At 45.5% G+C, this 71,252-nt stretch overlaps 1 protein-coding gene across 2 annotated transcripts; it reads left to right on the top strand.

Annotated features, from left to right (window-relative positions):
- Window positions 1-18,414: 18,414 nt before the first annotated feature.
- Window positions 18,415-51,622, top strand: GATA6 (GATA binding protein 6). Of its 2 annotated transcripts, none has more exons than XM_068993681.1 (9): window positions 18,415-18,893; window positions 19,000-19,062; window positions 19,722-19,828; window positions 21,240-22,408; window positions 26,538-26,704; window positions 30,395-30,520; window positions 31,581-31,668; window positions 31,762-31,865; window positions 50,266-51,622. In XM_068993681.1, the coding sequence occupies exons 4-9, from the start codon at window positions 21,283-21,285 to the stop codon at window positions 50,431-50,433; spliced, it is 1,779 nt and encodes a 592-aa protein (XP_068849782.1). In that variant the 5' UTR covers window positions 18,415-18,893; window positions 19,000-19,062; window positions 19,722-19,828; window positions 21,240-21,282; the 3' UTR covers window positions 50,434-51,622. The 2 variants fall into 2 exon arrangements, with proteins under 2 accessions (XP_068849782.1, XP_068849781.1); XM_068993680.1 differs by having other exon boundaries at window positions 19,719-19,828.
- Window positions 51,623-71,252: the final 19,630 nt, after the last annotated feature.

Genomic DNA, 71,252 nt, shown 5'->3' with positions numbered 1-71,252 from the left:
GTGCATGCTCATTCTAGACACATGTAAAATAGAGAAACTCAAGCACACACACAAGAGAAAACCAAGCCCTTCCTATCTCACCAGCCACAGAGATGATTATGCCATAAAGATGAACATTTGCCCATTGACTAAATATTCCTTAAAAACCTGTTTTTAACGGCAATAGAATGGTCCATTGTATGGATGTGTGACGTTTAACATTTCCTTGTTGTGGGTCATATAAATTCTTTACAGTTTGCCACCACTGGAGTGAGTGTTGTAATGTTACACAATAAACTCTCTGGCTATTAAAGCTGATTATCACGTTACTTTCCAAAAGATTATATCCATTTAAGTCCATTTGTGACTGCCCCATATATTTTAAATGCTGACAGTTGAGAAATGAGGGTTTCGAAACAGCTCCTTTCCATTTAAACAGCCTCTAGTGTGCTGTGAACTAACCTTTTCCTCCAGGCTTAACTATGGGCCCCTCGAAGGGTAGGGAAAGTCACAGGGGAGTGGGATAATTTGGAAAACATTCCTGGAAACCTCAACCTAAATTGAGGAGAGAGAGTTCACCCTTAAAAAAAAAAAAAAAACAGCTTGTGCAATAAAGCGAAGGGGCAATGACACCCCAAACTGAGCGATATTAATGCAAAACAACTAATATCGTTATACTGATGTTTGTCCCTGTATTCATGGCCCCAGATTAAAAGCAATTTTCTTTACAGAAGATAAAATCATGCTAGTGAAAAGGAGAAACTATTTGGGAGAGGAATTAGTCAAAAGGAAAAGGAATATTTTTTAAAAAACATTCACTTCTAGTGACTTCCCTGGTCCAGTGGATACAACTCCACCTTCCAATACAGGGGGTGTGGGTTCAGTCCCTAGTTGGAGAAGTAAGATCTTCTATGCTGGGGGGATGGAAGGTCGGGGGGAATTCAATTCTACTCGGCAGAATATATGTGTTTCACTCGGAAACAGAAACTTCATTTTCAAAAATAATATACGATAAAAGCCAAAACTTCCAGGAGTTATTTGCCATGATCAGAAAGAAAATTCCATTCTGGTTCTTGTCTTTTTCGGCAACTGCATACTGCACCTCCGAGACATAGAACAGGTGTCAACTTTGCTCAGGATCTATGGCAGGTAAGTCAGTTTCTAAATAAGGCACCTGTACATCTCATTATGAAGCCAGCATTTCATGTGACAGTGAGCCATACTAGACAGCTAAATTATTATTATTGCAATACAACAGACTCTTTTCCATTGAACACTTAATGGGACAATTTATTTCCAGCCTTCTACTTCCAGTCAAGCAAAGACTGCATTACTTGGAACTCGGTGGAAAGCTCTAGAGACACAGAGCCTGGGCTCCGAGCCAGTCCTGCAGTGGGAAACCACCATTTTAGAAAGTGGGATTTTTTGAGTACAGTGGAGTGAGATTGAAGTCAGCCTTTATGTGGGACAATTTCTCGGAGAAGCCCGAGTAACTGACCCTTTCTCTGTTTTACTCCTGTGTGTTCACTGATTGTGGCAAATCCAGTCCCAGACTATTTTCCAATCACAAGCCTATTTATTCTATTTTATAGCTTCATGGCTCAGGGATGAACACTGCACCCAGCGTTAGTCAAAAAGAGGATACTCTGCAAAGAGTTGGGTATATGTAGCTTTATTAACATGAGGTTATTGGGAAAGAAGTATTAATCCCACTTTCTATATTTCTTTAGATGGTCTCATGTTGACCTTGCAATTTTTAGTACCCGATTGACTACAGATAGACTATTAAAAAGTGGATTCGAAGCCATCACGGGGACTTCTCTCGTGGTCCAGTGGCTAGGACTCCATGCTCTAAATGCAGAAGGCCTGGGTTTGATCCTTGCTTAGGGAACTAGATCCCACATGCCACAGTTAAGAGTTTGAATGCCACAACCAAAGATCCTCCATGCTGCAACTAAGCCCAGAACAGCCAAATAAATAAATGTATGTTTTGTAAAAGCCACCGGACTTCTCTGGTGGTACACTGGATAGGAATCTGTCTGTCAATGCAGGGGACATGGGTTCTATCCCTAGTCTGGGAAAATTCCACATGCTGCACAGCAACTAAGTCCACAAGCTCTAGAGCCCATGCTCCACAAGAGAAGCCACCCAGAAGCCCAAGTACCACAACTAGAGAGTAGTCCTCACTTACAACTAGAGAAACCCATGCACAGCAGACAAGACCCAGCATCAGTTCAGTTTAGTCACTCAGTCATGTCCGAATCTTTGTGACCCCCATGAACCACAGCACGCTAGGCCTCCCTGTCCATCACCAGCTCCTGGAATCTACTCAGACTCATGTCCACTGAGTTGGTGATGCCATCCAGCCATCTCATCCTCTGTCATCCCCTTCTCCTCTGGCCCCCAATCCCTCCCAGCATCAGGGTCTTTTCCAATGAGTCAACTCTTCGCATGAGGTGGCCAAAGTACTGGAGTTTCAGCCTCGACATCAGTCCTTACAATGAACACCCAGGACTGATCTCCTTTAGGATGGACTGGTTGGATCTCCTTGCAGTTCAAGGGACTCTCAAGAGTCTTCTCCAACAGTACAGTTCAAAAGCATCAATTTTTCGGTGCTCCGCTTTTTTTATAGTCCAACTCTCATGGACCCAGCATAACCAAAAATAAAATAAAATAACCTTAAAAAAAGCCACCACAGTTTTGTCCCCAAGCATACTGATCAGTCAATGGGTGCCTAAGCCACTTTGTCAGGGGACAAAGGGTAAGCTGAATTCCTATGGCCCTTGAGTTTCCCTTCTACAATGAAGTGGAATGAAGAGGAAGATGGAAGATGTAACCACTTTTAAATGATGTAGGAAAAGATATAATTTTTCCATTGGTATTTTTCTTTCTAGTGGTGGTGGTAGATCCTAAAATTCTAAGGTAGAGTGAAGGTCTAGGGGCTGGGATCTGGGACAGAGTAAGGACTTATGGCCTGGGGCTCCTTGAGGATGGGAGTAGAGTGTACCCCAAGATGGAGCAAATGGAGTAGAATATTTCCATTTCCCCACACTTGTGTGGGGGAAAAAGCAGAGACATGACTTTGCCAATAAAGGTCCATCTAGTCAAGGCTATGGTTCTTTCCATAGTCATGTATGGATGTGAGAGTTGGACTATAAAGAAAGCTGAGCATCGAAGAATTGATGCTTTTGAACTGTGGTGTTAGAGAAGACTCTTGAGAGTTCCTTAGACTGCAAGGAGATCCAACCAGTCCATCCTAAAGGAGATCAGTCCTGAATATTCATTGGAAGGACTGATGCAAAGCTCCAATACTTTGGCCACCTGATGCAAAGATCTGACTCATTGGAAAAGACCCTGATGCTGGGAAAGATTGAAGGTGGTAAGAGAAGGGGACGACAGGGGATGAAATGGTTGGATGGCATCACCGACTCAATGGGCATGAGTTTGAGCAGTTGGTGATGGACAGGGAGGCCTGTTGTGCTGTGGTCCATGGGGTGGCAAAGAGTCAGACACGACTGAGCGATTGAACTGACTGACTGACGGTCATGTGCCTGGCCCTGCTAACCTTGCTTAGCTCCACCAGCCATATAATAACTTCCTTCAGCAGCTGGGGCTGGGGTCAAAGAGGAAAGATAGTTTAGTAGCTATTGTTGCTTATCTATCCATTTCCCCCTTCACCCAACTCAATGGGCCCACATTTTTGTCTTAGTTTACATCATTCTCACCTGTGGACTTTGAGGGAAGATGTTCTCAAGCTTGATTAGCTTAACCCAATTGGCCCATTCCATTCCCAAGCTAAGGTCATTGGTTCAGGAGCAGGAACTCCTGGATTCAAGTGACTCTGAACCTCAGTTACATCAACACATGAATGTTCTCACTGCTCAATCCAGTTAGAGAGGAGTTTCTGCATCTAGGGAGCTTTAGAGAGGGTTGGAAGTGTCTCATATCTAGCCACCATATGGCCCGTCTCTAAGGGCTGTGTTTTCCTTCTGACATGTTAGGAATTGTAGTCAGTTATGCATATTAACCAAGAATGTAGTTTAAACAGTACACACTGGCAAGTGAACAATATTAGAAACAATTAATGTTCAAGTACACAATACTGTATAATGATGGGGGGGGGTGGCATTTTGGGTTCTAACCATCATTTATTACATTATTTCTATGAGAATATATGCTCCAACATTCAAATAAGCAATTTACCAATGGACTTTGGGGATCCTCTGGGTCTCAGGTTTCTCACGAGAGTGTAATATTAGATGAGGTTTAAGGCATTTCCTAGCTTTCTTGATTCTTTTTTAATGGGTTCATTTTAAAGTAAGTAAAAGTGAGTCCTTGTAATAGGGCAGCATTCTTGAATAATAAGGCATCTGACAGTTGTTCACTGGCCTTTAGCAAGTTCTATCTTGTTCATTTTCACAGCAGTTGAGAATTTGCTGCCATTATTTTAACCACTTTTGAAACTCTAGTACAGTGCTCACATCTTGCCTCTAGATACGCATATACAGAATACCTTATTTCCTACAGCAAACCCATTTTTCGATTTGTCAGTTTTATGAAAACCTGAGGACTGAAACAGGCTCACATTTCTAAGCAAAAGCAAATAGTAATTTTCCCCTTCTCCACCCATGGGTTAGTCAAAGCAGGGACTTTTTTCTAAGAATAGAGGTATTTGTCATCTTTAGATGGTTTCAACACAAAAATGTGATAGTTCAGAATATTTTGGGTTCAGGGACTTCCTGGTGGTGCAGGGGATAAGACTCTGTGCTCCCACTTCAAGGGCCTGGGTTCAAGCCCTGGTGGGGGAACTAGATCCCACATGCCTGAACCAAGCCCACACATTGCTACTACTACTGATTTTGCATGCTCTAGGGCTCAAGCACCACAAATAGAGAAGCCTGAACCACAAGGAAGACCTACCGCAGCCAAAATAAATAATACGTAAATAAATGAAATTTGTAAAAAGCCACGTTTAAACTATTTTTGTTGTTTAGTCACTAAGTGTTTAAGTCACTAAGTCAACTCCTTTGCAGCCTCTTGGACTGTAGCCCGCCAGGCTCCACTGTCCATGGGATTTCCCAGGCAAGAATACTGGAGTGCATTGCCATTTCCTTTTCCAGTTTAAATTATAAGTTCTCTTTTTAAAAAATCTAAAAAGCAAACAAACAAACAAAAAAACCCCAAACTTTGAGCTCAATAGTTAAGTTATAGATTGAAAAACAAGTGATCAAGTGAGCTCATAGAATGACTTGAAATGAAAGATCCATGCTTGGAATCATGGGTGATGACCTACCTGAATTAAATATTACTAGGAGAGCTTCCTCCAAAATCTTTCCCCCAAGGATGCCAATGAGCATGAAATTCCACCAGTCTCACCTTATAGAAGCCGTACTATACAAAGTCTCCATGGAAACAAAAGTATGTCTCCTCTGATGGGCTGGTTGTTATTAGCCCATGAACTCCCAGTAGCTTAACTTAGATCAGCCTGGTGTCTACTTGTTTTGGGTGGGCTGTTGGAAAAGGGAAGAAAGGAAGGATTGAGTGTGGGGTAACTGATGAGAGTTCTTGTTGATTTCACAGCACTGGGAACGAGAGACTGGAGATAATACGACCTATTTCATAGCATTGCTTTGGGCTTTCCCTACATATCTTGATTTAAAAAGTCACCTCATTTTCCTTCTTGAAGTTCAGAGGATATGGACTGGAATAACTCTTCCCTGTCCATCAGTCTTGTTCTCTGCTCTGTTGTCGCTTACTACATAGGGCCAGGACCTCCCCAAGGGATGTTAGTTACTCAGTCTTGTCTGACTTTGTCACCCCACGCACTACAGCCCGCCAGGCTCCACTGTTCATGAGATTCTCCAGATGAGATTATCTGAGTGGGTAGTCATTCCTTCTCCAGGGGATCTTCCCAAACCAGGGATTGAAGTGGAGGTTCTCCCATATTGCAGGCAGGTTCTTTACTATCTGAGCCACCTCGCCTACAAAGGGGTACACCAGGACCCCTGCATGTGGCCTAGCAGTTGCTCTGTAGGTAGGAGAATAATTGTATGGTGCAGCTTCTCTTTCCTGAATGAGTTCCTTAGAATCATGCCCAGAGCTAACATCACTTCAGTGAGCCCTTGGTTTAGTATATGGAGGGAGGGAGCAGGACAGAATTCTTCCTTCGCCTCTTCCTCATGACCAGCCCATAGTTCCTGCATCAGTGTGAGAGATGAAGCAAATAAGAGAAAATGTGGTGGCTTCTCCTTCTGGGGAGCACAGGCTCTAGAGAGCTCGGGCTTCAGTGGTTGTGGCACGCAGGCACTGATGTTTGCTCTCGATGGTGTGTTACAGAAGTATAGTTGATCCGATATGCGTCTGCAACCGTGCTGTGAATCTATTTGGGGTGCTTCTAACTGGGTGGGACATTTTATGCTGACAATTCTTTTAGGAAAGGATTCTGTAGGGAGGAACTTTATCGATGGTGTTCTAGTAAGGAGCTCCATCTTTCATGGTGTTGTGTGAGGATGTTGGGACTTCATTTTCTTAGTTTGTCTTGCCCTGTTTCCCACATATCTGGGGGCTTCCAGGGAGGGAGGACCATGGTGTGGATGGTGGCTGGTTTTCTCCAGGTAGGTCACCAGCTCTCACACTAGGCATATCTTGACCATTGAAGAGACATCTACACTGCCCTGAACCCCAGGACAGAAAACGTAGGTGAAAAAGTTTGACATTGAATTCCAATGAATCCTTCAGAAGGGACCCTTGTTTCTCTAGTACTGTTTAACTTTTTTTTTTTTTTTTGATGTGAACTTATCCTATTTTATTTTTGGCAGATGACAGGTATAAATCTGTTCCTTCATTATAACTACTGGTGAAAGTGAAAGTGAAGTTGCTCAGTCGTGTCCGACTCTTTGCGACCCCATGGACTGTACCCTATCAGGCTCCTCCGTCCATGGGATTTTCCAGGCAAGAGTGCTGGAGTGGATTGCCAACTACTGGTAAAAGGCAGGTATTCTCAAGACTGACATTTGTTTGTTAACATTAGAATGATGAAAACAAAGGAGGAGCATGTGACTAGTACTCAACGGATTTTACACCTCACTTCATGTTCATGGTGTTGGGGATGCTGGTGTTGCTTAACACATTCTTGCTGACTGTTCACCATTGATTCTCCTTTTAAAGTTCTCTTTCTAATTGGCTTAATAAATTATTGGCCAAAAAAGAATTCTGAACACAGACAATATAATATTCTTAAGTGGTTGAATTAAGAGGAAAAAATGTGGAAAGTATTTAGAAGTTGGAAGTAGTAGAATGTAGTGAAATATAAAGTCCATAAAAACTGAGATGGAGTCTGGAAAATAAAGGAATATGTCTGCTGCAGTATCGGCCTCATGGTGGCTCCTATAAGGACCAACGATACGATGCTTGGGATTAGAGAATTTGCATAGGCTGTAGTTGGGATTTGTTTGTATTAAGATTATTGGATCAGACAGTGGCTTATAAAGATATCATTTGATAATCAGCATTTTTCAATATAGAATCCTCTCCAAAAGTTGATGTTCATACTTCTGGTTGAGAATTCTGTTTAGGAGGATATAAGAGAGAGAGAAAGAAAAGAATTTTCAAGGAATTTTATCTCTTCAAATAAAGAGATCATTAGCGTAGAAAGATCTGCCATCAATAATGTTGGAATTCACTATTTGGGCTTACAGCGTGGTAGCTTAAAACTTTCAGGACTTCCCTGGGGATCCAGTGGTTAAGAATCTGCCTGCCAATACCAGGGGCACAAGTTTGATCCCTGGTCCAGGAAGATTTAAATGCCGTGGGGCACCTACACCGGTGTGCCATGAGTACTGAGCCCGTGCTCTGCAACGAGATAAGCCACCGCAATGAGATGCCCCAACACCACAATTAGAGAGTAGCCCCTGCTTGCCGCAATTAGAGAAAGCCCACGCGCAGCAACGAAGACTCAGTGCAGCCAAAAACAAAACAAACACCAGTGACAACAAAAAACTTTCAAAGTGATCACACTTAACAGTCTGGCTAGACGCTGTGTGTCCATGAGGATATGAAGATGAAAGAGACATGATCCGAGCCCCCGAGGTCTCATGGACCAGAGCAGCAGAGGGACCAGAGCAGCACAGGGATGCAGTAAAGATTAGCCACCTATGGCCCACCTTGTGTCCCAGTGACCACAGCACTGCCTGAGTGTCAGGAAGGCAGCCATAATCGTGGAAATGTGGTGGGGTGGGTGGAAAGAAGAGGACCACTGTGTGATGGATGGACAAATACTTGACAGCCTTCACTGGTTTTAGGATGGATCTCACGACCATCAGAGTCACACCAGTCATGATTGCGGACACGGCAGAAGCTCACCAGGACAAAATGGAGGATGTAACCCCAAGGCCAAGTTCTAGCCATCATGCAGGGTTTCCTAGAGTGAGAAAAGTTACTGACTCGCCAGGAAGAACTTTTTACACTTGCTCATTGTTAAAATATTTGCACCTTGAGAATTTTACTGCCTCCGCAACCTTCACTTTTGTCTCTGATATAAACACAATATGCTGGGTGAGAACCTATGACTCCATTCACTGCTCAAGACATTGGCACATTCATCATTGTAAAGACAGCACGTTGGAAGGTTTTATACACAGAAAGAGTGAGTTTATGACCTTAAACAATCCCCAGTAGGAAATGTCTGACATACTTATAGGCTTTTTCCCATACCTTTTCTTTCTGCCTTTGATCACCTTCCTACCTAACTTTTTTGAGACCCTGAGATGTCCTCCCTTCTCCCGTCATCTCTCTTCTCCTAGAGAGGTGGCCTGAAATGGAAATGTGTGTTTTTCCTTATTTATCAAATGGCTCAAATAGTCTGCCTGTTGAGCCAGACATTCTTCTAAGCATTTGATAAATATTAACTCATTCATAAGAATTATTTGAGGAGGAGGCTACTGTTCTTTTTAAAAATTTAATTGATTAATTTATTTTTTGGCTTGTGCCGGGTCTTCGTCACTGCATGTGGGCTTTTTCTCTAGTTGTGGCGAGTGGGGTCTACTCTCTAGTTGTGGTTCGTGGACTTCTCAATCTGGTGCCTTCTCGTGTTGTGGAACATAAGCTGTAGGGTGTTCAGGCTTCTGTAGTTGTGGCTCCCAAACTCTAGAGCACCCATACAGTAATTGTGGTGCAAAGGTTAGTTGCTCCTAGGCATGTGGGAATCTTCCCAGATCAGGGATTGAACCCGTGTCTCCTGCTTTGACTGGTGGATTCTTTACCACTGAGCCACCAGGGAAGCCCAAGTCTACTGTTGTTACCACTCTCTTTGTTACAGATGAGAAGAGTCACAAAAAGAGATATTGGGGAGCTTGTATAAGGACACACAAAGAGAGTGAGCTGCTGAGCTGGGATTTAAGCTCAGACCTCCAGCTCTCAACCTCCACGTGAGAGTTTCATCTAGCCATAGTGCTCAGGTGTGGATGAATTCTGCTGCCGGCCCACCAGCTCGACCACTGGGTAGGCTCTTTTCTATTCATGAAGACTTTTTCAATTCTGCCCAGAGCAAGCTGAGCTCTCTACAGAAAGGTGCCTTTGAAATGCACAGGTTGACAGCTTTATTTGTGGATCCACACTGTGGTTTCTGGCTAGAGCTGGCTGGGCATGGGCTATGTGGTTGTCAGTCTTAAAAAATGGTGTAACATTCCCAGTGTTTTTGTTGGATAATTGCATGTCTTTAATTTGTGGGATTATAAACAGAGCAGTAACCTAGCTTAGGAGTAGCCAGGAAAAGTTATTTGATATCCACTAAGTCAAGCTTCTATTTTTAGATACCTCTATAGAAGCGAATATTCTTACCATCAGGAAAGAAAAGCAACATCATAATATACTCTAATTGGCGTCTCTTGACTGGATAGGTTAAAAAAAAAAAGCCTTCGAAAGAACATAGGCAATAATTCAGCTTCTTTCTCTAATAGGTAAATATAATTTTCCTCTATTATGAGAGTTTAGGTTTTTTCAGAATATGAGCTTTAAAAGGGAAAAAAATACCATATCTTTTAAAATTCATGGATTTGGAACAGTGATTAAAAAAAAGAAAGACCTACCTAAATTTCTGCTTACCTTACTCATAAACTTCTGACCGTTGTTGTTGTTTAGTCAGTAAGCTGTGTCTGACCCTTTGCAACCCCATGGGCTGCAGCACGCCAGGCTTCCCTGTCTTCCACTATCTCCCGGAGTCTGCCCAAATTCATGTCCATTCAGTCGGTGATGTCATCCAACCATCCCATCCTCTGTGTCCCCTTCTCCTCCCGCCTTCAATCTTTCCCAGCATCAGAGTCTTTTCCAGTGCTTCGGCTCTTCACATCAGGCAGCCAAAGTATTGGAGCTTCAGCTTCAGCATCAGTTTTTCCAGTGAATATTCAAGGTTGATTTCCTTTAGGATTGAGTGGTTTGATCTCCTTGCTGTCCAAGGGACTCTCAGGAGTCTTCTCTAGCATCACAATTCTAAAGTTATCAGTTCTTTGGTGCTCAGCCTCCTTTATGGTCCAACTAGGTCGAGATAAATGAAAACATTAAACTATGTAAAATGTTTACTTATGTAGTAAATATGAAGTCCCTGTAGAGTCACCATATTGGAAATAAGGACATTCATAGTCAGGGACTGCTTTTTGTCACTGTTTTGTAATTTAGTTGACGTGACATATTCGTAGGCAAAGAATAGATTATTTAGATGACATTTTCCATTGGAAAACCTTTAAATGGTTTGAAAACTTGAGCCTGATTTAACTGCTTTGTCTCTGAAGATGAATCATTCCTTTCATTTAGCACATTGGTATAGTATTTAGATTAACTAGTAGGTTTGTATTTAGCCTGGCAGAAGCCAAACAGCCAGATCAGATACATGCTAGTGGGCTTCCTGGGGGCTCTAACAGAACTAAACACAGGGAAGAGGACTCTAGTCACTGATTTGTGATTAATGTGTGTAGAAAGTAATATTTCTACCATTTTATGGATGGAGCAACTGAGGCACTGTGAGGTTAAGTGGCTTGCCCTCGATCATAAGGCTCTTCCATAGACCCAGGAAAACCATGGAGAGGCTTTCCTGGTGGTCCAGTGGATAAGACTTTGTGCTCTCAATGCAGGGGGTCCAAGTTTGATCCCTGGTCTGGGAATTAGATCCAGAGAGTCACAACTAAAACAATAAATAATAATTAAGTATATATCAACAATATTATTTATTATTTAAGTCAATAAATTATTATAATGTATTCATAATTAACAAATCTCATATTAATTTTTAATATTTAATAAATAAATGGTTTTAAGAAAATAAAGAAAATTATGTAAGTTGACCAGGATTTTACATCTAATTCTCACCAACTGTAAAATTTGCAGGTTACCATTTCTGTTCCTGCACAGGCAGGTTACAAATTGAAAGTTAGAAATAAAATGAGAGAAGGTTGACATCACTTTTCGGGGGAAGGAAGCTACCAAGGTTGGCCTTGACTAACAGAGCTGACATGGGTGCTGCTGTTCCCCTCTGTTGATCCCACATGGCTTCTGTCCATGAGGATTCAATCAGCCAGGGGACTGCTGGCCGGGCTGGGGGGCAGCCGACTGTAAATCTGGGAAGGCTGCAACTCTTCAGGGTCTTGAACTTTATCAGGTTTGAATGTGTGATTGTGAAAGTAAAGAGCAGAGAAATGACAGCATTCAGTAAATCAAAAGGAGAGAAGATCAAGACTGTCAGAGACAAGAGAAAAACAGACTCTAGGCACAAACCTGGCTGGAGACCTGCACAGAGGGAAGACCTCTGTGTTCCGTCCAGAGCTTGCCTCCTGAAAAACAAACCCCTTTTTATCTAGGAAACAGTATTCTTTGTTTTTAAGTTTTCATTATTGAGCTTTAGGTCTTGTTTTAGAAGAGGGGATGCTATAAGAAAAAGAAAAACATAAAGAAAGGAAATCAGTTGGAAAAAAGTCTGGAATGATCTAGATTTTCCTCTATCAATATTGAGGCCCCTAGCTTCTCAATCATAGATCTTTATTTATTTTTATTCCTTACCAAAATGTGATTAATGTGGAGTAAGTCTGCATAAACAGGAATACAAAATTGAAAGGTAAAAAGCATGAGCGTAGTGAATGACCAGGTCAATTGAATTAGTTCTCCTCCCACCCCTTATATGTAATGCCCATCCTCAAGTCTGCCTTCCTTCATGGCCCCAGCTGTTGATTTGCTCCTATCTCCGGCCAGAAAGAAGCTTTTAGGGAGGCAATGTTGCTGAGGATTGAAGTTCTTGGAGCAGAGGACAAGGCTCAAGATTACGATCTTTGTCCAGTAGTCTGCTGCTGGCATTTGCAAGGGCGACAAGGAATTGCTCTTCTTCAAAGGAAACAAAAGCAAGTAGATCTATGCTTGTATCACCCACCCTTCCTTTCCTACCATTATGCGATAAATAAGTCCCCACTGCTGTACAGAAAAAAACCCTTGCGAATGGCAAGTCTCAAAGTTGAATGAGTGCTCAGAGTTCTTTTCTGGGAGCTAATTTAGCTTCAGGGGGATAGGTGGGTCACCCCCTAAATTGAAATCTGATGTAGTAGGTGTGAGTTTGTTACAATACAGATATTGGTAATAGTTCATGATCACCCAGCGCTTCTGATGTGCTGGGTCCCCTCAGCCCCTCACACATAAGACCATTTTTAACCCTCTCAACCATCCTGTAAGGGAGGTGCTTTCCTCAACCCCATTTTAAAGATGAGGAAACTGAGGCAGAGAGGTCAGACAAGTTGTCTTGGTCACTCAGCTAGGAAGGGGTGGAGTCACGACTCAAACAGGAAGGCTGGCCCAGACTCTGAGCTCCCTGGGCTCACACAGGATTCCCTCAGTGTGTGAGCTAGAGCAAATACCACCCTCCCTCCTTTTCATATGTTCATCATGAAGACTAGAGGAAAATCTGAGCGTGAGCACTTTTCTAGAGAAAGAAAAAAGGCTCAGACATCTCCCTCTATCTTGAAAGCTGTCTGTGGTACTTTGCCTAACCGGCTCTACAGGAGTGCCAACCTTCTAGACTGTAAACACTTCAGAACCAGTAGGTGCCTCTCGGAGTTCTTCTTTGTGAGGTGCACACTCAGTACTGTTGGGCAAGGGCAGGAAACTGGAGGACTGCATATGGGCAGACAGCCTTTTGGTCCTAATTCTCTGCATATTTGCAACATAGCTGGAGAGGTTGTATTTCTGGGTAGCAAATGCAATACTTAAAAAAAAAATTTATTGGGCATTTTTTTCCCCCTTTGATTGAATCATGGAGGAGCATAAGTTACTTAGCAAATTTCCAAGTGTCTATCATCTCCTTTTTCTGCTTCTCCAATGGCTCCTGCCCCACCAGAAGACCAGTCACAAAGGTCTCTAGGCTGAGACAGCTCCAGGTCAGTGGTATGGGAAAAGGGCATCGCCTAAACACCTGTGGTATCACCTAGTGATACCTGCAAAGCCCAGAGAAAGCCCAGGTTTCACCTGTCTAGTGGGATGGAAATTTCTGCATCTCTCTCATCTTTTTGAGACATAAATGGTCCCTTTCTGTCTGATGGTCTGATTTTTCCCACTGCTGGAGGCTGGGTGAAGGGTCAGGATTAGATGAGGTGAATGATCCTCACCTCAGAATTAAATGAGGTGGAGTTCACCTTATTTGAGTGAAGAGATGAGAAAAAAGAAAGAAAGTGAAGTTGCTCAGTCGTGTCCAACTCTTTGAGACCCTATGGACTGTAGCCTATCAGGCTCCTCCGTCCATGGGATTTTCCAGGCAAGAGTGCTGGAGCGGATTGCCATTTCCTTTTCCAGGGGATCTTCCCGACCCAGGAATTGAACCTGGGTCTCCTGCATTGCAGGCAGACGCTTTACCATGTAAGCCACCAGGGAAGCCCCTAGAAAAAAAGAGGCATCTTTAATTCCTGGAGCCCACTATGAGATGATAAACAGAAGCTGAAGATGCTCAATGGCCTTTCGAAATTGAGTCTTGTCTCTAATGCTGCCAGAGAAGAGAAGATTGAAAAGGCAGAAGATGCGGGAAGAGGCCCCATAGCAGGGAAGCCAAGAGGATTCTCAGCTTCTACCCCCAGTTTCTTGCCTTGCCGTATTTCAAAGTGATGCATGTGTGGTCGGTGGCTGTCAGGTCTGACTCTTTTGCGAACCGATGGACTGTAGTCCACCAGGCTCCTCTGTCCATGGGATTTCCCAGGCAAGAATACTGGAGTGGATTGCCATTTTATCCTCCAGGGAATCTCCCTCACCCAGGGATCAAACCTCCTGCATTGGCAGACAGGTTCTTTACAGCTGAGACAGCTGGGAAGCCCATTTCAAAGAGGTTAGAAAAGGCTTAGGTGGACTTGAAGTGTGGATTCTTCATTCACTTAGGGGATGGAGGAGCGACTCAGTGCAGGAAACTGAAAACACAGTATCTGACGCACAGCCCAGTTTTCAGCCCTTGATCAGGAAACTGGATATTCTTTGCATCACCTTTGGTGAAGGGGAAGGCATCACTCAGGGCCTGGCCTCAGCATGGCTGGCAGTCCAAGGCTTTAGGCAGTGATTACAGCAGTAATTAATAATAATATATACTACACTTCATAACCCAACTCAACTTGGGGATGCCTAAATACTTGGATTGTTGTCTCCCACGTGCACACTGTCCTTCTGACGTCCACACCCTCCCCATTAGCCTCCGTGTGATGCAGACGCCGGGTGCCTTCCACCCACTACATTCTGACTGGGGTTCAACAAGTCTGCTTCGGAGGACCATTGAGGCGGTGTAACACTGCCCCTCAGCAAAGCCGCAGAAGTGGGCGAGAGGATAGGAGTGGTTTGGCTTTGTAGTGTAAATTCAGCATCAGCAAATAATTCAAATGGGAGCTAATTTGGGGCTTCCCTGGGGGCACAGACGGTAAAGAATCTGCCTGCAATGTGGGAGCTCCGTGTTCGATCCCTGGGTCCGGAAGATCCCCTGGAAGAGGAATTGACAACCCACTCCAGTATTCTTGCCTGGAGAATCCCATGGACAGAAGAGCCTGGCGGGCCACAGTCCAAAGGGTCACAAAAGAGTCGGACACGATTGAAGCGACTTAGCTTGCACGAGCTCGGTTTAGGTCTTCAGTCTAGTGCGGGGGGCGGGGGAGGGCACGTTTGGGGAGTCCAGCTCAGGCCTGGAGTCCCCGGCTCTCCCGGGTCCCCAGGGCCTGGCACTCTTTGGCCGAGCAGCGGCCGCAGGTCCCGCCCGGCCCATCCGAGGTCTGAGCCGCCAAGTGGGGACTGTCAGGGTGTCGGGACGCAAGCAGGCCGCGGGGAGGGAGGCCGGCGCCGGTGTGGAATGTCTTTATCGAGATGGAGCCGCAAGCTTCTCCTTCGCTTCTTTAAGCGATCACGGAGAGACACCTTTCGATCTTTTGTCAGACATCTTGGCCCTTAATAGCTAAATTTATTTGGTTTAAAGCAGCCTGGGGAGAAGCAGCGAGGGAGAAAATCTTTCGTCGGTCATTGGGTGGCCTAGATAACAAGCTTTAAAAGAGAGAGGGAAGAAGAAAGTAAAAAGGTTAATGGATGAGGGGAGGGCTGGAAGGCGCCCAGCGTGGGGCTTTTACAACGACCCTCCCCCGGCCGCCCCCTTATCGCGGCCCTAACTTACCCGCGGCGGACGAAGTACATTAAGTCACGTAAACAGCGCGCGGAGAGGAATGCCACCGCGGTGACCTTTCGCGCGCCCACCTCCGCGCCGTGCTGGCGGCCGCCGGCGGCGCGCGGGGTCGGCGCGGGGCTGCGGGGCCGCGATCGCCAGCGCCTGGGGCCCGGAGCCCGGGATGCGACGGCGGGCAGGGGGCTGGGGGGCGCAGGGCACACGGTGGGGCCACCTCCAGGCTGCGCGCGGCCCACGCTTCCGCAGCCGCCGCCACCTGACGTTTCTAAGCAGTATTTCGGGCTTTTAGAGAATTAAAACAAAACAACAAACCCCGTCACCATCACTGTCAGGACTCTCTGGGCGATGACCTGCATCGGAGTGACAGCGGTGGAGTCGAGTCGGGGGGACGCGCCATCCCGACCTGGCGAGTGGGCCTGGGCGCTGGCGGGGGTGGAGGGGGGCGCCGAGGTGACCCCATGTCCTTCGCCCAGAGCGTCCCCGGGGCGGGAAGAAATATGGTACAAGCGAGAAGGTCCCATAAATCTGGTTTGAAAAATAAAAACCAAAACCAAAAAGAGAAAAAAAAAAAAAAAAAAAACCTCTCGAATTAAAACCATGCTGTTAAGTCAGAAATCGCATGTATTCGTTTTCTTCCTGAAACGTCGCTGGAGCACCCGAGATCGGTGAAATGACAGAGGATGCGCTGCCGTTTGCGGGGGTGATTGCGCGTCCTCTCCGGGTCTCGCCGCTCCTCCGGAAGCGGCGCAAAACGGCCGCCCCCCCTGCCCCCGTCACCCTTCCCCGTTTGGCCGCCAGGCCCCCGCCCCCCCGCCCGATTGGCGGCTGGGTTCGGCTGGATTCGAGTGGCGAAGAGCGGTGTGGCGCGCGCGGCCCAAATAAATCAGCCCTGGGGACAGGCCGCACCCGGGAGCCAGCCCCCCTCCAGGGATGAGGAGGGCAGGTCGGGGATGCAGGCTTGCTCCGGAGGGGCCACTTCCCGGGTCTAAATGATCCCGAGAGGAACGATTTCGTTCCAGATTAGCCAATCCCCAAGGAAGAGAGAGGCGTTAGGAAAAGAAAAGGCGGGGGGGGGGGGGTGGCAGAAAGAAAGGAAAAGAAACAACTTCTAGGGACATGACTGTCTACCTGGAGCACTGCGGAGGCCTTGGCCAGCTCTTGCGGTGCCCTTCTTCCTTTGCGCCCCCTAATATCCCCCACTTTCCCGGACCAGCTGGGGCTCTCAGAGGAAGCTCAGAGCGCCGGGCCTGGGGCCCCTGGGACGGTGGCTTTGAAAATGCGCCGCTCCTCAGGGGTGTTGTTCCCAGGGCCAAAGTCGATGCGTTGGGAAAACTGCAAAATGCAAGGGTCAGGCAATCTGGCTTTTTGTCTAAATCAATTCCATGGATCAAACAGTTTTATTTCTTAGTTAATTGGCAAGAAAAAGAAAACTAGTCTTTTTTAAAAAATTGTGACCTTGCAAGAGCGCAAACAATTACCTCCCTGCCCCCACCTTTGTTCTGAGCAATACTCAAATGCGATCGGAGTTCTGGGGCAGGGTGGGGACGGGAGTAAAACGTCAGGTCCTTTCTCGAGCCTTAGAAATCGCACATAGTGAAGCTGGTGTGCGTCCCGCCTCTCACCTCTGTCCCGGCCGTGCGGGGGCCAGGGCACCCTCTCCCGGCTGCTGCGGAGTGGCCGGAAAAGCAGGTCTCTGGGGATCATCTGTTGTCCAAAGAAATTTACACGGTCATCCCCGTAACTGCAAATATAAAGTAATACACACAGCAGGAATCAGTTTCTTGCGGGGGCGGGGGGGGGACGGGGGCTCAGTCTTTTTTGGGTTCAAACTTGGAGGCCATTCACAGCCTGTATTCCCAACTTAGCCAAAGGATTTATTTGTTAACTTGGTTTCATTAGAAATCACTTCACTGAGTATGTATTTTAAAAAAGAAAACTTTGCTTTTGAGAACAGACCTCAGAAACATTTAAGAACCCTTGGACTCAAAGAAAATCAAATGCCCACAACCGTTCTGTAACGGCTTACAGACGAGCTTTTGCAAAACTCAGTCTGCGTAAAAATTAGGTCAGAATTCAGGTTAAAAAAAAAAGAAAGGCATTGGAAGCCCTGGTCGGAGCTAAGTGGACGGCGGACGCCGGGTTATCTGTTCGGGTAGATGCAGTCGATCGAACCCAGGTTAAATTTTAAAGTCGCTAGTCTCCTTTCCAGAGTTTTCTGCCTTCTGTCTTTCGGAATTGCGGCCGCGCTGAAACTGGGAGCCGCCGCAGCGGTCGGGGGAGGTAAAGAGGAATGTAATAAAAGTGACTAAATTGGATGAGAACGGTTTATGGACCTTCTCGGTAGCAATCTGAAATTCAGAAGTGTTTAGCAGCAATTTACAACGAAGAATGTGGGGAAAAAAAAAACAGAATCGCCGACTTTCTCCATGCGGTTCCCTCCTCCCTCGGGCTGCCAGGCCCTGTCCCCTTGTCCCCTAGGACTCACAGGTTCACAGTTACATCTAGAGGAAACATATATTCAGCCAGGAGGTCTCCTGATCTCTAGAAACCCTATTTTACTAAGCCTCTACCTAACCTGGTTCAACTCTGCTAAGGCGCCTCTCCCTTCTCCAGCTGGAAACACACACACATATACACAAAGACACACACACACTTCAGGGAGACTGACCTTTAGAAAATCATTTACTTCGATTTACCTAAAAAAAAAAAAAATTGTAAAAATCCATTCCCACAAAACAACTCCTCTTGCCCTAGTTAAAACTCTCTCTCTCTCTCGACAGCCTCCCGAGGTCACATCTGTTGGAAAAAATCCTTTTTGCGCGTGAAAGGGAGCGAGACATACATCACGGCTCCTGCCGAGGACGAACCTGCGGCCCCGCGACGCCCTGCTGACAGATCGGCGCTGATAACCCCGCGACGTTCATTTCCAGCCCCTCTGCCGGCCAAGGACCGTATCAGTTTGTACACAGTTGTGATAACCATTTGGAGGGAACGAAGAAGGGGTGTGTATGTGAAGGCGGGGGCGTGGGGAAGAGGTATTTCTCGCTGGGACCGGGGAAGGTGACCCCCTCCTCTTGCCAACGACTTATCTGAGACTTACCTGAAGTTCTCCAGGGAAAGTTCAGAGCAAAAGGGACACCCAAACTGGGAGAGCACCTCCGGGAGCGACTGGCGTGGAAACCCCTTTCCACTCTGCGCACTTCAGGGACTAACCTTTCCGTGCACCGTGACCCCGAATTAAAAGTTTCAGGTTAGCTGGGGAGTGCAGATGGGAACCTCCCGAAACTTCCCAGGAATTTAGCACATTTAGTAGGACAGAGATAGGGAGTTGGACATTCGAGTTTTTTCTTTCTTAGATCCCAGGAGACGAGACCCCCGACGGCCACCAAGACCTCGAGGAGAGATCGGGAGAGTTTAAGGTCGGTCACACACAACTGTGGAGCAAAAAAGCTCATTTACTGGGTCGAGAGGAGCGGGGAAGGCCGGCGGAGGAAAGCATGGTCTCCCCCTTATTAGGAGGGAGCGTTGACTCCAGAGCTGGCGCGTCGCTCCGGCTGCGGTGGCTGCGCGGGGTTGGGCATAGTCAACTCCTCCCGCGCCATCGCCCTCCCCTCCCCCCAACCCGCCCCCCTGAGAGCGCGTGTAACGGAGGGCGGAGGAATGGGTGTGGGTCGCCAGCCAGATCAGGCGTTCTGCCACCTCCGCCCCTCCCCCGGCGTCCCCGGGATCGGCGCCCCCTGGATGGACTGGCCTCCTGCTCCCAGGACGGCGCTCGCGGCTCAGCCCACACCCGCAGGCTGCGCGGGGCTCATTGTCTGCCGGGGCGGCGCGCTCCCCTCCCCCCGCCGCTCGGCGTCCCCTCCCCACCCTCTTTTCTCTCCTCCCCTCGCTCCCTCCTCCTCCTCCTCTTCACCTCCAGCGCCCAGCTGCTCGCAGAACGCAGTTCCGACCCACAGCCTGGCACCCTTCGGTGAGCGCTGTTTGTTTAGGGCTCGGTGAGTCCAATCAGGAGCGCAGGCTGCAGTTTTCCGGCAGAGCAGTAAGAGGCGCCTCCTCTCTCCTTTTTATTCACCAGCAGCACCGCGCAGACCCCGGACTCGCGCTCGCCTGCCGGCGCCCTCGGCCTCTCCGCGCTCGGGAGCACCCTCCGCCACGGCTGTTCTCCATGCGCAGCTCCCACCCGAGGTTCGGCTGCTTCCTTTCTTGCCCCAACTCCCCTCTTTCCTCCTCTGCACCTCCCCTTCCTAGTCGCAGGCCCCTTGGCCTCGGCTCTCCGGCCCTCTGCGGGCCGAGATCGGCTCCGGGGGTGTCTACCTTCTCCATTCCCGGCAGGCTCCCAGGTTCCCGGGACACCGCGGACCAACTTATGGTGTCTTTTCCTCTCCCCGAAGCGCTTATCTGCGCTCAGCCTTATCTCAGAGTTATCTTGGCGCAAAGGGGCGGGAGCCGGCAGACAGGCAGGCAGAGAATTCTTTCTTGCTATCTGCCCTGGGTCTGTGTGTGGGTATTAATTTTAGTATGGTTATCTCCGATGAGCCGAAGCGATTTGAGGAAGCGGCCCCGAGAAGCCCAGTCCGGCTGCGTTCACCTCCCTCCTCCACCCCCTCCCAGTCTCCCTGTCATTCTTCCTGCTCTCCCCTTTGGGGTGGCCTCGGCTCCGGGGCGGTCTCACGTCCCCCCACCCTACCCCACCCCCCTGCATTTCCCCCTCCTTTTCTCTGCACTCCGCTCCACCCCGCGACGTCCGATTCTAGAACGGTCTGGCTTTTCCGTGGCTGGGGATGACCGCGGGGTGGGCCGGGGTGGCCTGGCTGGCGTGGGCCAGCCGGCGTGAGCGCACGCGCTGGCAGCTGCATAGGCGAGCGGTACCTAAGGTGCGTGGCGTCGGGGACGTGGGGTGGGCAGGAGATTCCGGCCCCGCGGACATCCCGCACAGCTGTGTGTCCCGAGGGTCTGAGACTCCGGTCTCCGCCCTGGCGCCCCACCTTCCCAAGGCTGGGTTGTATTTCACTCCGGGGCTCGCGTTCGGTCTCGTCAGCGCAGTCCAGGAAGCTCTGGGAAAGCCCGAGTGGGAGAACGCGGCGGTTTCGTTTTCGGGGGACAGGTTGCCTTCCCTACGCTAATGATTTTCACGCGGGCAGCCCTCACCCCGAGGCATTTTGGGCGAGCGACCGCGGTACGGAGGCAGGATAAGGCAGCACAGACTCGCATGGCTCCTTAAAAAGTTCCTTTGTGTGCCATTGGCCGGCAGGGAGCCACTTTGGGGCGGAAGGAAAACCTCGGCCAGTCTCCCAGTCACCCCTGGGATCTGGCGCGCGCGGATGAAGGATGCTGCGTCGGGGGTGGGAAGGGAGCTAGAGGGGATCCACGCCTTGCGGGTGAGGAGGAGCGGGTATCCTGGCCCTGGGAGGACCCTGGGGCGGCTGCGCAGGCTCCAAGCTCCTTCCCCGCCCCTGGAACCCGGAGCAGAAAATGGGATTTTTGAGGAATCTCATTAGCTGGAGAGAAGAGTGGAGGTGAGACGCGGTGCAGCCCGCGCCTTTGATAAGTCCTTTTAAAAGTTTCTCTTCTCGACCCTGTCTCCCTCCCCGTCTAGTCTCAGGAGCTAAAAGTCAGCTTGCAGCGGCGCCGGACCGTGGATGGCCTTGACTGACGGCGGCTGGTGCCTGCCGAAGCGCCTTGGGGCCGCGCCTCCTGCGGACGCCAGCGACTCCGGAGCCTTTCCAGCGCGGGAGCCCTCCACGCCGCCTTCCCCCATCTCCTCCTCTTCCTCCTGCTGCTCTCGGGGTGGGGAGCGCGGCCCCGGCGGCGCCAGCAACTGCAGGACGCCGCAGCTCGACACGGAGGCGGCGGCGGGACCCACGGCCCGCTCGCTGCTGCTCAGTCCCTACGCCTCTCATCCCTTCGGGGCTCCCCACGGACCTTCGGCGCCGGGGATCGCGGGCCCCGCGGGCGCCCTGTCGAGCTGGGAGGACCTACTGCTCTTCGCTGACCTCGACCAAGCCGCGACCGCCAGCAAGCTGCTGTGGTCCAGCCGCGGCGCCAAGCTGAGCCCTTTCGCGCCCGAGCAGCCGGAGGAGATGTACCAGACCCTCGCCGCCCTCTCCAGCCAGGGGCCTGCAGCTTACGACGGCTCGCCCGGCGGCTTCGTGCACTCGGCGGCCGCCGCCGCTGCAGCCGCGGCCGCCGCGAGCTCCCCGGTCTACGTCCCCACCACGCGCGTGAGCTCCATGCTGCCCGGCCTGCCGTACCTACAAGGGGCGGGCGGTGGGCCCGCCAATCATGCGGGGGGCGCTGGCGCGCACCCTGGCTGGCCCCAGGCCTCGGCCGATAGCCCCCCGTATGGCAGCGGAGGCGGCGCAGCGGCCGGCGGGGCGGCGGGGCCCGGCAGCGCCGGCTCAGCCGCGGCGCACGTCTCGGCGCGCTTCCCCTACTCGCCTAGTCCGCCCATAGCCAACGGCGCGGCCCGGGACCCCGGGGGCTACGCGGCGGCCGGCGGTGGGGCCGCCGGCGGCGTGAGCGGGGGCGGCAGCGGCCTAGCGGCCATGGGCGGCCGCGAGCACCAGTATGGCTCGCTGTCGGCCGCGCGGCCGCTGAACGGGACGTACCACCACCATCACCACCACCACCCGAGCGCCTACTCGCCCTACGTAGGGGCCCCGCTGACGCCCGCCTGGCCCGCCGGACCCTTCGAGACCCCGGTGCTGCACAGCCTGCAGAGCCGCGCCGGAGCCCCGCTCCCGGTGCCGCGCGGCCCCGGCACAGGTAAGGGGCAGGGTCGCGCCGTGGCGTGCGGGTTGGAGGGCGCGAGGCGGGTGTGGAGCAGCTTTTTGACCCGGGCCCTGTTTCCGGGGCTGCCCTGGTGTGGGTGCCCGGAGTCTAGCCGCGTTGCGATGGTGCTTCTGTTTTGCACGAGAGAGACTAGATGCGCCGGTACGCCTCAGTCCAGGGACTGCAGTGGGCCTTTGGGGAAAGTGAGCCCAGGAGGGACCCGGCAGGGCCTGAGCCTGGTCGCAGACCCCAGTTTTCCCGGGTGGAGGGGTGGGACTCCCATTTGGGAAGGTGACTTTAGGCGAGTGCTGAGCATGGCAATCACCCTCTCCTCAGATACAGTCGTACCCAATTCAGCTCTCCAAAGATCGGGAGTTGAGTGTGTTTTTCTCAAGGAGAGTGTTTTTATTAAGAGCCCCAAGGTGGAAAAGGACCTGGTTGGCATCTCCCTGCGTCTCGTTGGGAGGGAGGGCAGAGAGGCCAGCCTCGTGACTGTCCTGAGGGAAAGCTGGTGGAAGGGCCATTTCGCTTGGCATCAACAGGCGGGGTGTCTGCGGCTGCTGCTCCCGTCTGCACCCCACCTCCAGTCTGGGACTAGGGGTACCCCAGCACCCACACCTATTCCTCCGTCAGAGTGCACGCCAATAATTTTTCAGTTTCCAGTCCCACTCATGCTTTCCATTCCAATGTCTGGGGGCAGTTTGGAGTGAGCTGGGAAGAGTTGTCAAAATTCCTGCAAATGCGCGTTCTTGAAGAGCGTTTGTCCTGCTCAAGCTGGGAGGGTGTGAACTGTTGTCTGGGCCGAGAGAGGGGTTTTGGCTTCTTTCCTCAGCTGCAGGGTTCTGGATCCTTCTTCGTGCTTTCAGGGGTCTGTCTTTGTATTTCACGCGTTTACTATAACTTGACAGTTTCCTAAGACCAAAAAAAAAAAACAAACCAAAAAACAACTCTTTTGGTCCATTGCTTCTTTAAGGGGTGTTGTGGGTGTCAGAAGGTGGCAAAGACAAGGAGGCCTTTCGGCCTAAGTTATCCCACCTCGTTTAGGACTTTTAGGGGTCCTGGTTAATGAGGGTCAAGTGAGGCACAGCCAGTCCTGTGCTCAGGGACAATCTGGGAATGCCAGTGGCCTGAAGGTGAAGGATCTGACTTGAACCTCCCTCTCTCAGTAACATTGGGCTGAAAATCTTTACAGTCTGTGGGTCTGAGTGTAGAGTGGGGGTGGGGAGGGGCCCTGTTGAGGTTTGGAGACTTCAGAGAACAGAGCTAGGTCACCCTTGCTGCTGCACAGGGACCCACGTCTAGCTCCTGGGAGCAGAGAGACTGGGAGACCCATCTTCAAAGGATGGGGAGGAGGTGGTGGTTGGGGTGTCAGGCGCTTGTCAAGTTGGGAATCCAGCAGGGAATCTGAAAGCTTGTGTGAATTGGGTTGGGGGCAGTTCTGCTGGCCTGACGGACACACCTTAGCCTGACCTCCATTTCCCTTTGCCCCGTTTCAGCATTTCACGGGACAGAGGAAGAGCAGCAGTCGAAAAGGCAGAATGGGAGTCTTGGGATGTTTAAACTGATTGGTTTTGTGAAGAAAACCCTTTTAGAAGGGTTGGGTGCAGTTACAGACAAGTTATGTTATTTCATTTTAAACGTAGTCTATCCTTTCACTATTTTTTTGCTTTCTGGGTAGGATGCTGCACAGTTAGAAAAGTCTTGTATAGATTCAGAATTTTTTTTTTTTAGGGAGAGGGTTTGGGAACACCCAACTTTTGTGCAAAGAGTCTTTTAAGAAGGCAGGAAGCAGCTGAGAATAAGCCAGTCTGAGAGCTGGGGAGATGAATGACCTTAATTTTGCTTGTCCCCACAGGTATTCCCCTGCTAGAGAGACCTTGACCCCCAGCCCCTCTCCTCCCAGGTTCCTTATTCTCTGCTTCTCCACTCTGATTTAAGAAAAGAAAAAAAATGGAGGCATTCTTTTAACTGATTTGAGTGGATGGCAGGGGTCAGTGCAAAGGCAGGGGTGTGGTTGGGTGCTCTGGGAACCTGGTGTGTCCACCTCTCTCTGGTGCTGGTGGGTGTGTGGTGGGGAGGCTTGGGGTGAGCTTTCCTGCTGAACTGGGTTCCATTCTCAGTCTGAGGATGACGTCACCCTCCTCCCCAGAGTCTGTCACTCCCCGGGGCACCCAAAGCAGACAAGTTAGGATGTATAGGGGGCCTACTGGGGGCCTGTTGGTGAGAGAGCTTCTAGCACAGTTAGATTTTGTGCTTTATAAAAAGTCACATTTTGCTTATAAAATCAAAGCTACCGAACAAGGAGTGGGAAAAGTATGGAGGGAATGGGAGCTGTAGATTTTACTTAATTAAAAATAGGCAAACTTCCTAAATTTTATTTATCCAAGCAAGGCTTTACATTTTGTCTCTAGGTTTTCAGCCGAGCAAAGAGATTTACCTGGGGCGCTCACAGTCTTCTATTGGGAGTTTCTTTATTGTTCCCATCCTGCGAGGAGGCGGCCAGGCATGGGGCTGGGTTCTCCAGGGAATGCCCCACTTCTCCATGGAGAGGGGCTCTGATAGGTAACATTTTAAAGTCAACAACAAAGACAAATACCTTGTTTAACTTCAGTGTCCTTGAAGTCCTGAGCATTTTACTGATTACCGTAGTCAATAGTGGCTTTTAGGGCGGAGAAGAATAAATCTCTGTGATGTGTTCTAAGTTGCAGTATCCCCATGACAACTTTAAACTGGGGTTATGGGGGGTGCTAGTTTCTTTTAAATTTATTTCTTGAGGAGGAAGGAAACTTGTTTTGCAGGGAAAATAATATTAATTGAATTAAAGATTTTTGTGTATCCAAATCAGATTGAAATATCTCTACAAAAGCTTATGGTAGACACAAGCTATAAACCAACCACTGACAAATAGAAAGAGAAAGAATAGAAAGTTTTGCTAACACAGTCTTCAAATAAACTCTAAAGTGTAATGTTTATTTACTTTAAAATTTGATTCAAAATGCTCCTTGAAGAAAGCCAAATTGTAACATTTAAATTTTGGGTAATATAAATAACTCTAAACAGTTATTTTAAAGGAAATATTTTCAAAAGTACTTGATAAGTACCCATCTCACTTTAGTTAATTGTTCATATTTAGCTGATTTAAGGGAAAGTAGTAAATGTTAAAATCATTTACTCTAAAGGCTTTTTTTTTAAGTTAGCAGGTTTAGGTTAATTAATGAACTTTGGAACACTAACCAAACAGTAAAATGACAAATATTAATTTAAATAGATGATATAAGTTGAAATTTTAGTTTAGGAAAAACTTTGATTTAGCACTGGAACAGTGCTGGTAATTTTCTGAATCCATTCAGTGTCGATCGACCCTTTGTAGAAATTTTGTAGATTGTAGCAATTAGACCCATTTTAAAATCATAATATTTTAGTGTTTGGTTTTGTGACATGAAAATTAAACTAACATTCGTCTCTGTTCTTACTAATTTCTTACTGCATTTCCCCCCCAGGAGTCAATATTAATTAATTGGTAATAGTGCTCAAGAACAGTATCTCTAATTTCAGTTGTCTATTCTTTATGGAGGAAAAGGAAGAGTGGTAGCCATAGCAAATACTTGCAAAAAATTACTTGAGATAAAAGAAAACAGCCTCGTTATGTCCCGGGGTATTTACGGGGATATTTGCGGGTGGGGGCTGGGGTGAGCCATCACTGTTAATATTGCAAAGCTTACTCGGGTTTTGACAAGTGGTATATTGTAATTATGATGGATTTCAGTTTTGAAAAGCTTGGGAACAGCGGGAAAGGAGAGGTCAGGGGGCCCACACCGACCACCCCACGGCTAATCTCAACTCCGAGGTCCTTGGGGAGACGGAAGGCGGATGATCCGGGCCGGGTTTCTAGCTCTGTCACCGGACTTTGCAGGGCTTTGCACGGGGCGCGCCCAGGGGTGCAGAAGTATTGGACAAATAATCGGTCAACAGATGGGTCGCGGTGACATCAACAGCCGGCTCCGGGCCGGGCCGCCGAGCAGAAAGGCCGGGTGGGGAAGGGCGCGGGAGCGGGCCCGGGGGACTCTGGGTGCGGGTTGTGGGGATCGCGGGGGCGGGACCTCACCGGCCTCTCGTCCCGCAGACCTGCTGGAGGACCTGCCCGAGAGCCGCGAGTGCGTGAACTGCGGCTCCATCCAGACGCCGCTCTGGCGGCGCGACGGCACCGGCCACTACCTGTGCAACGCCTGCGGTCTCTACAGCAAGATGAACGGCCTCAGCAGGCCCCTCATCAAGCCGCAGAAGCGCGTGGTGAGTGCGGGCGCCGCCCTCCCCAGCGGCCCGGCCCGGATCCGCGCGCTGCCCGCGGGGCCCGGGTCTCCCCGCCCGACCCGGCCCGCACCTGTGCCCGCGGCCTAGAGCGGACCCGAATTGGGGGTCCCGGGTAGTTTCAGCGCCCACCGGGGCAGATCGTCCCCGAAACTAGCCGCAGGGGAATGAAGGCAGCCCTCTGCCCAAGTTCACACAGAGTGACATCCTTAAATGAAAAAAAAAAAAAAAAAAGAGGTGTGGTGTGCTACTGTCTTTTTTAAAAAGTACCAACCCCCTATCTTTACACATCTCTAGATGTACTTGCAAATGCACTGAAATAATTTTGGAAGGAGATCCAAGAAATGAGTAATGTTAGTAACCTCCAGGGAGAGAAACAGTCTACAGCCCCAGATCAAGTGAAGGTTTCTTTTCACTGTGGACTCTTTAGTCTGGTTTGGAGTCGATTCTTGAAGAGATCGAGCTCCCCTGTAGCATCCGGTAAAATGGATGTTAATATGGAACCCACAGCCCTCTTGTCCCCCAGGCTCGTCTTGAATCCCTTTGACTCTGTCCTTTCCACCTCCGGGCCCCTTCCACCTCTTCAGATTAGTTTTAGCTCCAAATTCCATCCGTCCTTTGGATTGTCCTTGAGTCTAGTGAAAAATTTATTTACTCTAACTTTTGTTATTTTGAAATCTGGCTGTTCAGAGAACTACTGTTCATAGAGCTTGAGGGGGAAAGTGCAGTCTGCACGTTTCTCAAGTAGAAGATTTTCACCATCCCAACACATTTCACTGATTTAAAGTGTGGGAATTTTGATTTTCTTCAGGGATTAATCTCTTATTGTCCCCTGTGTTTTTAAGAAGGAAGGGGTATTTACTGCTGCCCTGATTAGAGAAAATAAATGAAAGCTTTCACACGCCCCACTGTAAGGCTAACATTTGTTTAGCCAAGTACTCATACTCTAATACCTTTTAAAGTAAAATATTTTACAGTTAGATGCCAGACATCTTAAGTATCCAAGTAATTTATTTAATTGTTATACTCTAATTAGCAGGAACAAATGCTACACATGTTGTTTGTGTTAAATAGATTAGAGTGAAATTGCATCACAATGTGAGTCTGCCACCTTAAAGAGAAGCAATTAGTTTTATGGTTGTTTTGTTTTTAATGCATTTAAAATAAAGTGGCCAAGGTTAATTTAATGAGTGTATGTGCCTTAAACTTGTTAGTCACCCGCAGCTTAGACTTTGCTTCAAAGGGCATCCTTAACTTCTGTGCCTGACTCCCTGTGTTTTTTCATTTTTCTTACATGCGTCGTATTTAAAAAGTACTGCTGGTCAATATTCCAAGGAAGTTCCTTGTCTTTATGCATTAGCCAATGTATGAACAATGAAAGTGATGATTATTTGGGGGAGAAGGCACATTGAACAGAGTCCTGGCTGAGCCGGGAAAGGCAACATTTTCTCAAGATTTAGCAAAACACTGGCAGAATAGTAGCCATTTCGTTTCTAGTGGCATTTTAAATTTGATCTGTTAGCATCCATATTTAGAGAGTGGCCTTAGTTTTGTGCACTTATCAGTAAAAATAACTGTTAACAGGAAACACAAAACCCAGTTTTTAACATCTCTGAATCTATTAGTTTTCCTTCTGTATGGCAGGTGTCTTGGCAGTGACCAAGGTCCGACAATGTGCTTTGTAAATGGGTTATAAATGATACCACTTGAAGGGTGTGTCTATCAATTAGTTCTCCTGTGGGCTTCTTATTTATGGTTTTGCTGGATCTAGTTAGTTCTCAGACATAGAATGTTGAACCCAAGTTTGTTTAGCTAGCAGTACAGCTACCAATCACAGTGAATTTGAACTTGTAATACATTGCAAAATAAGAGATTTATGGTGTAACTTGAATTCCTTGTTAGTGATGAATATAACTGAGATCGCTTGTTACAAGAAACTTTTATAACCCGCTCACCTTCATTTCACATGTTTATGGGGACTGGCTTCACTTATGATCTGCAGTTGACAGTCATAAAGTTCTTTGTTATAATGGCAAATTCTGATAACAAGTTTGCCTCACATTGGCTCCAAATTCCACTGCAAACTATCATAAATGACCTGTTTATAAAATGAACTTTCCTGTCCCTAATTTACTTATTTCATATTTATGAAGAGAAAGGAGTGCTCTTCTGGGAAATTATTCTCTTTTAAGGGTAAAGGAAAAAAAAAAAAAAGAAGCAGCCCTGAGGTGTAAAGAGTTGATGTTTTCATCATTTTAGCAAAGCAAGTTCCCAAATAGTTCTGTCAGCCAAACATACTCTTTTCCACCAAAAGTCAAAGTGATTCTTTCTTAGCACTGACTTCTTAAAAATGTGGCAGTGCTAAGAGGCTTCCCAGTGTCTCTTTGGTTTTACAACTTGTCTGTAAAGAGTATGCTGTAGCAATAACAGGACGTGAGTTGTAAAAACAAAATTCAATTTTTAGCTTTTGACTTTGCCAACAAAGATTTTGAAACTGTCTTTTAATCTGAATAGTCAGTGCATGCTCAATCTATGTTTTTGTCGTCTATTCTTTATAACTTCTTTTCCTAAATTAATCATCCCGGCCAACTTCCCTAATTCTATATCTTTGAGCTTGTTTTGGTCCCTAGATTTTCCCCATAGTTTTTTTTTTTTTTAAACTGAAGTCATAGCACATTTTTTAAGTTGCCTATCTAGGTAATCGAAAAGCAAATTTAGATTTTTGTCATTCTAGGTAGGAACTTAGACTAGCTTAAAAAGCCCTTCTTTATAATTCACACATAATAGTTTAGAGAAGATAAACTCCACATAAGGATGTTATGGGTATAAAGGAAACATAGAAATCAGAGTGACAGTTGACCTTTTCTGATAAATTTAACCCTTTGTACTGAGAAGGAAAAGGCAACCCACTCCAGTATTCTTGCCTAGAGAATCGCAAGGACAGAGGAGCCTGTCCTTGGGGTTGCAAGAGGTTGACACGATTTTATCGACTAAAGCACCACTACCACGTGAGGAAAAGGACTATACTGACAGGGTAAATCAAATACAGCAGCATCACCAAGACAAGGCCAGCAGTAACACAGTGTTGTAGAATTTGCTTGTCCTTTGTAGAATGGATAGTACAGAAAATTCAGGCAATAGGTGATCATAATGATAATTAATGAGATGTATTAAAATATGTTTCTTTACAAAAATTTTTTGTGCATCTTCCAAAATTCATTTCTATTAATATATATAGGCCTTTCTACAGTTTCTAGTTTATTCCTCTGCACATATCTGAGAAATAGACCTGGTTATCTCAGTTTTCAGATGAGGCAGAGAGTCCCCAAAGCCACTTAACACATTGGCAGGCAGTTTGTGACTGCATTTCTTTACTCAGACCTCTGACAACAACAGTTGAGCGCAGGCATTGGCCAGTATTGTGACTGCTTAATCTATGCTAATGAGCTGGGGCAGATCAATTGATCTATATTAGATGGGCACACTTTGGTCCAGGAAGGTCAACCTAATTACACTTCAAGGGTTTTTGTTTTTTTTTTTTCCTCAAGGGGGACTGCTTATTTATAATAACCAGGTACATGCTTGTTGCTGGCAGGGACACGACACATTGACGTGTGTAGCTTATATGTGAAAAGCACTTATGTCTATCCACTCTCTTGTGCTGCTTTCTAGCCTTCCTCCCGGCGGCTTGGATTGTCCTGTGCCAACTGTCACACCACGACCACCACTCTGTGGCGCAGAAATGCCGAGGGCGAGCCTGTGTGCAATGCTTGTGGACTCTACATGAAGCTCCATGGGGTGCGCCACCTACTCTGCTTCTGTGTATACATCTTCAGTGTCTTGTTTGTACTTTGTTTCAGCTTAAAATCAGCAAAGGAGAGGGCATGGAGGTGAAGGATCTGATTTTTGTATACGCACGTTTGTGAATCTAGGGGCCTGTTAATTATTCTAGAAACTATTATCATACCAGTAAGAAACAAAAAATGCTGCCAGTGAAACTCACACACATCCATAGTCAGACATCCAGATTGTAGAAATACAAAAACGTGGGAAATGTGCATTTTAGAACGGATAAGATGGTAGTAATCTTTTGTTAAAAAAAAAGCTGTAAAATTGAAGTCTAGTTGATTTATAATGTTGTGTTTCAGATGTACAGCACAGTGATTCAGCGATCCATATGTGTGTGTATATTCTTTTTCAGATTCTTTTCCCTCCTAAGTTATTACAGAAGGTTGAGTATAGTTCCCTGTGCTATACAGCAGGTCTTTTTGTTGGTAATCTATTTTGTATATAGTAGTGTGTGTATTTTAAAAAGCTGTACACTTGAAAAAAACCATGGAACCTACTAGAAATGCACACTAACTAGTTTATAGCTTAAAAATGTGAGTGCAATCAAATACATCTGTACAGAAGAGTCATCACATTGGATAGCTCTAGTTAAAAAGATTCTACATTTTAAGCATAGCACAAGATATTATAAAATATCCCAATTTTAAAAAGAAAAATAACCGTGGTATATGTAGAAAGAAGAATTCACAATCTCTTTGAAATAAAAATATGTAATTCGGTGGTTTCACTCTGTAATTAAAAGTTGTTTAAAACAATAAAGTTGAGGGAAGAGATTCTACCTGGCAAATCACCCCATTCCCCCCCCCGCCCAGGAATCTTTGCATTTGATGGGGAAAGTGTAGTCTTTGTGCAGTTGGAATCTATGAAGTGTGTATAAAAATTGGATTGAAATTTATGCCAAGTTCTTTTAAATGAAGGCCTTCAGTACTGACATTCGGTCTTTAGTTAGTTTGGTTTTTCTGCAGTATAATATTTATTAAATGTATGGCCTATGTGAAAAATTTTTTAGGTGCCTCGACCGCTTGCTATGAAAAAAGAGGGAATTCAAACCAGGAAACGAAAACCTAAGAACATAAATAAGTCAAAAGCTTGCTCTGGTAAATATAAGAAAATGCTGTTTTGACTGTAAAATATTTGCCAACTTTAGTAGAGTATATGTATATTTATGAGGTTAATTTTGACCGTTGCAGGTAATAGCAATAATTCTGTTCCCATGACTCCAACTTCCACCTCTTCTAACACAGATGACTGCAGCAAAAATGCTTCCCCCACCACACAACCAGCAGCCTCAGGGGTAAGTGTTAAAACAGCATAGACTCTTTCTGAGTTGCTCTCCTGTATATTATCTCCAATTTTATCTTATCTGGTAGTACAATAATCTAAACCAACAGTTCAGTTTAGTTAGCTGATACCTAAGAATAGTTTTTAGAGGAAATTACATTTAAATGTCAACAAAATGACAAACTTAAGTACTTTACAAACCTCTTAATTAAGATCTATATCATTTTTTTATGGTTGAATTAACCTAAGTAAAAGCAAGAAGTTTGGGTTTGAAGTGCTTTAAATTGTTTTATTTCCAGGTTTTTATCTGAGTTTATATATGTGTGTGTGTGTGTATATGTACCTATGTATGTATATCTATATATTTCTAGTGTAGGTCAGGAAAAGTACCACAACTCAATGGTTTTATATATCTCAATGCCCATGATATTTAAATTGCTTTTGCTTATCTTATCAACGTCTTCCCTGGTGGCTCAGTGGTAAAGAATCTGCCTGCCAATAGACACAGGAGCTGCAGGTTCGATCCCTGGGTTGGGAAGATCCCCTGGGGAAGGAAATGGCAACCAACTTCAATATTCCTGACTGGAAAATCCCAGGGGTGGAGAAATCTGGTGGGCTATAATCCATGGGGTTGCAAAAGAGTCAACTGAGCAACTAAACAACAACAAATCTTATTGACTCCAGCCTTTTCTGTTCTCTTCTCTTCCTTCTTTTCCTTTTTTTTTTTTTTTTGAAATTATCTACCCAAAGCAATACGTCATCACCATGAGCCATGTGCTGCTGTATTCACTGATCTTCACCTAACTGCTGGTCCTCTGCCGGGCTGGGCAGCCTTGCCTTCTTCTAATGTTCCTTGATTGTACCCAGGCTTATTTCAGCCTTGTGATCAGCCTGTGAGCAATTGGGTTTGTGAGAGATTCACACCCCTACGAGGATGCCTGAGTTTTGGTGCAGATCACAGACTTAGTTTCAGTAAAGCCATGATTGAAACTCAGTTTTTCTCAAGTGAAGAGCACTTTCCCACCCTAGGGTTTCCCAGATTTACCTGGAATGCCCTTTAAGAGCACTTTCCCACCCTAGGGTTTCCCAGATTTACCTGGAATGCCCTTTAAAAATGACCTGGCCGCACCCTGGCCCTCAGAGATGCAGGCTGGCCCCGGGGCGGCAGGTTTTCGCTGAGTGCCCTGGGTGAGGATTACACTGAAACTAGTTTAGGATGAAACATTAGCATTAAAATCCCTACTTAGTAATTCTTTTTTCCGTTGAATTTTGCTTTATTTGGGATACTTTGAAATACTACAGATTCCTGGGCTCCACCCTGGGTTTTCTGAGTCAGCGTCTCTAGGGGTGGGGCTTGGAAATTTGTGTTTTTGAACAATCACCGCAGGTGAAATTGAAACTACTGCCCTCGAGGTGTCTTTGAACTGGGAACCTTGGAGCTGGTATTTTTGCTGCCTTAAAGTAACAAAAATTAGACATTAAAATAATCTGTTTTTAAACTGCTTTAAACGATATTTGATATTTTCTTTATCCTCCAATTCAAGCTCTTTGGGGGGGGTTCTTTAATAAACACGTTCAGAGTTTCAAAATGGAAAAAGCTTTTTTGCTGTTATTTGTTGCAGACACATGTTCTTAAAGAACATTCTTGCCTTTATTACCTTCATAAAGGTGAATGCTGGTGAAGGACTTTTTTTTTACAAGAGGCTAACATGTAACTTAAAGAGTCTAAAGCGGTGAATAGAAGTTACTTGTAAGGAAATGAAAAGATCAATATTGTTTTAAAATTTCCTTTATTAAGCCCTACGTCCTCAGAAGCAATTATGTAGCTTGAAAGTGTGTTAGTCACTCAGTCATGTCCTACTCTGTGACCCCATAGACTAGTCTGCCAGGCTCCCCTGCCCATGATATTTCCCAGGCAAGAATACTAGAGTGGGTATCTATTCCCTTCTCCAGGGCATCTTCCTGACCCAGGGATCAAACCTAGGTCTCCTGCATTGCTGGCAGATTCTTTACCATCTGAACTGCCACGGAAGCCAATTATGGGCCTTACGTGAGACAAGACAGTGTTCTGATTTTCCAGCTACGATTTCAGCCTCAGTGGTCTCTCTCTACTGGCTGAAAAATGGGTTGCTGCCTGCTTTTGTCAGTGCTATAGTCCAAGCTTAGTGAGGCAAAGCTAAATTTGAATGAGAAATGGCACAGAAAGAGAGATATTTGCCCAATAATAGGCTTTAGAAACCAGGTGGGTGGAATCTGTTTTGCTCGCGTGGTGGTTCTGTGATGTAAAAATTCAAAATTGACTCTGCAAGTCCAATTTTGCCCTCCAGGGGAGGAACAGTGCAAAGGTGGTGACAGGATTTAGCCTGGGCATGCCTGGAAGTGGGACCTTGGGAATCCAGAGGCTGGTCCCAAGGCCTCTGTCTCATTTGGGAGCTTGCTTCCTGGGGGTAGCTGGCCGGCCAGTGCTGTCAGAGGAAGGCTAAGTTTTCCACTAGCAGTCAGGATGCAAAGCGATTTTAGTATTTAAAAAAAAAAGTACTTTAGAGATTAGGGGAGTTGGAGAGCAGTTCCCTACAAGGTCCCCATAGCTCCTGGAGCCTGGGCAGCTTCCATGGGAGACAGCTGTGCAAGCCGCAGACAGGGCAGTTCTCCGAGCCCAGGTGGCCTCAGAAATGCATCCTGACAGCTCTCTCCAGAGCTGGGGGCGGCAGGGGAGGGGTGGGGGCGGTGTGCAGAGGACGGCCCATCATCCCCTCTTCCCTCCAAGGATCCGTCCCTCCCGGCTAGGGCTGGCACCTGGGCTCCAGGGTGTTCCCCGACGGCCAGCCCGTCACGGAGTCCTAGGTGCCCTCCTGACGGGGCCGTTGGGGGAAGCAGGCTTACTTGGCAGACGCCAACCTGCTCGCCGCCTTATGGAAACTGCACCCTCCAAGGATAATTGAAGCCGACTCAGTGGTGTCCCCATGAGCGCCAGGGTATATCTTTGTTGGTCACTTGACCCTCCTGGGCTGACCGGTTCTGCGTGTGCGTGACCACTGTGGCAGCGGAGGTGCCATGAAGAGTCTGCTGGAGGTGTTATCTGTGAGCAGCTGGCAGAAGCATTTGTGAAAGGCGGCTGTGTTGACAAAGATGTGACATGTTCCCACTTAGGTCTCAGTTTATGCTGTTGTTGTGACCGACTGCTTATAGGATTTTGTGAGCCCTGTAGGTAAAGGGGATGTTGCTGTATCTCCGTAGGTGTATCTGGTCTGTAGCCCAGGGTTCCTTCTTTGGCTTGACCCTTAAACCTCCTGTGGTGATAAGTCCACACTGTGGATCTCCAGCGGCCCCTGTGACAGGCGGGGTGGAAATTAGTCCTGCAGGGAAGTCCTAGTTTAATAGGGACAACCGAACTCCAGAACAAAGGGTGATCATAGGCATGTTCCCAATGGAACAAGGAAACGGGCCACGTGCTCTACTTAGAGACGTCAGTGGCTGCATATCTGCTTCTCCCGCCTTCCTTAAGGATTGTGAGTTAAAGCAGAGAAGTCGAGTCTTTGAAAAGAGACCTATCAGACTGGTTGTGTTAATTCCCGTCTGAAGAACCAGCTGCTGGAGATCACCAGCAGGCAGTCCTAGAGGACTTCTTTCTTTACGTTCCGAGGCCCCCCACTGTGGGCACGTTCAGCGGTGGTCCTCTGAGGACCTGGTACCTGAGCAGATCTGGCTGGACTGGAGTATTCTAGCGGGAGAGACAGGAAAATCATTTTTGCACTGCTCTGAAGCTTCATGCTGTTGACGTTTTGGCATGTCTTAGCTTTCTGTTGCTCCTTTGTGTTTTACACTTGATCTTAGCCAAAAGGCTGAGAAGCGATGCCCCTTTGTGTTTTAACTGGACTTCTGTCTCATTCCTTTTCACGGTCATCAGCTCGCTGACCTGGCTCCCTTAGAACTCAGCTTCTCTGTTGCAGGCCGTGTGGTGTGGTTTGGGAGGTGGAGGGAGGGCAGTTTGTCTCCTTTATGAAAACAGGAAAACCTGTTGCTGCTGCCGTGCAGCCTGATAGTAAAATAACCCCTGTCTTGTTCCTTTTAGAATTTTTTAAAAATGATTGCAATAAATGATTTATTTGCTTTCATTTATATAACACTTATTATTCACTAGACTGTATTATCTTTCATTTTTCTTTTCCTTATTTTTTTCTGTGTTGATCAGAATTTTAGAATTAATTTCTTGTATGGAATTCTTTGGGTTGAGAAATGTGTTGAACTTAATTTTTGATACGTTGATTAATTTTGTGACTTTGGAACTTAAATTTCCCCAGAGTAGTTTTTTTATTCAGTGTAAAATTTTCCTATATCTGTAAATTTACTGAAAAATGAGTCTTTAGTGGACCTGAATAGACATCAGATTTTCATTGCTTTTGTGTTCTCTGTGGATTATAGGAATATTTCAATCTTTCACTGAATTCCATTCCTTGAGTTGTATTTTTATGGTATTTGTTGTTATTGTTATTAGACAAATATAATAACATTTTGTTTCAGCAATTCCCAAATAAGGTTTAACAAGTAGCCTCTGTAGATTCCTATCCCTCTTAGGACTTGTAGCTAAAAATTTATAAAACCGGAGGATACTTTGGATATGTACTCACATACATAGAGTGTGTGTGTGTATATATTCTACATATACTTGTGTTTGTAACTCATCCCCCAATTTTTAGATAAAGGGTATTTCTCTTAATTTTCTTTGGGACAGGGAGGATTAATTTGGTGAGAAAATGAACAATAAGACAATGTCTGAGAATAAGAAATCACTGAACATATTTTGCCTGCCTGAAAGTAGTTCTGTTGAGGATTATTTTAAAAAGTTAAAGCCTACTTAAATTTATATTAACAGTGCAAATATAATGTTGAAGTCATCATTGAACACATAATGTTGAAATAAACACAAATTCTGAGTAGCTTTTGCCTTGCAGTCATTGTTCTATTTAAGGAGCATTGTACTGGGGTGACACTGTTTTTCATGTCGTAAAACAAGGTTCCAGACATTGGATTGCTCATAATGTGGTGGTAGTGGTGGGAGCACGTATGTACAGACAGATGAGATTTGAAAAAGCTATAAATGAACAACAAAGTAGAAGTCAAAAAGTAGGGAGCCGTGAATTCCAAGTACGGGGTTGGAAACGGCTTCACAGAGGAGAGGAAATCTGAATCAGTTGTGGAGGACTTTTGTAGGGGAAAAATTGGGATCAAGGCCTCCAGGAAGATCATGGGTAGCTATGATTCTTCAGGGCACAGTTTTAGGAATTCAGTATGGCTGAGCTTATGGTGTAAAAAGACAACAGCAGGAGATGAGATGGATCCATTAGGTGGAAGGCAGATATTTCAAACTGCTTTCAAGTCCATATTAAGCCTTAGGTAGGGTCCACACTAAGTTCATTTCTAAATGGTGGGCTTTCTCTAATACCTACTGTGGTTTCTCGTCAACTGTATCGTTATAGTCTGACAATTAGACCATCCTGAACTGGGCGTGTTTTGATAATTGATGTAAGCTAATGCTCACATGATCCTTTTTTGTACATTTTACAAGCAAGGAAAACTCCCTCCTTGAAGCTTGTGGTGTGTCCTGACCTTAGAACTTAGAATGTTTAGTTTCTTGGTCCCCAGGGGCTCCTTGGGGGCAAGATAGTTTCAGGGTGGCTGCCAGGTGACCCTTCAGAATGGAGACTATTAGGGAGGGCGTGTTAGTGATAGGGATTCATTTCCTCACTTTGTGGTTGGTGCTTGGTGATAGACGGCTTCCTGGGAGAGAGGCAGGCGTCCTTAGACTGAGACACGGGGATCGCACCTCAGATTCCTCTCTGGGTGGGTGGGTCTCTGCCTTTGGGTGGGCCTTGCTCATTGGTCCATTTCTCTGTGCTGAATAGGTATCTCAATTCCTTCCTCCTTTAACCTCAGGGAGGCTGTCTGCCTAGGGAGACTCTTTTCCCTGCAGCCTCTCCTTGGTAACAGCTTTGTGCAATGACCTTGTCAGAAGCAATACCTCTGGGCTGCATGGTGCTAAATCTCATGCTAGAAGTGGTTTGAAAGAGTTAAGTGCTTAAGTGCTCGTAGATGAGGGGTAGTGATTTAGGGACTGACATTTTTTGGGCTGTCTGGATGTCTTTATAAGGCCTCTGAAGAAAGGTTAGGTACTTGGCAAGTTAATGTTTTGTATTCTTTTTATGGATTTTATTTTATATGTTAATATTTGCATCCTATGATGAAAACGGGAAAACATCCCTTGAGTCACGTAGCTTCTTTCTTTATTAGTAAGTTTTATATTCCACTGTCTTTTCCCCTGAGTAGTTGAATTGCTTCGGATTTACTCGACATAATGTTGGTCACACAATTATATCTTCTATTATTATTAATTATCCTTATAGTGCTTAGATAGCTGAAAGGAACATTCATGAAGGACCTACATACAGTCAGAGTTGCTTTCAGAAAGAGAAGATTTAAGAGGCTGTTCAAGTGGGGGCCAAAGTTCCTGCTTAGCTCTTACATTGAATGTTCCACATACACCTTTAGGGCACTCAAGAATTGGGTGTTAGTGGATTAATCATCAGGTGATTGCGTTGAGTTTTCTCTGTTTCTTGTACTTTCTCATTTGTAAGATTGTGGGATGTAGGAAGGCAGGAGACTAACTTACCAAGTACCTTTTATGTTCCAGTTGTTTTTTGTATCTTTTTTTTTTCCCAATTATCACTGTACAAATGAGGTATCTTTTTCTATTTTCTATTTTGGGGAGTGACACTCAGTAATAGGCCCAAGGTTATGTATCAGATTAAGAGACGGGCTTGGAATTGGATCCAGGCCTGGCAGATTCAGAGTCAGTGTTTTTAACCATTACAGCACACCGAATTCATATGTGATAGTACACGCGCTGTTGAAATCTTTAGGGGGAAGAAACGGCATTTTCTTAAAGAAATCTGATTAATTTTGGTTAGTTTTGGCTGATGGTACAGCTAGGAGAATAGCACCATAGAAGTGATTGGCTCATGACCAAATATATAAACTATACTGTATACATTTTCTTGTTACATATACTTATCAATAAAACCCATTGCATTTCTAGGGCTTTGTTAGCTGGGTAATAGGAAAAAAACCAATAGATAGGCAAGTTTACTGTTGTTGACATGCCTAATATGATGGTAAAAAGTCTCCCTTAAAATATGAAATACAAGATCGAGGTACCAGAATCCTTTTGAAGTGGGATTTAAACCTGTGCTTAGTGAGTGCCAAGTGAGTTGGAACTTGCAGAATATGCAAATTGCCTTCAATTTAATTTTTATAAAATCATTAAAAAGCATTTCTTAAAGAGGCTAGCGTCCATTTCCTCCACCCAAGAGTTTATAGTCCAAGATATTTATTTTTCTGTAAATGAATAAAAAGAGTTAAAAAGGCATTAATCTTGCACGAGGGTATGGGAGAGAGTTGCACTTAGGTATTATGAGGGGCTCATTTGTAAACCAGGATCCGGAGTGACTCCATAAGGTCACAAGACAAGCCCGCCTTGCAGCCGGGGCTGGAGCCGACGTCTCCCACCGCTCCCAGGGAGTCGGCCCATCATCGCAGTTATTAATATACCACTCGCCACTTGCTGCAAGCCATGAACATAAATATTTTGTTGGCATTTTATCTTCACGCTCCTTACGTGCCAGGCTCCCTTTCTTTTCTTCTTTCACAGCCCCTTCTAATAACTCACTCACGTTCCTGTCTGACCACATTGGCCTTCACTGAGAAAGTCACACGTCACCCTGGCAAGGAGCGTGGAAGCATGTGGAGTTTGCATAGTTTCATTTTGATTTGAGGGCCTTTTCTAGACTTCCTGGTTTTTTCTTTTTCTTTTTTATCCTTGTGTGCTTGTGTCCTGAGGAGGATGGTGGTTAGAAATACACTTACTACACTAATATCCAATGAGGCTGTATGTCTGTTAGGAAACAGTAAAGCTGTTTCCCTCTTTAAATAGTTTGTAACCTATGTGTCCACCCAATTTATCACAGGACTGTGGTTTGTTTAATAAGTGACTCATTGTCACAATCTGAAAGCTAGAATACTAGGTAAAGAATAGTGTGGGTTGGGTGTCGCCTTTTTGTTATGGCCTCAAGTTACACGGATTCATCTCAGAACACGACTTTTCTTTGCAGATTACAGATACTCTGATTTTTTTTTCTTCTGCCTCTATAAGAATATACAAAATTGTCACAAAAACATGAAATAATGTTACGGGAAAACACAGCCAAATTTAAGAAATCTGGCTTAGGGTGCCTTGAAATGTTATTGCTAAATGAATCTTCGAAGAAAATGAATTCCTTTACTGGAACAAAAAGTAATTTATTATGCATTTCATGGGTGTCTGCCAAAAGAGTTACTAGCAATATGAAGATCTAATGGATATGAATTAAATACAATCTGTTAGCTTTGTGTTTAGACCAATTTGTTAATTTTCTCTGAAATTTGAATAATTTTAAAAAGCATCTCCAAAGACAGGTCTTGACACAGGCAATCATTCATGATTCGGCTACCTACCACATCAGGGCAAGTGGTCACGCGTTTGTGAGCTGAAGTGAAAAGAGATGATTTTATTCACCCTAGATTTTAAGAACAATTTGAACAAATAACAGGTATTTGGAGTGTTTTGAGTAAACAATTCCAAGTCATTACTTGACAATGTTTAAATGATAATTTACTTGGTGTACGGCCCCTTTTGGTAGCTGTTAGCATGGCATGGTTTTACCAGAGCTGGTGCACACGCTCCAGAATCATATTTTTATCCTATTAAACACAGCACGTGAACAAGTGCCCAGCCGCTTCAGTCGTGTCCGACTCTTTGCGACCCCATGGTCTGTAGCCCGTCAGGCTCCTCTATCCATGGGATTCTCCAGGCAAGAATACTGGAGTGCGTTGCTATGCCCTCCTCCAGGGACTCTTTCCGACCCAGGGATCCAACCCTGGTCTCCTGCGTCTTCTGCATCGCTTGGGGATCCTTTACTACTGAACCACCAGGGTAACAATACTTGTAATTGAAAGCTCTCATTATGTTTAGTCATCTGATTCATGGTGGAGCCTGAGTATGGTCTGAAGTTTATTCTCTGGGTTCACGGATTAACAGCTGGAAGGACACAGTCAGGCAGCCAGGCGCAAGCTGCAGCTCTGTGTGTGACTGTAGTGAGCTGCCAAGGTTTTGTAAAGCCCCTGTTTTCCTCCCTCTACTAAAGGGGAAAAATAATTCCCACCATCTGGTCCTTAGGAATAGAGTGTAGCGTAAGTGGGAGATGCCTACAGACAGCTTTGAAGCTCGAGAAGACTAGCACTGTTTAAATATGACCTTGGAAGTTGATAGTGATGTGCATTTATTTGCATGGCATTTTTTTTTCCATCCCAAGACATTAGACATAAATCTTTCTTCTTGGAGGGAATTTAGAGACATAAAGCTATTATGTTAACAAAGTAACTGTGTTTAAATACTTTTATTTCCCTGATAGCAACGATTTTTCATTTGTCGTGATTCTTAGCAGTTTCATAACGCTTGCTTACTTTTTTTTCCCATAATGCTTTCTTGTCAATGTTGCTGGGTTCATGGACTGCTGTCCATTTTGTCTAGCGGAGATGGCCAGAGCAGGGGGCTCATCCAAGCTCCTATAGCTAATTTTTAAAAATTAAGATCCTGATCCACCAGGCGTTTTATCTTGCCACTGGATCTTTTACCACTGAATTTGACTAAAGTCATCCATTTTGGTTCATTTCAGAAGATAAACCTTTTCTTCAGGAGGCCAGTGACTTCAAGTTGTGGGACAAACCCTTTTCCCCCTGCAATTTAGATTTGTATCAGTTTGGCCAAAAAGGTAGCTCGGATTTTTCCATAACGTCTTATGGAACCTGTGGGGAAAAAAAATGAATGAACTTTTTCAGTATATCAGGCTCTTACTGATAAACCCAGGGTCCTTGTAAACTTGGGGCCAGCCTTCATCACAACATGCTTGCTGTTTGTGTGTACGAACGTGTAAAACAGTTTGTTCCTTTGCCCAGCGTAGAGTGTGTCTATAGAAGAATTCTTTTCCTCCTTAAAAATAGCAGCGTCTAGCCTATGGATCGGAGAAGGCAATGGCACCCCACTCCAGTACTCTTGCCTGGAAAATCCAATGGACAGGAGCCTGGAAGGCTGCAGTCCATGGGGTCGCGAAGAGTCAGACACAACTGAGTGACTTCACTTTCACTTTCACTTCTTACTTTTGTGCATTGGAGAAGGAAATGGCAACCCACTCCAGTGTTCTTGCCTGGAGAATCCCAGGGATGGGGTAGCCTGATGGGCTGGCGTCTATGGGGTCGCACAGAGTTGGACACGACTGAAGTGACTTAGCAGCAGCAGCAGCCTGTGGATGTAACCTGGCCAATTCAGGCTTGGAAGGGGGAAGAGGGATCAAGGGGGTGGCTGATGAACTCTTCTCAGTAAAGAATTTGTTTGCTAAATTACAAAGAAATAAACTCTTCTGTGAAACACTGAGTTGGGTCATCGGCTGAGGTGACCGTGACACTCTCTTCTTGAGCTTTGTTGAGCAGTTGTGGGAGAATTCGCGGTTTTGTCACCATGGATGGCTTTCACACGTCCTGGCGGAGACGGAACCTGTGCGTGTTTGTGTAGCTTCCTCGTGTTACCTCCGCGACTGTCAACTGGGTCACTTTTGTGTCTGGCCCCTCTTCCCTCCATCCAAACTGAAATGATCATGGAAGTTTATCTGAAAGTGTTTCTACTTTTGCTGAAACTTACGCTTAGTTTTTCTTTCTTCTTCTTTTTTTTTTTTTCTTTTGAGGAAGGCTGCTGTGAAGCACCACAGGGGCTAACCTAGAGGTTATGAAAGCAGTCTGGGCTAAGTGGCTCTGTTTGCATCTGACTCTTTGCAACTCTGTGGGCTATAGGCCATCAGGCTTCTCTGTCCATGAGATTCTTCAGGCAAGAATGCTGGAGTGGGTTGCTGTGCCCTCCTCCAGGGGATCTTCCCAATCCAGGGATCGAACCCACATCTCTTCCATCTACCTGCATTATTGTTTAGTCGCTGAGTTGTGCCCCCCTCTGCGACCCCATGGACTGTAGCCCACCAGGCTTCTCTGCCCATGGGGATTTACTAGGCAAGAATACTGGAGTGGGTTGCCATTTCCTCCTCAAGGGGATCTTCCCAATCCAGGGATCCAGAGTCTCCTGCTTGGCAGGTGGGTTCTTTACCACTGAGCCCCCTGGGAAGCCCTAGAAGAGACAAGAGCTTTAGCAGTGAGGGGTGGCTGGCTTCCCCTCGCCCAGGAAATAGCTGTAACCACAGCTTACTTAGAGGTGTAGGAAGGAGAGACCAGACACCATGGAAGCTGACAGCCTGAATCCACGCTGAGGAGGCAGGGTGGTCATCTTCAAAGTCCTGTGCTCTGGGAATGGTCCCACTTCCCCCAACCCGGCGGGGGTGCTGGGTTTGTTTCTCCAGATCAGCCCATTCCTTTTTGGTTTTCTTCCTCAAAAACGAGATCTATAATTCACAAGCCAGAGAACCTCTGCAATTCTCCTGGAAAAGCTGTGTCTTTCAGGGGTTCCCTTTGCTCTGATGTATCACCTTTCCAGGACTGCTCCTTCAGGACCATAGGAGGCTTTCTCTGGGCCTGCCTATTATGGGATGTGACAAGGAAAGGAAAAGAGAGAACTCACACAGTTGTTGTGTCTGACTCTTGCGACCCCACGGACTTCAGGCAGGAGTCCACCAGGCTCCTCTGCCCGTGGGGATTCTCCAGGCAAGAACACTGCAGTGGGTTGCCATTTCCTTCTCCAGGGGATCTTCCCAACCCAGGGGTCGAACCCCAGTCTCTTGCATTCCTGGCGGTCTCTTTATCGAGGGAGCTGCCAGGGAAGTCCTGGTGGGCCCCACTGTGAGTCAGATGCCGCAGGGCATCCACTGGAGGAGCTCACCAAGTCAGAAATCCTCGGCTTTGCAGATCTGTGTCTGAAAATGAGCGAAGGCTTCTTCTCACGGGAAAACAGTCTGGGTGAGCTAGAAATCACTGTGTCGCCTCACAGGCCAGGGGAGATTTTCCGTGTTCGTGTCGGCAGCTGCTACTTGTCCCTAAATTAATTTATTCCTGTAGGAGGTGGGGTGTCCGGCTGGTTGCTCTGGGTCCCCCATCTGACCTGGCCTGCTTTTCAGTGCTAAGCCCGGCCTGGGTCGGGGCTGATAACACATTCTTTCAACAGGAAGTGCCTCCATTTTCAGTCTGTGGGAGGGTGGAGGCCGATAAGCTGGGAGTGGAAACACAGAACAGATTTCTGCTCCACCCTCGGGTTGCACTTTGATCAGAGAAAGAGCCAGGACCTGGGCTGGCCAGGCAGCCTCCCAGAGGAAGAAGGATGGCTTGGCTGTGGGCGTCCGGAGTGCTCTCTCCTGCTTTTGTTCAGGAACTTTTGGGGGATTAGGCTGGTTTAGGTTAGTGACGTGCCTGCTTTGAGATGTCTGTGTACTGATCCTTTCAGGGATTTAAGTAGATGTGGGAAAACCTTAACTGGTTGACAGTTATACTTGTCTTTGTGTGTGTGTGTGTGCTGGGTCCAGAGTTATAATAAGTTATCTCTGATTTTCTCCCCAAATTGAACTGATTCTCTCTCTCTTTTTTTTCCTTTTAACTTTTATTTTAAAACTTTTTATTTTGTTTTGGCATATAGCCGATTATAGAGTCTTCCCTGGTAGCTCAGCTGGTAAAGAATCCACCTGCAGTGCACGAGACCTCAGTTCGATTTCTGAGTTGGGAGGATCCCCTGGAGAAGGGAAAGCCTACCCACTCTCGTATTCTGGCCTGGAGAATTCCGTGGACTGTATAGTCAATGGGGTCACAAAGAGTTGGACACAATTGAATGACTTTCCCTTTCACAGCTAATTAACAATGTTGTGATAGTCTCAAGTGAACAGTGAAGGGACTCAGCCATACATGTACCCATTCTCCTCCAAACTTCCCTCCCATCCAGGCTGCCACATAACACTGAGCGGAGCTCCCTGTGCTTTAAAGGAGGTCCTTGTTGGTTATCCATTTTAAACACAGCAGTGTGTACATGGCCATCCCAAACTCCCTAACTATCCCTTCCCCCATCCCTCCAGCCGGCAAACATAATAAACTGCTTTTTGAGAGGCAGCTTGCATATGCCCAGTGAGGAGAAGATACTTAACATGACAACGTGACAAGCCAGGTTTCTTAGGAAGGAGAGTTAGGCCAGTTCTAGACTTCTTCTGCAGTTAGATGCCAGTTTCAAGAGCTCAGGTTATACTGATTGGCCCAACTGTGTACTCTGTGTGATGTTTTCACGTACCTGAAACTGTGTTTCACACGTGCATGGCTGGCCAGGTTCCAATCTATGCCAGGTGGTGTGGAGGTGACTTCAGGGTGTGTGTGGGCCCTTCTGATCCTCCCTCCATCTGATTCCTCCCTGTTTTTCATGCTATTTTATGGCTCTGTCCAGCCTAGCTCATTTCTCAAGCGCTGGTGCCTTGTGTTTCCAGACCTGATGTCTTCCACTCTCCCCCAGAGTTAGACTGCGCTGTGCCACTCCATTAAAATATTCAAAAGGAAGCTATGGATGGCTAATAATAGGTTGGGCCCTCTCAGGTGGCCCCTCACCTCCTCACCTAGGTTTTCTTGAAATACCTATGTGTGCCCGTGGATAAGTTGTAATTATTTAGAATTTCTTTCCTGTGGTTTTTCAATTAACATTGCATTACAGGATTTTTCCCATTTTGCTGCATGATCTTATTAGGTTCAATAATTGCATAATTGTTCACTGAGTGGATATCCCTTGCTTTCCCAGACCATCCCCATATTATGAGACATTAGATTATTTCCATGGTTTCCACTATTATAATAATGGATGTCTTCCTGTGGGGCATCTTTCCCTCCCTTTGAATTCTTTCCTTACAATCCATTTCCAGAAGTGAAATTACAGCACTTAGAAAGGTATAAAGTTCTTGATGGGTTCTGCTAACTGCCTTCTAAGGTTAGTGCCAGAGTGTAGCCCCACCAATCAGGGATGGAGGGGTCTGGCATTATCTATCACATCTGATCTCATCATGATCTCATTATATATCATGACATAAAATTTCAATTTTTTAAAATTGAGGTATGATTGACATGGAAAAAAATGCTGTGCATTGCCACATTCCTTGCTTAAATAGTAAGTTTCTCAAACCTTGGGCACAAGTACTTATTTTATTTTTTTTCTCACAGGTAACAGATATTGCTTTTGATTTCACACTAGTTGATATTTTTTCAGGAGCACATCACCCATGTAATTTGGGATTTGCTTGCCATATAACATTTTTGTCTGAACAAAGAAGACAATAAGCATTTCAATAGTAGCTTTTAAGACTGTTGTTCAGGTGTAAGAATAATATTCAGGGTATTAATATTTCTTTAATGCAGCTTATTTAATAAAGGGCCAGTGAACCTTTTGAAAGGGTGCAGGAGGGCCTGGCTTTCTTTCTGAGGAGAGCTGTCATTGATGGTTAGAATAACTTCCTGGTTGAAGTGAACTTAGCTCTGGCTGCTCCCACCCATCCATGGCTGCAAATTGCCTGTGAAGAATGACATCGGGGAGATTCCATTAGGTCCATGCTCCTTCACCGTGAAAACAAAATTCTCAGAGTAGCAGAGGGCTTTCCTGGTGGCTCAGATGGTAAAGAATCTACCTGCAATGCAGGAGACACAGGTTTGATCCCTGGGCTGGGAAGATTCCCCTGGAGGAAGGAATGGGCTACCCACTCCAGTATTCTTGCCTGGAGAAGTCCATGGAGTTTAGCCCACCAGGTTCCTCTACAGGGAGGCCACAGTCCATGAGGTTGAAAAGAGTTGGACACGACTAAGCGACTAACACTTTTTCATAGTAGCATGCACGCACTCAGTCTTGACTATGGTCAGAGAGAAGGGCTTTCTTTATATATTCTAATTTAACCCTTGCAACAATCTCCTGATGTAGCTGCCTGTTTATTTCTATTTTCCAGGTGAGGAAACTGAAAAAGTTCTAGGTCAGACTTTCCAGTTTCCCTCTCCCATAGCCTCTTCTGACTCGTTGCTTCATGTCCTTCCCTTTCAGCCGTCTTGTCTTGCGAGCAGGCCTCCCCACATCCTGCATTCTTCCAGTTTTGAACACCCTTTCCTCGCCCACAACAATAGCTTCCCTTGAAGGAATGTTTAACATGGCAAGGGATTCTGCGTCTGCAAACATTAGCTCACTTAATTGCCGTGAACATACTTGAGGTAGGGCTGGTTTCCTGGGGAGGAGGCTCAGGAGGTGGGTAGCTGCAACCAGGGTAGAATTGGAAAGCCAAAGCTGGTCCCACCGTGCAGGCTGTCTGTGGCCGTCTGCAAGGTATCCTTTCTTTGCAATTCCTTTTCTGACCTCTCGTTCCACCTTCCTGTCTCAGACAGTGATAAACTTGTGACAGCTGTTGAGCAGTCTTACTTTTGAGTGTATCTGTCCTGGTTTGCCCACACCACCCAGGAGAGACTGTTTCTGGGGCTCTCAGCCCCACTGTCTGGCTCTGCTGTGCCCTGCTGATGTTGCTGGTTGTGACTTGTGACAGTGCAGCATGTCTGGCCATTTGAGGTGAGCTGCTTCCTGGGCCAGTCTAGGCACCCCTCCATTCCAGAAAACAGCACTCCTTGCGGTGAAGTCAGATTTGTCAGATAGATGCGAAGAAAATGCTTTTTGGGGAGAATAGGTAGCTAATATAAAGCTGGATATGGCAATCGTGTATGAGGGAGCTCACTCTACTAGTTGTATGACAGCTCTTTTCTAAACTGAAGACTCCTTTCATAATTGAATAGCATCCTTTTATGTATTTCTTTGGGGGTTAAGTCTGGATCCATGGTTAGTTTGCTTATAGCTGAGGTTTTCTAAAAGGAATCACCATATTTGTGCATGCGTGCTCAGTTGCTTCAGCCGTGTCTGACTCTTTGCAACCTCATGGACTGTAGCCCACCTGGCTCCTCTGTCCACGGAATTCTCCAGGCCAGAATACTGGAGTGGGTTGCCATGCCCTCCTCCCGGAGATCTTCCCGATCCAGGGATCAAACCAGGATTTCCTGCATTGTAGTTGGATTGTTTACCCCTGAGCCACCTGGGAAGGCCACCATATTTGTATGTGTATGTAAATCCATAGCTTTAGTTTGTTTAACAGGGTTATTTCATCTATTTCACAAGAACCTACTTTAAATATTAGACATCTCAATGAGTTTGTGAAACTTCCTTTTTTTTAGGCACCCAGAGCCCTTTGTTTACATCTTTAAGCTCATGTTATTTAAAAATAAGTTTTGGTGGGGTGTGCTGTTGCTGGATTTTCACAAACCTTCATTTTTTGCCAGGGAGGGGAAGGGTTGGTTAGTGTGGAAGGGCCTGTTTCGGTCTATCCAGCTGGGGGGATGTTCCGTGGTCAGACTTCCTGCAGTCCTGCCTCTCGGTCCCATACAGTTATTCTGAGGATTCGAGACAAAACCAGATCTCCGGAGAGGAGAGGGTAGGATTGCATCCACTACCAGGCCCCTGAGTGGAGCCAGGGACCCTCTGGGAAACTTCCATTCATTTGTCCTGTGTCTGGTGCCCTGTGTTTCTCTGAAGTGGATGTAACATCAACTTGGCCAGACAGATGGATGTTTTAGGATTTAATGGGCTTGTGAATGTAAAAAAGAAATGCTTTGAAAAGTGCAAGATGTTCTACCTGTGTTAAAAAGACAAATAGATGGTAGTTTATGGAAACCCTGAAAGTTCAGAAGAAATACCAGGCTTCCCTGGTGGCTCAGTGGGAAAGAATTCGCCTGACAATGAAGGAGACGCGGGTTTGATGCCTGGGTTGGGAAGATCCCCTGGAGAAGGAAATGTAACCCACTCTAGTATTCTTGCCTTAGAAACTCCAGGGACAGAGGAGCCTTGTGAGCTACAGTCCATGGGATCCCGAAAGAGTTGGACATGACTTAATGTCTAAACAACTACAATGCTTTAGAAGGAGGACAAAGTGATTTAAAAGTATTCGAATTTGGTTAGATTAAAAAAAAAGCCAAATGCAACTGTTTTCTCAAACCATGGTCTAAACATGATTTTAGTTATTTTGATTTGATTTTACTAAATTATATCATGTTTGCTATTTGACTTTTTTAATTTGGATGGAGGGAATGAAATGAGAAAAATGACCTTTTGCTTCAAGAAATAATTGTCATGATCATGACAGATATAAGATGCTAGGCTAGCATTTTCTTTATCATGTGGCCTGCTTCAAATATGACCTGTTCTTCTTGGGAAGAATTAAAGCCTGTGTATGGACGAGGGAGCCTGGTAGGCTGCAGTCCATGGGGTCGCTAAGAGTTGGACACGACTGAGCGACTTCACTTTCACTTTTCACTTTCATGCACTGGAGAAGGAAATGGCATCCCACTCCAGTGTTCTTGCCTGGAGAATCCCAGGGACGGGGGAGCCTGGTGGGCTGCCGTCTCTGGGGTTGCACAGAGTCGAACATGACTGAAGCAACTTAGCAGCAGCAGCAGCAGCATGCATGGGTTAATTTTCCATGAAGTCAGTGCCCAGAAATTTCATTTATCAGCCCTTGCTGAACGATGTATCTTTTCCTTCTTAGACTTTAATAGAACTGCTAAGCCTCATGGTTCTGCTGTGTGTGTGTGTGTGTGTGTGTCCATGCAGTGCTCTGCACTTTCTCTTTTGCAGAGATTAGAATGTGTGGGCATCCTTAGGGCCTGTGGACCTATGTGTTGTGGTTTGTTTCACTGTCAGAGATCTGAGCATTTGGCACTTTTTACAGATAGGCTGCCTCCAGTTTCCCTTCCTACCTGTGTCCATGCAGATCTTGCCGGCTGGTTCCTGCCATGAGTTAATAACAGGAGCAGGAGGCTGATTCTAAGAGCTGAAATCACCAGGGTTGGGTCAAGGGCATCTCACCGCCCAGTGAGCAGCTCTGCCAGCTAGTCTACCATCTCAATTGTCTCTCCCTGACATATTTTTTAAAAATAATTTAATATATTTTATATGTTTTTTATTGTTGCACGAGCTTTTCTATAGTTGTGGCGAGCGACGGCTCCTCTCTAGTCTCCGATGCTTGGGCTTCTCATTGCAGTGGCTTTTCCTGTTGTGGAACACAGGCTCTGGGCATGTGGGGCTCAGTAGTTGTGGCTCCTGGGCTCTAGAGGACAGGCTCAGTAGTTGAGGCACACAGTCTTAGTTGCAAGTGGGATCTTCCTGAATCAGGAATTGAACCCGCGTCTCCTGCAGTGGCGGTGGATTCTTTACCACTGAGCCCCCACCAGGGAAGCCCTGCCTGACACGTTTATCGGTAACTGTCTGTCCCCTTCTCTCCGTCCCCCTCTTCCACCAGGCAGGCGGCTCGGTGATGTCCGGTGCCGGGGACAGCACCAACCCCGAGAACAGCGAGCTGAAGTACTCAGGTCAAGACGGGCTGTACATTGGCGTCAGCCTGGCCTCCCCGGCCGAAGTCACGTCGTCGGTGAGGCAGGATTCCTGGTGTGCCCTGGCCCTGGCCTGAGTGGCCGTGGGGACCAGAGGAGGACGCTGCTGGCCCATGGGATCGCCTCCACAGATCCTCTTGGCAAGCAGTCCGGACTGGGCCGAAGATGCTGACCAGACATCTTCCTCTGATACATGATTTCTGTGCCTTTATTTGAAAGAGATGAATCTCCTGAGAGGCTTGCTCTGCCTTGCCCCTGGGGCCCTGTCTTGAAGACCCAAGGAGAAGAGGGACCGCCTCTCCAGGGAAGGACCGGGGCAGCCCACAGCCTCCCTGGCCACGGTGGCCGCTTCCAGGCAGCTGGTCTCTGGGTCGGCCAGGAGATTGGATGTCCATCATGCCACGTGCAGAAACCGGAACTACGACCAGGGCCTTGCCTGCCATGGAATATCGAAAGAGATTTTTAAACCAAAGTTTTATGTGTATTGCCCCAAATCATGTGCTTCTTCTGATCGGTTTTGGTTATTCCAGAATTTCTCCGCCCCTTTTCCACAGCCCCCTTCCCTGATTTCCCGCGCGTTCATGGAGAAGATCCTTCGTTTGGTACACACCTCCGGAGGCTGAGTCGGTTCTTGAGGTCTCTTCAAAAATATCACTCGGTTTGCAGGACTGCATCGTAACTGTAACATACACTGTGACTGACGTTTCTCAAAGTTCACATTGTGCGACTGACCCGAAGTCAGTCCGAATTTGTAAACAGGGTAGCAAACAAAAGATATTTTTCTTCCATGTAAACAATAATTTTTTTAAAAAGTGCAATTTGCGTTGCAGCAATCAGTGTTAAATCATTTGCATAAAAGATTTAACAACATTTTTTATAATGAATGTAAACATTTTAACTTAATGGTACTTAAATAATTTAAAAGAAGAAAATGTAAACTTAGACATTCTTATGCTTCTTTTACAACTACATCCCATTTCTATATTTCCAGTTGTGAAAAAAATATTTCAAGAACAAATCTTCTCTCAGGTAAATTGCCTTTATCCACTTGTTAAGAATTTTTGTATAAGAACACCAGTATCGCCCCTTTATTTTACTGTGGAATATGTGCTGGAAAAATGGCAACAAAACTTTACTACCTAACAGATAACATTTGTAAATACTTTAGGCATCTGTACACACCATGATGAAGTCTCTATAGTGTGACTAACCCACAAGCAGGTTGGTTTACGTTAATTTTTTTAAAAATGGGATGTCATATGGAAACCTATTTCACCAGAGTTTTAAAAATAAAAAGGATATTGTTTTGTCTTCTGTACAGTGAATTCCTTCCCTTATAGTTTCATTCTGATACTGTGTATGGCTATAGACATTCATATAAAGCAAGTACATGTGATATTTGCAAATGGTCTTACAGACTTTCAATGAATTGTCCTCTTGGAGCTGTTTTATACCTTGTTTTGTCTGAAGTTGACATATGGTATCAAGTTTCCACTTTCGTTGCATTGAGGACAATTTTGTAAGTGAAAAAGACCCAGTATTATATGACACTATCTGTGATTATAAGCATTCTGTTTAGGATCAAGCCTTAAAAACATTGAAAAAGTCCTGAGTTTCTTTTCCACTGAGTGAAATATACTCTGTGGCCCAGAGACAGAAGGAATTCCTTCCTAGTTCCTCCATTTTACAGAGTGTGGTGACATCTCCAAGCTCTCGTGAAGTTAAAGTCTTTATACTCAGCAGAAGAAAGAGAATGGTTGGAGCGGCTTGGGTTTCAATGAGGAGGCTCTTTCACAACACTAAATGATAGCCTTTCATTTTGGCTCCCTAAACATGACACCTCTGTAAATCATGTACTGATTACAGCCAATCTGTGGGGTCCAGTCTGAACCAGGAAAAGGGAAGTCGTCTTTTGTGGTGGGGTGTTGCTGGAAGCCAGATGCAGGCCTGGGATGTGTATGTGTGGGGGTAGAAGTCAGTGAAGTCAGTGAAGTGAAGCTTGTACCCTGATACGCTATGATGGGCAGGGACAGTGTTTAAGAGAGTGAGGTCTGGAGTGAGACCACGAGGTTTCAAGTCCCTGCTCTGCAAGGAGAGCTTGGTGACCTTGGACAAGCTACCCAGCTTTCATTTTCCTCATAACATAAGGTATGTGGGGGCACTAAGGAACCTGCCTGCCAACACAGGAGACATAAGAGATGCGGGTTTGATCCCTGGGTCGGGAAGATCCCCTGGGGGAGGGAATGGCAACCCACTCCAGTAATCTTGCCTGGGAAGTCCCACGGACAGAGAAGCCTGGTGGGCCACAGTCCATAGGGTTGCAGAGTTGGATGTGACTGAATCCACTTAACTAACATACGCACACATGTAACTCATAGGACTGAGATGAGTTACTCACACCCATGTGAAGTGCCTGGTGCATAGCCGGCACTGTGTGAACTTGACGTGGAGGGAAGGGTGTGAGCTCTTAGCAGTGCATGCGTGTTTTGGATACGTCACTCCATATGGTGCTGCTCCAAATGGAATGCTCCCCACTCCACTATTCTTGGGCTTCTCTTGTGGCTCAGCCGGTAAAGAATCCACCTGCAATGCACGAGACCTGGGTTCGATCCCTGGGTTGGGAAGATCCCCTGGAGAAGAGAAAGACTACCCATTCCTGTATTCTGGCCTGAATTCCATGGACTGTATAGTCCATGGGGTCACAAAGAGTTGGACATGATTGAGTGACTTTCACTTTTCACTTTCACTCCATATGGGGTACCTGAAGTTTATGGTCAGTGAGAGTCGTGTCCCTTGGCTTACCTGCACTTTTGAACTAAGTTGGGCTGAGTGGGATGAGGAATTCCCCCTGTCTCCCCTCAGCCCAGGTGGCTGGTGGCAGAGATGTTCGCTTCAGAAATATTAGTCTGGCTTCGGCTGATTGTTTTGTAGAACTGGTATGATCTGACAGCAGAAGAAAATTACCCCCACTGGCTCATTCTTTTTTCCCTTCCTCCTCTTACGGTTCTCATTACCTTGAGTGATTTCTGATGAGTTGGGAGATGTTCAAGTTAATATGCTTTGATTGGAAAATGAATTTTTCTTACAGAGTCTTTCAGAGGCTCTTTTTTTTTTTTTTCTGAGGATGGTCTCAAATATTGCTCCTTCTAATCCTAAGATACCAGTTAGGTTCTAAAGTGCCGCTTCTTTTAAAAAAAAAAAGGGGAGAGGGGAGGAATTCTTGAAATAGAAGGGGCAGAAAGAGGGGGAAAGGGCTTCTTGTAGCCTGTCCTAACACAATGGATTCCCCTAATCTGGCCTTTTCAGTGGTACTTGCTTACATGTAATTGTCTAAAGCAGATGTTTGGTAGTTTCTTCTAAGTATATAAATTCAGCACTCTCCCCTAAAGTATAATCTACAAAACCCAAGTCATTTCTTACTAGGGAATACATTTAAATACAAGGTGCACTTCAGTTTAAAGAATCCTCAGACCCCCTTACTGAGTGTCACAAAATTTGTGTCCTCTGTCACCCTTGGCCGAGTCCAGGCCATCTTACGTAACTGAGGGCTCTCTCTGGGGTCTCTCTTCAGGGTCACTTCATGTTGTTTCCTGGTGCCTATGGAGGGAGCCAATCATTTCCCCCTGCAAATTAATTTCTTGCTCATGGGAAATGTTTTCTTCAGTCCTTGGAAATCTGATGTAGTTTCAGATCAGAAATAAATTTGACTGTTGGGAGGGCAATAGAGTCAGCCTTTGGCTCAGCCATATTGCAGGCTGCTCTCCATTTGCGGCAGCGTGGTGGCTCTAGCATCTACCTGCATTGTCCACCGGGCTGTTTGGATCCCTGTGACTCTGAGAAGGTGTGTGGACAGAGGGTGGGAGGGCAGAACAGAGATCAAATGTTTTTTTCAGAACAAGACAGCTCAGAATAATTAAAATGCATTGTTTTGGGGTTGAAATAGCAAGTCAGTTTGGCGGCAACTGGTTACCTTCTGTTGTTTGGATGCTCTGATGAACCATCAGATGTAATTTGGATTATTTAAAAGGAGAAACAAATATTAATCAACTTGCTAGACCAGATCTTTCAAAACACAGTCCGTGGGTAAAAATTTGGTATCTGCAGCTTTGGCCAGTTGAAACTCCAGGATGGATTCTGCGTGGCTGAACCTTTATTTATTTATTTATTTTTTGGCTGAACCTTTGGCTGGAGCTGGGTTCTGAGAAGATCCCTCTGCTGTGGTCTCTGGGGAAGGGAGGAGTGGGTCAGGGCCAAGGTGATAACTGTCCTGACCTGCAGAGGAAAGGAATCATGTGGTGTTTTCAACTGGTTCAACTATAGGATATTAGGCGGAGAGCCTAAGTAAGTTTGTAGGAACTTTGGATAAGTACATTATGCTTGGTAGTCCCAAATAGCTTTGAAAGGAAAGCTAGCATGATGGAGAGGTGGCTCTGAGATTCAGGTCAGAGTGGTGACCCCTCCAGGCACTGTGCAGCATCTTTGCAGTCTGCCCTGGAGAACTAGTAAGACAGTGGATACATCACCATGCCCCCTGCTCAGCAGTCGTTACAGGGAAGGGATAGTTTCATGGCTGATGTCATTATTTTAATGAGATACTTATGTGTAATAATAAGAATACTTTTTTTTAAGAATGGCTAAAATATGGCAATTAAAGATGAAATAATGTTTAATTAGTAGAAGGGCTTCTATTTTCAGTTACCAGTGGTCCCTGTGGTGAGATAATCATCTAGGTATTACTGAGCTTCGGGATGGGTCATTTCCTCTCTCTGAACCTCAGTCTCCACAGCAACCATAAAATGGAGAAAGCAGGCCGTGTGGTCTTGGGGGGTCCCTTCCATCTGCTTTTTTTGCCCACAATCCCATGTGCAGATTATTTGCAATGAGGCCATGGTGGGCCTGCAATCCGGTCTGGGCTCCCAGGGTCCATGACCAGGGAAGCTGGTGAATTTGGGATTCCTTTTGAGCTCGTTCAGTCTCCTCGTCACCTCAGGTTTTTCTGTGGAGATCAAGTCCTCCTGTTGCCTTTGGGGACACTGAGGGTGGCAATCCTGGTCATGTTCATGAGCATAGGGGCTCGGTAAGAGGTCCTGCCACCCCCTAATGCCAGACCTGCTGGGTTGGAGGCTCCTGATATAAAACTTATCCAGTGATACAGACCCAGACCGGAAAATGGAAAGGTCTGGCCGCCGAGCATCAGCCGAACAAGGAAAAAACAGCTTTGCTTTGCTTGGCCCGTTGCTTCAGTATCTTGTAGTTGGGTTTTTATTTCTTGGAAATAACCAACTTTTCATTGTTGTTTGCCTTTTGTGTCTTTTTAGCTATTACAGACTTCTCCTCCCTGTCTCTCCACCCCTTCCCTGGCTTTACCACTTGACAGTCTATGACTTATCTGAAATAGTAATTACAGGTATTTATCCAGCATTACCAGTTTCTATACAAAGTGCTGCACCTATATCAATGTAGCTAATTCCCATGCCAAGTGAATGAGGTGGTGCTATCCCCATTTTACAGTTGTGTCTGCCGAGGCACAGGGAAGTTAAGTAATTTGCCCAGCTACACAGTGGCAGAACTGGGATTTGAACCCAGGCCGTCTGGCTCCAGAGCACATGCTCCTAATCACCCCCACCATCTGTTTTTTCACCTTGGTTTAAAGGGGGAGAAATTGAACACAGAGGAGGAGCCAAAACGGCGTGAAACTTGAGGCTATGCCCTTGCCCTCCCCCCTAGCATCTCAGAAGTACACAGTTGTGACTTGCAACACAGACATGCCTAGACTGAAGAAATCTATTAAACGTATGTGCTTCTTCCTTTCTCCCAGCCATCAGCGTCTTTAGAACATGGAAAGTGCATAGTTGTTAGCTGAAAATTGGTGAATTTGGAGGTGTGCTGTCTTTGAATATTTCACTTCTCTCCTTTTCATATAATTTCAAGTAAGGCTTGTTATGCTCTTACCTAGCTCAAAAGATGAGAGTAAAGCATTTTGCTAAACTATTACAAGCTGGTGAAAGGATTAACAGTGGTTAAAATCGAACACCAGAGAGAACAGGGAATACTTCGTCATGGAGTAAACTCTATCTATGCTTGGTTGTGCCAAAGAATTTTTTTCCTTTTTTTCAGGAAAGCTTGTGCAAGATTTTGGCAGTGGTGTCTTAGACTTTATCTTTCCAAAGAAGTGTTCATTACTGCTTACATCACTGTTGCTATTATTATTTTGATAACTTGCGTTTCCAGTGATGTTATCCGTTGGGGCTTCTCAAACTTCTCTGCACAAGAATCACACACAGTGCTTGTTAGAATTGCAGCCCCTGATTCCTGCCCCAGAGAATCTGATTCTTCAGGTCCTGTGTAAGGCTGAAGAATCTCCAGTTTGGGGGCCTTTGTGTTCATTGAAGTTTCTTGAATAGTACAAAAATAAAACGTTAGAAGTGGGAATATAGTGGAAAACAATTGCCCTTCTTATATCTGTTCTCCAGATACTCAGTTCATGTACTAGATACAACTTATTTCTTGCATTGATTGTACGCATTAACTGTCCATGCATACACACGCATTATAATAGCATTTTTTTTACACGTGGTAGGGTACTATACCCATTGCTTTACATTTTGCTTTTTTTATTTAGTATGTCTGAGTAGTTCATTATTTAATCAGTACTCTCTTGAAGAACATTTGTTTCCAGTCATTTGCTTTTCAAGCAATGTTGCAATTACTATCCCATATCTGTGTCATTTCACTCCTATGCAAATATACCTACAAGATCAGCTTCTAGAAGTGGCATTATTGAGTCAAGGGATATCTCTACCTATAAAATTTTTATAGATATTGCCAAATTACTCTTAGGGGTTTTTCCTATTTGCAATCTCATGGGCAATTTTGAGTGCCCTTTTTTTTACCTTAGTCAAATGAGCCTGTTATCAAATATTCTGGTTTTTGTCCGTTTACTATCCCTGAGCTTTGTTTTGCATTTATCTTACTGTGACTGAGGTTGAACATCTTTTCTTATGATAAGAGCTAGGTGTATTTCCTTTTGTGTGAACTCTTCTCAATTCTTCATATTCTTTACTTCTTTTTACTTCTTTTTTTAAATAGGCTGTTTATCTCATTGATTTTAGAAGTTCTTTGCAAGAAGGAAATTAGCTTTTTGTCTAAAACATACTTTAAAGATATTTATTCCTGGTTTTTCATTTGACTTTATGTTTTTTTAAAAAATCAGGATTTTTAAAAAAGGTAATTCAGTTTATCAATTTTTTTCTGAGTTTGGAATTTTGTATAATATTTGGGAAATCTGTTTCCACTGTTGAGATTGTTTTTTAAAATCTCATGTTTTCTTCTTGGACTTTCGTGGCTTTGCTTTTGGGATTTTCATTTGGAATTTTTGTTTTTGGTTGTTTGTGACATGTAGAGTATACATGTTAAATATATTTAACCTATGTTTTTCCAAATGGCAACTTAATTGTCCCAGCATCATTTCCTGAATAATCCCATGTACCTCCCACTGATTCAAAATGGGAATTGAAAAAAAATGTAGATTCTCATATGTATATGTATTCTTATTTATGTATATGTATACATATGTATATGTATATAAATTCTTATGTGGATATATATTTAACATAAAATTTTTTAATATATTTGGGTTTATTTCTGGATTTTTCTATTCTGTATCATTAATCTATTCATGCTTTGGTATCAAACGCTTTGACTATTATACCTTTCAGTATAGTTAGAAGGCTAGCCCATTCTTATTAATCTCTTAAACAATAAGAATTTGATCACTATTTTTGCTTATTTATTTTTCATAGAAACTTTAGAACCACCTTGTTCCATTAAAAATCCCATTGGTGTTTTACTGGGATAATATTAAAATTTGACATTAATTTTGAGAGAATCAATATCTTATTTTGTTAAGTCTTCTGGTCCAAGATGAAGTGTGTGTTTTCATTTGTTTAAGTATTTTTCTGTGCCCCTCATCAGCATTTTAAACTTTTTTTCATGTAGATTTTGTGTGTGTTTCAAGGGAAGTTTATTTCTAGATGTTTCACACTTTTTGATGTTAGTATAACTCTTCTCACTGGTTGTTAGGTATGCTAAAAGTATATTAAGCTTGTTTCCCAGAATTGTTCTGAATTCTGAAATTCATTCTGAATTTTCATTTGCTTCTCTTGCATTTTCTGGGAGAAGATACAGTTTTTACTTGCATGGCTGGTGTATTGGGTGTTGATGGGAGACCCCTGTTCTTGGTGTTGTCTGATCGAGGAAATACATACGTGCACTTGTTCATTTAAATCATGGGTTCATTTAACTTTAGAAATGGAAGGGCCCTTGGTGAGGTCCTGCTGAGGAAACTGACTCTCAAGAGGTTAAATCCTGCAAATTGGCATGGAACCTGGATTTCCAGATTCCTTGTTCAACAGCCTTGGCTCTGGGCTAGGCTGAGAGATCGTGGAATGAAACTCGAGAACCAAACACTATGAGCAAAAGCTTGGCCTTTGGCAGAGTCTGGCAACTTCTTCCTACTCTGAGCATTGCTTCATTCATCAGTTTAGGAATTAACAAGCTATTGAAACTTGGGCCAATCTGCATACACCCCAAACACCACCAGCTCTGAGTTACCTCCAAGGAGCAGCACAAATGACAGTTGGTCTCCAGTGAATCATCAGGCTGCATTTGCTGGAATAAATGAAAGCATTGTGAGAGCAGGAAGTCAGGACAAACACCTACACTTGCAAACCCAAACAGTTTCCCTCTCTGAGCCCCTGGAGATCACTTATCACCAAATGGAGAGATAGACGCCGCAGAGTTTTTGCAGGCCTCGCAGCTTGTAAATAAGAGACTGCATTCTTCATGCTCTCTTCTTGTTGTATCTGGAACAGCGGAGATCTCTGGCTCCAATCAGCTGGGCAATGACCAGTGACTGGGCTGACTGGGTGAGAGTGATGACTTTTGTTGAGTGAACCTTGTAAACTCACTCTGCTTAGTTCATTGTTGTTGCTGTTTAGTCAGTCAGTTGTGTCCAACTCTTTTGTGACCTCATGGACTGTAGCCCGCCAGGGTCCTCTGTCCACAGGGTTTTCCAGGCCAGACTACTGGAGTGGGCTTCCATGTCCTCCTCCAGGGGATCTTCCTGACCCACGGTCTCCTACACTGGCAGGTGGGTTCTTCACCACTGAGCCAACCAGGGAAGCCCTGTTTAGTTCATGACACCCTATATTTTGAGAACACAGACATCTTATTCATGGAAAATCACACTGGGAGCACCTGCTGGGTATTTCCTATCACTCATTGGTCCCTGTGGAACACACTGCATGATTACACAATATTTGACATTTCTATAACTCTTATCCTATTTTCTCTCTCTTACATACTTACTATTCTTTGTACTTTTATAGGACTTTAAAAAAAAATTCTACTCTTCTACTTACATTTTGACTTGAGTCTACAACAGACATTTCTGACTTTTTAATTCCACTAGCTTCAGTGGTGGAATTTCCAGTTGGGTCCTTCTAGGAGAAATTCCCAAAGGTGTCTCTTCTCCTCCACAAACAGTTGAGAGAGTCTTTTATTTTGGAACGGATGGTGAGAAGCTGTTGGCTGGTGGTTGTATCTAGGATCAGGGCGGTGGAGGGAGCTGTTTCCGGTTCAGCCTGACTCCCTTGACCTCTTTGAAGCATTTGACACTATGACCCACTCCATTTTCCTGAAGCTTCTCCTTTTGACTTTCATGATGTTACAGATAAATCAGGGGTGCAATGAAGTGGAAAGACTGTGGACTTTTGAGTCATGCAAATGTGGGTTAAAACCCTGACTCTGCACACCAGCTCTGTGGCTTGACCAGGTTACTTAACCTCTCAGACTGCAGTGTCCTTTCTTCAAGGAGAAGAGCAGATTTCCCTTGTGGTCCAGTGGTTAGGACTCTGCACTTCTACTGCAAGGGACAGAGGTTCAATCCCTGGTCAGGGAACTACATCCTGCATGTCATGGCTCCACCAAAAAAGAAAAGGAAAAAGCAATATTACCACCTTACGGCCTTGAAGTCTCACTTACTTTCAGCTTTGTGAAGGGAGGAGCAGAGTTTGCAGCTCTGACCAGGGGGCTAGCTATCACGGTGCCTTCATGAGACAGTTACTACTCTGGTTGCTCTCTAATTTCTGTGTGTAGCTAAGAACATCATTCATTCATTCTCCATCGTTTAGTCAGGATTCTCCAGAGAAACAAAACCATATGTACGTGTTTATATACATACACACATAAACGTTTCTGTGTGTGGATATCCATCTATCCATCTACTTACCTATAGATATTTATTTTAAGGAATTAACTCACTGGATTATTGTGGGGGCTGGTGAGTCTGAAATCCACATGGCAGGCCAGTGAGCTGGTTACTCAGGTTATGAGTTGATGTTGCAATCTTGAGACTGAATTCTGCAGAGCAGCAGGTTAAAAACTTAGGCAAGATTTCTACGTTGCATTCTTTTTCTTTTTTACCTGTTGAAGTATAGTCGATTTACAATGCTGTGTTATTTTCAGGTGCACAGCAAGGTGATTCAGTTATATATATATATATATTCTTTTTAGGTTCTTTTCCATTATAGGTTATTTCAAGAAATTGAATACAGTTCCCTGTGCTCTACATTTTTTTTTTAATTTTTTGAATGTTGTTTTACTTTTTTTAAAATTTATTTTTATTTTTACTTTATTTTCCTTTACAATTCTGTATTGGTTTTGCTCCCTGTGCTATACAGTAGGTCCTGTTGTTTATCTGTTTTATATATAGTAGTGTGTTTCTGTTAATCCCAAACTCCTGATCCTGCCCTCCTCCTTTCCCCTTTGGTAACCAAATATTTGTTCTGTATGTTTCTGAGTCTGTTCCTGTTTTGTAAATAAGTTCATTTTTATTTTTATTTTTTTTTTAGACTCCTTGTACCAGTAATATCACGTGATACTTGTTTTGACTTACTTCCTATGATAATCTCTAGGCCCCTCGATGCTGCTGCAAATGGCATTATTTCATTCATTTTTATGGCTGAGTAATGTTTCACTGTCTATGTGCACCACATCTTCTTTATCCATTCCTCTGTTGATGGGCGCTTAGGTTGCTTTCACATCTTGGCTATTAAATTAGTGCTGCTGTGAGCATGAGGGTACGTATATCTTTTCGAGTTAGAGCTTTTGTCTTTTCTAGATATATACCTAGGAGTAGGGTTGCTGTATCAAAAGGGTAACTCTGTTTTTAGTTGTTTTTTTTTTTAAGGTTAAGGATAAAAAGATGTAATTTTTTCTTTATTTACATTGAAAGTGAAGTTGCTCAGTTGTGTCCGACTCTTTGCGACCCCATGGACTGTAGCCCACCAGGCTCCTCTGTCCATGGGATTCTCCAGGCAAGAATACTGGAGTGGGTTGCCATTTCCTTCTCCATGTTTTTAGTTTTTTAAGGCACTCTCATACTGTTCTCCATAGTGGCCGCACCAATTTACATTCCCACCAACGGTGTAGGAGGATTCCCTTTTTTCCACACCCCCTCCATCATTTGTTATTTGTAGACATTTTGATCATGGCTATTCTGACTGGCATGAGGCAGTCCCTCATTGCAGTTTTGATTTGCATTTTTCTAATAGGTAGCAATGCTGAGCATCCCTTCATGTACCTGTTGGCCATCTGTATGTCTTTGGAGAAATGTCTGTTTAGGTCTTCTGCGTCTATGTTGCATCCTTGGGGGGATTTTTTTTTCCTTGCGAAAGTCTCTGTGCTTAAGGACTTCCACTGATTAGATGAGACCCAGCTACATTATAGAGGGTAATCTGCTTTATTTATCAGTCCAGAGACTGATATTTGACCAAACAATTGAGTGCCATAGCCTAGCCAATTTGACACCTAATGTTTACCATCATATTCCACAGGCGTGGCCATTGAACCTTAGCAACTGGGCTTTAGTCTAATGTTGATGGGGTTAATTGAAGTGGATGTTGTGATGACACAGCTTGGAGGGGCCCTTAGCATCTTTAGAACTCGGGCAGGATCAGTTTACTGTGCTGGGTATTTCCCTGGGGACTCTCTCAGGATTCTTACCAAGGGGGAGTTTTGTGGAAGGGGCTGTTGTCTGAAAGTGCAGGATGCCCTGTGCCCATCCCCTCACTTCTGGGCTCGGCTCCCACGGTCAGTCTGTGTGACCCTGGGCAAGGCAAGTCACGGGGCTCCTGTGGGCCTCCACTTGCCTGCAGAGAGTGACATGTAGACTCGGTGCTGGAAGTTCCTTCCTCACTTTTCAGCACCGAATTTCTCTGTTCCTCTTTTGGTACAAGATTTGTAGAGACTTGTTAGGAATTTACAGGTTGTGATTGCTTTCTTTGAAAATGGCTCCTGATTTTCAAATAGCATTAAGAATTGACATCATATGTGTTTATTGATCAGAACACTGAAGCCTTTTTATCATTGTAATGTGATGATGTCATACATTCAGTAAGTATCATAGGTATTTTTTGGATTAAAAAATATTTTTTAAAATACGTCTCATTTAAAATACATGCTCATTGTAGAAGCTCCAGGGTAATGATAGGTAGACACACACTCTGCCTTCATTTTCTTGGAGTTTAGCGATCTGTAAAATATGTTGGAAAGAAGCAAGACTTTGGAATAAGACGGATCTGGACTTAAACCTAGGCTTTTCCACCTTCCAGCCATGTGAACTTGGTCATAGTATTTAACCTCTGTGAGCCTCAGTGTACTCATCTGTAAGACGGGAGTAATGAGATGTCATGACAGGGTTGTCATGAAATTAAATAAAATGGCCTACGTGAACTGCCAAGCATAAAGCTTGATACAGAGTAAATGTGAAATAATGAGTTCCTTTCTCCTCCTTTGGGTATTTTCTGACATCCTAGGACCCTGAAGTGCCACTAGGAGATCTGAGGCCAGATGCTCACTTTGCGACATGCTAAAGTCTACCTTAAAAAAAAAACAAACCCGCATCAGGATGTGGTCACCTTCTGAGCTTGTCAAATGTGAAAAAGGAGGGTTAAGCTGTGTTGCTTTACTTTTATAACAGATAGTCTGTCTTCTAGGAATTGGCCGTTCTTCCATTCTAGGAAGAAGTGATGAATCATTACAAGAAACACTGTTTTCTTTCTCAAGTACCTTATCAATGTGAGTAATTAAAAATAGAACCTTCAGTTGGGAGCAATTTGGGGAGGCATCAGAGTGGAGATTGCCATCCCAGGGTCGGAGTCAACATCTTTGTGTTAGTTCATCCTGGCTTTTAATTCCTGTCACTCTCTCCCCAAGGCCTCAGAAGGCTTGTAGACTGAAAAAAAAAAAAAAAAAACCTTAAAATATAACTTTTATCAAAAGACTACAATCAGTGAAATAAATAATGGTAAATGATGTTCTAACTAAGTGACTAACTAAAAACAGAACTCGTGGATACTAGAGAGAAGCTTTGACTTGCCTGGAAATACTATGGTGCTAGGGCGCTGAGCCAGCTTGCCCTCCCCTCAGGCAGGCTGAGCACAATCCTGACCACTCTAACAGCATCATTTGTGCCCCTCTCTCCAACTAGTTTCATTCGAGCCCTAAATTACTGTCAGTTACCGTTAACCTGTTTCTTTCAACTGTTCTGCTCTTCAAAGAAGATAGATTCTCAGTTATCCTTTCCTTTGTTTATGGCTGCAAGGTCACATCATTACATTCTAAATGTGATTGTAACGGGGATTTCCCTGGCAGTCGAGTGGTTAAGACTCTGAGCTTCCGGTTCAAATCCTGGTCAGGGAAGTAAGATCCTCCAAGCCATGAGGCCAAAAAAAAAAAAAAAACCCAACCCCCAAAGTCATCTGATTGCAATGGTCAGTCCCAGATAGCTGCAGTAGCAGTTTGGTGTTACTTGTGCCCTTAGCTCCACATTTTCTTTGGGTTGGTTACTAACCAGCCACCAGTCTCAAGTCCACTTGTGTGTGAAGATGTTTCTTACAAGGGTCGTTGTAACCAAGGGCCAAGTTTTCAGGGGTCTTGGTCTTCTTTTCCAAGGAAGATCTTGCCTTCCTCCTTCACTAGTCTCTGAATCTTTCCCTGCAGTGAGGTGGCTGACGTTTATATGGTAAGAGGAAGAGAGTGAGAAAAGAGAGAAAAAGAGGGCTAAACAGACCTTGGTTGGGTGTTTTTGTAGAGCCCACGCCCCATGGCTGGGCAACAAGAGGCGGTAGTTTGTCGTCTGGCCTACAGCTTCTGTCTCTCGCCTGGGGCTGAGACCGAGGTAGGCGGGCCCCCAGGAGGGAGTCCTCCGTTCTGCTCATCTGCTCTCTCTCCCTTCGGGCGTGGAGGGCAGAGGTTCCAGTGGTCCAGCCTCAGTCCCTGAGCACACAAAAGCTGGGACTGGCCCGAGTCCTGTTCACAAATTCTTGGAGGTTCGCTGCTCACATTCCAGCAGGGTCAGGAAACAGGAAGCCAGACAAAGAAAAGAAGTACAGAGGGAGAGACCTAAAGACACAGAAAAGATATGCTTTCACATCTGGTCTAGAAATTGGCACTCTGTTAACTTCACATGGCGTGGGCAATGGAAACAGAGCAGACACGTTTTATGTTTGTTTTTTTAATTGATGGATAATTGTTTTACAATATTGTGTTAGTTTCTGCCATCCATCAACATGAATCAGCCATAGGCATATATATGTCCCCTCTCTCTTGACCCTCCCTCCCACCTGCCACCCCATTCCATGAGAAGAATTTTAGATGAAATGTTTTATTTTCATGAAATATACAATCAAAGGAGCATGTGTTTGTGTAAAATCAGTTTTAATAATAATAATAAGCCCAGCTTAAGAAATAGAGCATTACCAGTATTTTATGGGGCATAGGGGCAGTTTTCAGTTACCTGTGGTTATTTAATCCACAGCCAGCTGTTGGGGCTCCATCAGACATTTACATTTAAATATGTCAAATTATCACCTCTTTTAACATTGTCCAGATAAGAGTTGGTTTTAGTGGTTTGAAATCTTGAAATCCCTACTCCCCAAAATCTACTCATTATCTGACCCCTACCACTATTAAAGATTCCCCCCAATTTTTGTCTGCAAAAATATGGATTGATAATCCATATCAAGAGCCCTATTTCTAGGAATAACATCCACTTAACTACCCGATTCTTCCTAAATTCTGTGATGTCAGAGCCAGGAATCCTTATAGACTTGACGAAGCAGCAGTACCTCCCTTGGCAACACACATAAGGGACATATTTTGGGGTCTTTCAAGGAAGGGGGATGGAAGGGTAGGTTGCAAATATGACTTTCCTCTCCTTAATACACACGTTGGGTCTTGCCACCAAGAATTCTCTTCTTCCTTGTCTGGCCTTTTCCAGAGGGACATCGTAAATGGTTTCAGATGCTCTGTATGAGGGACCTTGTGTGCACGTGTGCTAAGTTGTTTCAGTAGTGTCCGACTCTTTGCAACTCTATGGACTGTAGCCCGCCAGGCTCCTCTGTCCATGGGATTCTCCAGGGAAGAATACTGGAGCGGGCTGCCGTGCGCTCCTCCAGGGGGTCTTCCCGACCCAGGGATGGAACCCGGGTCTCTAATGTCTCTTGCATTGGCAGGTGGGTTCTTTACCACTAGAGCCACCTGGAAAGCCCCATGGGTGATCTGGGGAGCTATTAACACGAGTTGGGTACTTGGATGGAGCAGGTAGGCTTGGTCATCTTCAGACAGGTGGTGCCTGTGCTGAGTCTTCGTTGCTGAGTGGGGTTTTCCTGTGCAGCAAGTGGGGGCTACTCTCCAGCGGTGGTATATGGGCTTAGTAGTTGTGGCGCATGGGTGTAGTTGCTCCATGTCATGTGGAATCTTCCCAGACCAGGGATCGGACCCATGTCTTCTGCATTGCCAGGCAAATTCTTTACCACTGAGCCCCTGGAGAGGTCATTCTGAGCAGCACTGACGTCTCCCTGCTGCTCGAGGTCAAGAAGCATCTTCCATTGCTCATCACTCAAAAGCAGTGATGATGTTTCCACCCATACACATCCTTGTATGAGTGTTCCTGCCAATCTCTCATTTCCTGGGTGTCACCAGACATGGGTTTCTAAAATTTTTAGGTGCTTCCCACCCCATTCCTATACCCTCGGCTGCTGGGCTGAATCTGGACTGACTTCTAGCTCTCCTACCTTTTGCTGCTTTCTTCACAGGGCTTTGAGAATGATCTGGATCTGAGACCTAGATGGACTTAAATCTGTGTTTCTTGATCTTATTTCAGAGTGACCTCTCCTTCTCCCCGTCTGTTTCCTAGATCCCAAAGACCTTACACCACCAGGTGGAGCTTTCTGGTCCTGGACTCAGATGAACTTCTAGCCTTGGGGCTTTTCTGCAAGGGGGTGAGAGTGGGGATTGTTTTGGATACGGCATATCATGGATGGGCAGGGTCCAGGCCAAAGGAGAAGAAGCCCCATCTTTGTTATTGCTCTCATAAAAATGCATGCCACTGTGCAGAAGGCTAGTCCTGAGAATCTCAGGGTCTGAGTGTGGGGTCTTGTCTTGAGTCTACTGCAGCTTACAGAGAACCCTAGAGCCATTCGTGATGACAAGAGGATAAAGCTATAAGTGAGTCACTCACTCACATGTTAATAAACATGAAGCGTTCCCTGACTCAATGGTTGAAGACGGAAAGTATCCCAGAAAGGATGAGAGTGGCATCCTTGCTTGCTGACTGGTTTGTGAATTTTCCATCCGCTCTTACTGGTTTCCTTCCTTGAAAAGGGAATCTCTCGCGGAATGCAGACTGCCAAGAGTGAAGCTCCTGTCAGCTTCGGGCGGTGGTAATGAGGAGCTTCAGGGGTTGTTACCGAGGTGCCACCCGGGTGTGGACCCGGGTGTGGACAGTCCTCGGGGACTGTGCATGTGTGGGGCCCCTCTAGACTTTCCACTCAATTTTGCAGTGAGCCCAGAACTGCTCTGAAGATGTGTATTAACAACAGCAGCAATTGAATGTGTGAGCTGTGGGCTTTGCCAAAGATGGGGCTGCCAGGAAGATAAAGCCTGTTAAATTCTTTTTTTATCCATTTGGATAAAAGGTGCTTTTGAAAGAGAGGGTTTTGTCAAGTGCCATGATCTCATTATCTGGCAGCACCCACGGGAAAGAATCCAAGGGAAACCCGGGGCGTCGACATGTGGGTGACTCAGGGCCCGCTCCGCTGACGGTGAGCAGCCGGGGCTGTGAGTCCGTGGGAGGGGGCCGTGTGGAGGGTAATGAGGCCTGGAGGCTCCAGCCAGGGGCTCCTGCCTGCCCAGGAGTGCCGGCCGCTGGCCTTGGCTTCTCTCTTCTGCATTTCCTCTGTGTTCTTCAGTGGATGGTTGGAATCTGTGGTGGTTCTTTCAAGGGCTCGGCTAACATGGAATAGCCTGGACCTTAGTTTACTGACATTCCAGCCCAGTTCCCATGCTGGGCCTTCACTGTCAATTCCTGGAGGCGGTTAACATGCCTGAAACACACCCTTTGATGAGTTTTGCTCATCTTTTTGGTTTACTTAATAATATTGCTAACATACGGAAAAAGGTTTTTAAAACTTTTTATTCCCATATCTCATTTGATTCTCACGGCAGTGTCTGATGAACAGGGAAAGTGAATGATGGTGGAGTGGCCGGTCCTTGTCTTGCAGATGATGAAGAGACAGACGTTCTGCCTGAGAAATGACTTGCTCAGCTGCATGCCGGGGGGCAACATGGATGGTGCAGGCAATGTGGACCACAGTTCCCAGGACTCTTCCTGGGCATCCCAAGGCTTCTGGTCTTCTAAGCCCTGGGGTCCCACTGCTGCTGCTGCTGCTGCTAAGTCGCTTCAGTCGTGTCCGACTCTGTGCGACCCCAGGGACGGCAGCCCACCAGGATCCCCCGTCCCTGGGATTCTCCAGGCAAGAACACTGGAGTGGGTTGCCATTTCCTTCTCCAGTGCGTGAAAGTGAAAAATGAAAGTGAAGTCGCTCAGTCGTGTCCGACCCTCAGCGACTCCATGGACTGCAGCCTACCAGGCTCCTCCATCCATGGGATTCTCCAGGCAAGAGTACTGGAGTGGGGCGCCATTGCCTTCTCCCTGATGCAGCTTAAATGCTGTGTATTAGTTGCCGCCTGTTAGTTGCTCAGTCATGTCTGACTCTTTGCAATTTCATGGACTGTAGCCCTCCAGGCTCCTCTGTCCATGGGGTTCTCCAGGCAAGAATACTGGAGTGGGTAGCCATTCACTTCTCCAGGGAATCTTCTTAACCCAGGGATCAAACCCAGGTCTCCTGTATTGCAGATTCTTTACCATCTGAGCCACCAGGGAAGCCCAGATACTAACTAGGTCAGCAAAATAGGTGATGCTTTACTTATTAGCCACTGAAGAAGACAATTTACCCTGTATGTGTTTGCATTGCAGGAATTTTCCAAAGATAGACTTTCACAAGAGATTTAGGATCAGGATGAAAAACAATATAACAATGAAAAATTCTTTAAAAAGACTCCCCCCCACCCCAGTTTGGCTGTGCTATTGGTGCTGAGTCCTTGAATAAGCCCTTTTTATTTTTATCCATGGAGCTAAGTTTTAAGAAACAGATTACCAGGGAAAACAAGGCTGAGAGAAATGTTTAGGTAGGGCTCAGGTCTCATCTCAACCAGGAAGACACTGGGTGGAACCACAAGGGCCTCAGGGAGGCCGTGTTATCAGGATTTGAGGCAAATGGTCCAGGTGGCTGTTTAGCATCTTCGAGTTTACAGCTTCCATTCCAAGCCAGTAACTCAGTTGGGCCCCCCAGTGACCTGTGTTCCACACCTGGAGCAGTTTCCCTGGAGGTGGCTTATTCATTAGCAAATGTGAGAAATTACTAATTAGCACCCCTCTACCGAATTAAAGCAGTGGAGGTTGTAGGTGGGTGTTTAAAAAGGAGACCAGCTCCTCCTCCCATTCTCTTCCCTTCTGAGCAAGTTGGATTAACACTGAAAGGAAGTCTCCATTCATGAAACCACTATAACATTCAAGACTTTTAAAAACGAAAGTTCAGTTCAGTCGCTCAGTCGTGTCCGACTCTTTGCGACCCCATGCCTCCCTGTCCATCACCAACTCCCGGAGTTCACTCAGATGGATGTAAAAAGAAGGCTAAAAACATTTGAAAAAAAAATGAAAAAAACTCACAACACTACCATCCTAATGTGGCTGTAGTATTTATTTTTGTCCACACATGTTGGAAGAGGGTGTTTGCTATGACCAGTGCATTCTCTTGGCAAAACTGTTAGCCTTTGCCCTGCTTCATTCTGTACTCTAAGACCAAATTTGCCTGTTACTCCAGGTATCTCTTGACTTCCTACTTTTGCATTCCAGTCTCCTATGATGAAAAGGACATCTGTTTTTGGTGTTAGTTCTAGAAGATCTTATAGGTCTTCATAGAACTGTTCAACTTCATCTTCTTTGACATTAGTGGTTGGGACATAGACTTGGATCACTGTGATATTGAATGGTTTGTCTTGGAAACGAACAGAGATCATTCTGTTGTTTTTGAGATTGCACCCAAGTACTGCATTTTAGACTCTTTCATTGACTATGATGGCTGCCCACATCTAAGGGATTCTTGCCCACAGTAGTAGATATAATGGTCACCTGAATTAAATTCACCCATTCCAGTCCATTTTAGTTCACTGATTCCTAGAATGTAGATGTTCACTCTTGCCACCTCCTGTTTGACCACTGCCAATTTACCTTGATTCATGGACCTGACATTCCAGGTTCGCCTGGCCTGCTGCAGTCCATGGGGTCTCGAAGAGTTGGACATGACTGAGCGACTGAACTGAACTGAACCACACATGTCCTTTGGCAGTGTGGCAAGTTCATTAGAACATAACTATTTAGTATTATGGTTTTTTTCCCCTAATATCATATCATACGTATACATTGTCTTCACCATGATAATTTTCAGTGTCTACACCATCTTCGTCGGGTTGATACTTTCAATCTACTGACCAGTTCCTTTGATGAACATTTTGATTGTTTCTAGATTTTTTGTTATTGAGGGGGCCAGCTACATTTTGGTGTGTTAGATACTTTGTCTTCTTTGAAATGGTTTTCTTAAGGAAATACCAGCAGGCACACCTGGAAACAACGTAGCTGGGGGGATGATATCACTCTTCCTGCTTCTGTCCCCACTGGAGGGAGATGCTGAGGGGTTTCAAACCATCTCACAAGGCTACTCTTTGAAGTGCTTTTTCGATTGCCTTAAAATAATCTGTCCTTGGGGCTTCCCTGGTGGTCCAGTGGTTAAGGTTTCACCTTCCAATTCAGGGGGTATGGGTTCGACCCTTGGTCAGAGAGCTGAGATCCCACATTCCTCAGGCCCTCTCCCCCCAAAAAACCCAAAATGTAAAACAGAAGCAATACTATAACAAATTCCATCAAAACTTTAAAAATTGTCCAAGTCAAAAAATCTTTTAAAAAAAAGGAAGAAAAAAACAATAAAATACCATCTTCAGTTCTTACTTTGCTTCTGCCTTTATTTCCATCTCCTGCCCACCTCCACCCCCCACTTACCTCTCTCACTGTCAGTCCTCAGCCCAGATCTGCCCCTTGGACCCCTCATAAATATCCATCTCCCCACCCCTGGAAGGGTCTTGTCTGACCCATCTTTTCACTCTTGGCTCTTTGCTGAAGATCTGCTCTCAGAGGGATGGAAAAGGCAGGGGAACAACACACATATGAATCATATCAGTCTCTGCATCTGATGTCTTATCTCAGCATTATTTTTTGTCCCACTTACATCAGAGGCCCTCAAGGCAAGAGCCCTGCCCCTACATGTGCCATGGAGAACAGAGAGCCCTGTTGGCACTGGGTGAATGTGGAATGTTGTCGTTGTAAGGTGTTGATGGGAAGATGTGAATAGATGTTCAGGGAGGCAGAACCTGTGCT

This window comes from Capricornis sumatraensis, chromosome 21 (genome assembly GCF_032405125.1).
Source record: "Capricornis sumatraensis isolate serow.1 chromosome 21, serow.2, whole genome shotgun sequence".
Taxonomy (NCBI): Eukaryota; Metazoa; Chordata; class Mammalia; order Artiodactyla; family Bovidae; genus Capricornis; species Capricornis sumatraensis.
Note: the sequence above shows the minus strand (reverse complement) of the source record. Positions and strands in the feature narration are given on the sequence as shown.

What these genes read in the sequence shown, in the direction of transcription:
- GATA6 (XM_068993681.1), top strand. Translation starts at nt 21,283, where the DNA reads ATGGCCTTGACTGACGGCGGCTGGTGCCTGCCGAAGCGCCTTGGGGCC. An exon ending in GCCGCGCGGCCCCGGCACAG is followed by an intron (nt 22,409 to 26,537) that starts GTAAGGGGCAGG and finishes CTCGTCCCGCAG; the next exon opens with ACCTGCTGGAGGACCTGCCC. An exon ending in CACAACCAGCAGCCTCAGGG is followed by an intron (nt 31,866 to 50,265) that starts GTAAGTGTTAAA and finishes CTCTTCCACCAG; the next exon opens with GCAGGCGGCTCGGTGATGTC.